Genomic DNA, 54,945 nt, shown 5'->3' with positions numbered 1-54,945 from the left:
CCGAATCAGATGCGCAGAATGGGCGGATGCGTTATCACGATGGAGCTGCCAAGTTTTGATCGACCACAGATCCGGTCGTTTGCGTCGCACTGTATCGGAAAGACGACGAAGGACCTCCTGGTAGTACTCCTTTGCGATGGTTTGGCCTTGTGGTGCGTACTCATGACACACCACACCACGAGAGTCGAAAAAACTGTCAACATGACCTTTGATATTGCTGCAGACCTGCCGCACTTTTTTTGGCCTCGAGGATCGTCCCTGAAAGCCTGCTGAATCTTGCGAATGGTTTACGCTCGGGTATCGCCAAGGTTTTGGCAAAATTTGATGTAATATTGCTGCTCATGTTGTTCAGTCATTTTCCAGCTTAGTGGAATCCGACGAGAGTGCACTACATGACCTCGACTGATGCTTCCTGCAGGCGGGAAAAATTCAGGGCTGTGAATGACTATCCTTTCCACAACTCCACCGAAGGAGGCCTCTCGCGCATCATTGGTTTACGCGGAAAAAAAAAAGGTCCGATACTTTTTGAACAGACCACGTATATAAATTAACATTTTTCTTTGGTCAAACAGTATGCTGAGAATTTCAGGTATTTTATAATATATTTAACTTGCATGAATAAAAATGTTAAAATAGGGTACTTCATAAAAAATAAGAACAATATATGGTTTCTAATGAGAATTTTGTTGCTGTATTTCTTGAGAAAAATTTGGTAAATATGACTACTTTTATTTTGAAACAAGACGTCAGACTCACACTGTTCAGCTGATTTCTTAGTTTATTTTGAATAAAATTCATGCTCAAAAATGTCTGTTCACTAAAATATGTCAATTTGAAAATTGATAGAAGTCCAAATGCATATGTTTTTAATTGAATGTAAGTATCAGGCAAACTGTTTCAAGTATCAAAAAAATTTGATCTTGCTTTTTAAGATTTTTTTTCTCAGACCATTTATGCTGTGCAGCAAAAGTAGATTTCTGTCTCTAAATTTTCTAATTTGTTTTTAAGATTTACAAATAACAATCCACAAAACCTTTTTATAACACTGTTGGTAACAATCTTCACTTATGTTTTCGACCTCCATCGAGGTCTTCTTCAGATGGTGACTAAATGGTGTCTCCTCTTGACCATTGAAACAATGACGCCCAAGATGTAAATAATGTGTGTATCGCATTTCGCCCCTTTGCTTGTCTCAGTTCGAATTCTTCAAATAAGTATCATATATTTTTTACACCAGAGGTAGTCAAATATAATGGCGGATGATTCGGAAGTTGAAAGTTTTGGATTAAATAAACTTTTATATTATCAGTCGGAGCTAGAAGAAGCTCTGTGTGATTGCAATGATGTAGAAAGTAAGAAGGAAAGTATATTTAATTATATAGAAAAGATAACAAGCGACGATTCGTTGAAAATTCCGGATTTTGGATTAGGTAAGTTTTTACTCTGCGTTAAATTGTGGAGAAAATAATAATTACTAAGTTAGAAGCTAAAATTTGTTACTTGTTTCGTCCGTACATTACTTTTCTAGGTCCGAATGAACCGGGAAATTCCTCGATACTTCTATAAGATCGAGAATTGATCATGATCCTCACGTGACCTTTCGCGGGATTCTTCCTCTATCTCTCTCTTTGGACTGTTCACGTGGAGGTGGAGGTTTTATTTAGCCATGTGGCCTTTCTCCTCCGATCTGTCCCTTTATGAGATGTTTATCTCCGAAGATTTGACGATGTCAGTTCTGTTTGCCAGACACACCCAAACTTTGATCTAGTTTCCTTATTTTTAATGTTTTTAGGTAGAAGTTCATCTAGGTAGCCCCCAATAGCGGTACTTCCAAGACTATAGCGTTTAATTATATAGTCCACTTGACTGTTCGTGGAGTAGTTGATGTTATATAGTTTCAGGGGATGTGGAACTCACCCCACCCCAGCACTGAACTTCTCGCTATTGCTTACGCTAGGGGTCAGCAACCTGTTTTTTTTGTAAAGAGCCATTTTAGGAATTATATTTACCAAAATAATACTTACAGAGTCTCAAGTCAGCAACTTGAATTATGAAATACAGTGGGTGATCGATTAACGAACAGATCGGATAACAAACAAATCGGATAACGAACAAATCGGATAACGAACACTTTCGCGATGGATTTTTATGTTCGGACAACGAACACATGATCGGATAACGAACACTGCACAGAACGAACACAAGAAGAGGCGACATAAAATAATGAATACCGATTGGTCTTCTCTTGTCTTCAGGCAACAATTCGAAACTTTTCGGAGTGTGGGAGATGTCGACATCGACGCTCAAGCCGGTATATACCAATCGGATAGTATTCCTCCGAACTTTGAAACTCTCCCTTGTAATTCCAGCCTTTTATTTTTCTGACAAAACAATTCTTTTATGTATTCGCGAGACTGTCGGGTAGGCACAAGTTAAGTTTTGCGTCTGTTTTTTTTTTCTTTTCAAAAGGTGAGAGTATAATANTGATCATCTTACCAACATCGAATGAACAGGATCCAGAAACCAAGTATCAAGGTATTATACTCTCGATGGTAAACTCTCTCTCTCAATCATTTAGCATACGAGTTAGGGCCATTAGTAATAATTATAAATGCCTGTAGTCTACGTCATTGACCTGTAGTGGTAGTAATGCATAACTATAATTGTATCCGTTGCTTGTATATTGTATCTTATATTTTATTTTTCTATTAAACTTGTTGAATTTTAAAATGGTTGCTCTCACTCATGTATCGCCAATGCCCTATTGACTTACTCAATGCGATCTCCCTACTTGACGTTTTGTCCTCCTAGCCATCCAAGTGACAACATGAGCAGTCTTCAGCAGACCATCACCATTAAAAGAGGTCTTGAGTTTGACTCTCTCTTTACCACCTGGTTTCTCACAGACAATTTTATGAAAAAAATAATTATTGGAAGACTAGGAGCAAGCCACTCAAGAACAGATGTACCCAAGGCTCTGAATGTATTGCAGTGTCTTATTTAGACTTTCGGCCAGATTTCAAAGAGCAATTGCTGAATGTCAACCAGGAAGTAAATGTCTAAGAGTTACTGCCTATAAACAGGACCAATATTTAACATTAATAGCATGTAACAAAAAATATCTGGTAGACATGTTTACCATATATACCAGATAGTTACTACTATGGCAACTGATATTAACAACAAACTATTTACAGGAATCTTCAAGCAAATGGTATTTTTGCCTTATGCCAAGTACATTGTGTTCCATTGACTCCTGTGCACAGAAAAGCCAATTTAAAATGGTGCCAAAAACATTGACATTAAACTTTGAATGAATGGGACAATGTTCTCTTCGTCGTCTAAGTACAGTCTACAAAATGATTGGCTAAGTCAGGGATGCTTTTTTTTCATAAAGAGCCATTTTTAGAATTATATTTACCAAAATAATACAGCTGCAAGTCAGCAACTTGAAATATGAAATATAGATTTTTGAAAACTGAACCTAAAAAGTTGAGTTTATGAGTTTATTTGTGCTTTGCTTAAATGTGCTGTAATAGAATACACTGCAATTCAATTATTTATCATCAATGTTACAATAGCCATAATTATAATTATAAAATATTATTATTAATTAAAGTAAAAAATAAGTGATTTTAAACATTCTTACATATAAATTAACATTTTTCTTTGGTCAAACAGTATGCTGAGAATTTCAGGTATTTTATAATATATTTAACTTGCATGAATAAAAATGTTAAAATAGGGTACTTCATAAAAAATAAGAACAATATATGGTTTCTAATGAGAATTTTGTTGCTGTATTTCTTGAGAAAAATTTGGTAAATATGACTACTTTTATTTTGAAACAAGACGTCAGACTCACACTGTTCAGCTGATTTCTTAGTTTATTTTGAATAAAATTCATGCTCAAAAATGTCTGTTCACTAAAATATGTCAATTTGAAAATTGATAGAAGTCCAAATGCATATGTTTTTAATTGAATGTAAGTATCAGGCAAACTGTTCCAAGTATCAAAAACAACTTGATCTTGCTTTTTAAGATTTTTTTTCTCAGACCATTTATGCTGTGCAGCAAAAGTAGATTTCTGTCTCTAAATTTTCTAATTTGTTTTTAAGATTTACAAATAACAATCCACAAAACCTTTTTATAACACTGTTGGTAACAATCTTCACTTATGTTTTCGACCTCCATCGAGGTCTTCTTCAGATGGTGACTAAANTTATGCTGTGCAGCAAAAGTAGATTTCTGTCTCTAAATTTTCTAATTTGTTTTTAAGATTTACAAATAACAATCCACAAAACCTTTTTATAACACTGTTGGTAACAATCTTCACTTATGTTTTCGACCTCCATCGAGGTCTTCTTCAGATGGTGACTAAACGGTGTCTCCTCTTGACCATTGAAACAATGACGCCCAAGATGTAAATAATGTGTGTATCGCATTTCACCCCTTTGCTTGTCTCAGTTCGAATTCTTCAAATAAGTATCTCCATGCCTGAGCGATCGTCCTCTGTCTTTAAAGTTGATGCAGGTGCCCCCAATGTTGGCTTTATAAATCTCCCAGGCCTTCAGGTGATGGATGTGATCAATACAAAACACCTGTCTGATTACTTTGGTGTTTTGGAAGTCCGCCCGAATTTCAGGGTCGGTAGCATAGGCCGACAAGGCAGTGGTGTGCCTGTTGTTTTTAATATCTGATTGATGCTCACGTAACTGTTTTTGTGTTGAGTGGATGGTGGAGCCAATGTAAACTAAGTCTCTACGGAATCTATCGTCCCTGATGGGAATGGAGTATACCCCTGGGGCCCTGTTGAGATCTATCGTGTCCTTGGCATTGTGCAGCAGGTTTAAATAGTGCCAGTTCTTCTGTACGCGATCTTCGTGTGATTATGGCAAGCAATCTCCCTGTGTAGGGGGTCTAAATGTTGGTTAAACAACCACACATCTATCGTTCTTAACGGGTTGGTGGCTGCTGTCCGGTGTAGGCAGGAGGCTGCACTGCGGCGTGGGGGACGGTTGGCACAGGCACGGGCTAAACCGCGAATCATGCCTTTACTGTAGCCATGCTCAACCGCAATTTTTTCTATGTGGCGAAGCTCTAACCAGGTGTTGCAAGCGTTTGTGTGATGCGTGAAGGTCCATCTGGTTAGGGCACGGAAGGCCACAATTTTGTAGGCAAAGGGGTCGGACGAGTTCGTGGAGATGAAAAGTGGAAGCTGGTCTGGTTTACGATAAATTCTTGTTTCTATCTCGCCACCCCTGAGACGTATGTCAACATCTAGAATTGCTAACTTGATCTAAGCCAAGGGTGAGGCCGTAAGCATTGTCATTCATGCATGACAAAAACTTGTAGAGATTCGGTGTGACAAACAAACAAAGGAAGACGATCCAACCCCATCCCACTTCTTCGTATATTAATAATAGTAGTGGTTTTCCAAAATATAAAGATGTTGTCCATGTATCTTTGGTATAGACTGATGTATGGTAAGAATTTGGGAAATACTCTCTCCTCCAACTGTTTTACCAACTGTCCTCCGATAGTGGGCTGCCCATGGGCACATCCCGTCTTTGTAAGTAAGTAATGTTGTTGAACTGGAAAACCGAGGTGTAGCACATTAGATATGCCAGCTCTTATATCTGCTGATGGTGCTGGAGTGCAACATTCTCACGAAGTAGAAGGTCCTTAAGGGCACAGAAGCATGGCTGCAGTTGTATCGATAGGAAAAGGGACATGAAATCGAAGACCGTGAAGTGTGGGTCATCACCCACCTCGACCTGTCATAACAACTCAATAAAAGCAGCAGAATTGGTGGTAGAAAACCTATAACCCTTCAAACATTCAGTGGCAATGTTGTGAATGGCCTTCTCAAGCAACCTCATTGGGGACCTAGCTTTATCCAGGACAGGCCTAAGTGAAGGGGTTGGTTTGTGCATTTTGGCAAACGCGAACAATCTTGGTCGGGAGAGGCAATGACTGCTTTGCCCAACCCCCGTTTCATGGCAAAGTAAATGCGGGTGAATCTAGAAACTCTAGACTGTAGCTTGTCTATGTAACTGCTTTCGATGGGCTCGCAGTCCATGTTGTCAATATACTGTTGCATGAGAGACCTGTAGATGGCTTCCTTTAATAGAACAAGAGATTTTTTTTTATCTGCTTTGAGGACTATGATGTGCTCATCCGCCAGCCATTTCCTGGTTTTCCATATGAGGAGCCACCAGTTGTCACTGCGGATCCTGTTGACGGAACAAATCTTGTTAATACTCAACACAGTGTTAAGATTAGAAGTTGTTTTGTGTAAGATTTACAAATTTTGAACTCCACATTTCCTTGATTTTTAAATCTGCTAGTTCTAGTTGAAAAACTGCTTGATCAATATCACTAAAAGGCAAAATATTCAAATCTGTAGAATTGATTTCAAGTAGTCTTAATAAAAATGATAAGGTTGCCTTTTCCTTTCTAAACTCTTTAAATCTCTTACCAAATCTCAATTTCATATTTATCACTATTTGTGCAAAATATGTTAAATCTTTTGAAGTATGATCCTGTTGATATTTCTTCAACATAGGAAAATGTAGCAATGTGCTAAATCCTGTTGTATTTCTCTAAGTCTGCAATAAATAAACATAATTTTTGTTCAAAAGCAAGTACATCTTCTAAAAGCAAAATAGCAGTATTTTTCTTCCCTTGCAGTTTCTTGTTTAGTGTGTTTAAATGTGAGGTCATGTCCACCATAAAATAAAATTTTTGTAACCAATCGTGATTATTGAGCTCAACATATTCAAGATCTTTTTGCTTTAAAAATAATTTTATTTCTTTAATGCAAGCAGCAAATTGTATTAACACTGCTTCTCTGGAAAGCCACCTTACTTTATTGTGTAAAGAAAAAGAACAGAATATTGGCTATTGACTTCGTTAAGAAGTTCACAAAATTGCTGCTGATATAATGGTCTTGCCATTATTTTGTTCACAATTTGTACAACCAGGTCCATAACTAATGTTATTTCCTTCAGAAAAGTTTGCGAACAAAGTACCTCTTGATGGATTATGAGGTGAAAAGAAAAAATGTCATGCAAAATTTGTTTTTTAAAAATAGAAACAAAACCTTTCTTTTCAGCTTTCATACTTGTGTACTTTCATACTTTGATGCTCCATCAGTTGCAATTGATACTATTTTATTAATATCAATATTTTTACTTTTCAAACAATTGGTAACAGCAGATTCTATATCCTCACCTCGAGTTTGTCCAGTAAGTGGCAGTATATCAAGTAACTCTTCCTGAGTTTCGTCAGAGTTAACATATCTACAAATAACTACAACCTGTGCAATATCATTTGCATGGCAAGATTCATCACAGGCAATAGAAAATCCTGGTGTTGAACTTAAATTTGTAATCTGCTGACTAGTTACATCTTCTGCCATACAAAATAGTTCTGTCTCTTACAGTTTTAGTGGACAATGGCATGTATTTTAATTTAGGAATTATTTCCGTTTTATTTTTAAAATTGCAAAAAAGATACTCAGACATTTTAATAAAACAATGTTTCACAAAATTGCCATCCATAAATGACTTTCCCTGTTTGACTATTTCTAGAGAGGCAACAAAACTAGCAGTAGTTGTATTGTTACTTGATTTTATCCAATTTGAAAATGTACCTTTACTTAAGTTCATTTTACATTAAACTTCTTCTATTGCCTTTCTTCTTTCTTCTCTCTTTTGATAAGTGTTTGCAAATGCTTTATGTTTGTTTAAAAAATTCCTTTGTACATTTGATTTTTTGTTATTATAAAACTTTTCTTGACACTTTCATATTAAACACACTGGGAATCCTGTTAAATTTGAAACAACTGCATAGGATTCAGTCCATTCACTTCTAAATTCTCAATTTTCCTCTACTTTTCTCTTTTTTCCAGCCATATTAATTAGAAAAAGTAGAATAGCGATTTTCTACCAATCTAACTAATAAGAAAAATTATGTAAAAACCTGGTTTTTTTTTTTATATCTTATGTGCAAGAAAACAAATAGATAATATGCTCCAGAAATAATATAATTATAATAAACTTACTTGATAAAACAGTAGAATAACTTCTATATAAAACATATCCAATAGAGCGTACAAAACTAAAAGCAGAAAACTTACAGACCACTTGCCAACACAAGAGCAACACTGTAAGTGAGAAATTCTAGAATCATTCAAAATAAAAACAGAGTCATAAATTCTAGGGACAAACAACATCTGTTTTTTCAGTCATAAAAGTAAGGAAACCTTTCTATTTACAGTACAATAAACATTTCTCATGAGCATAGTCTAATTTTTACACTCTGTGCCATCTAAGACTTGATAATTGCAACCAGATGTTCTGTTCTTTATAAATGCTTTTATATGTATAATATTCTTACTCTGACAGTGAAATGATAAGAGATTATTGAAATTAGAAAGTCTTTTAAAAAATATTAGTGGCATTTATGAGTTATCTTTTCTTTTCACTTAAATTAAAAATTTCATTTTGTTATATGTATGTTATTTACTAATTTAAAAACAGCCTCAATTAGTGTTGCCACCTTTTCAAAATCGCTGACCCAGACAGCAGGTCAAGTTTGTTTGAACAGGAGTTCCTGATGCATGCGCAATGTCATTTTACAATGTGAAGAATAATGTGCATGCCGGTTCTAAATCAGTTACAGTTAGGGACTAGGGACTTGCGTAGGAGTAATGTAAGTAACCTTAAATTAAGAAAGAACAGGTACAGATGACTTAGCTCTATTGGATATTGGAAACGTATATGGTTGTACATGCAAAAAAATAAAAAAAAAAGTTGATAGGTTGCGTGCCACATGTCGGCGTAAACAGACTAACATGGCAGAATTGCAGACGAGTTTCAGTGAGTGTGAGTTCTTTCGCTGTTAAAATAGTGTAAATTTGTAAAAATATTTTCAAGAAGTTTGTTTCATCGTAATTTCACAATTTCTACAAAATTTCCGGACAAAATTAATAGTTCACCCAGACAGTGAGTCAATTCCTGGACTATCTGGGTGAAAACCAGATGGGTGGTAACACTAGCCTCAGTTATGCATTAAAAGAGCCACAGGTTGTCGACCGCTGGCTTACACCAAGGTGCACGTCAACATGTGAGGCATGTAGAATAGGCAGTAGATTGATACGTGTTAAAAACTGACATTTGTGCTGTAATGTAATGTAATGTAAGGTCTATCTAAGTGCAATTTTACCTATTTCTATTTATAAGTAAAATTTTCTGTAATTCATTTATGACCTCACTCAAGATAAGGATTGTCTTAATGCATATCAAAAATTATGCTAAAAATTTTGGTAGGAATTTTTTCCAAAAGGATGTAAGAAATTGCTCATGTTTGATGATGATTTAACAAATTGTGAAAATCTCCACTTATAAAAGTTTTACCTTTTATGAAACAAATGCTAATGTAATACTAATTATATCTATAATTTTTGTACTTGTCAAAATATGTGAATCATGTAACCAAATACAATCTGTTATTGAAAAATTTAAATTGTCTATACTTCTTTAGGAAAAATTCTACATAAACTTCTAGCATAATTTTAAAAAAATCTATGCTAACCATTAAAATAAGTTAGTTAAAAATAAATACCTGTAAACTCTTATAAAATAAATTCCTATAGATGAATTACAGGAAATTTATTTTATAGGCAAAAACGTTGTTTCTATAATGGTCTTAAATAAAGCATAACCTTCAAACTCCAGTAGTTTTTATTATTATTAGTGTAAACCAAATTTATATAATCCAGATGTAAATGATTGTAGTTTAATTTACATCTATGTCTATAAATAAGTGGTTTTGAATATTTGAATTATGAAAATTTAAGTGATATGTTTGAGTATGATACTTTCAACAATAATTTTATTATTATTTTAGTTTATTTTTTTACAATACTAAAAACAAATTTATTGTAATAATATTTATATTTATATATTACAAATAGATCATGAATGGATTAATACAGAGAAACCATTATCTGTGAAAGAAGATTTAAAAGGAAAAATTATAGTTTTGGACTTTTTTACATATTGTTGCATTAATTGCATGCATATCCTTCCTGATCTTTTTGCTTTAGAAGAAGAAATTTCAATTACTAGTGGTTTAGTTGTTGTTGGTGTTCATTCAGCTAAATTTGACAATGAAAGATATTTGAAAAATGTAATGGAAGCTATTCAACGATATCAAATTCATCATCCAGTTGTCAATGATCCTCAAGGAATTTTATGGAATAAATTGCAAATTTATTGCTGGCCAACATTAATTATCGTAGGTAAGAAATGTAAATTTTTATTGGAGTATTATCCTTAATCTTGAGAGCAGTTAGATAGATGAAAGCCAAAACCAGATATGGAAAGCTTAGGGGCAGGCCTGATTAACTATATAAGAACTTCCTGTACATACCAGAAGTCACATTATTTCAGTTTAAAATTTTCACTTGAAAGGAATTAGATACATGATGGGTAGTGTTGCCACCTTTTCAAAATCACTGATCCGGATGGCAGGTCAGGTTTGCTCGAACAGAAGTTCCTGACGCATGCGCAATGTCATTTTACAATGCAAAGAATAACATGCATGCCGGTTTTAAATCAGTTACAGTTAGGGACTAGGACTTGCATAGGAGTAATGTAAGTAACACTAAATTAAGAAAGAACGTGTACAGATGACTTAGCTATATTGGATATTGGAGACATGTACGATTGTACATGCAAAAAGAAAAAAAAAAGGTTGACAGGTGCATGCCACATGTTGGCATAAACAGATTAATATGGCAGAATTGCAGATGAGTTTCAGTGTTAAAATAGTGTATATTTGTAAAAATATTTGCAAGAACTTTTGTTTCATCGTAATTTCACAATTTCTACGAAGTTCTCGGACAAAATTAATAGTTCATTCGGACAGTGAGTTAATTCCTGGACTGTCTGGGTGAAAACCGGACGGGTGGTAACACTAATGATGGGCATGACTTTAGCATGAGAAATGTGATGTACAGGTGCAAGACACTACTAATTTAAGGTGGAGAACATGTAATTAAATTAAATTAGTGTAGAGCATTAAATTAAATAAATTAAAAATATGATTAAAAATTGCAGCCTGGCATTATGACAGTGTCACAATAAATAATTGCTCGTATTCTTATTAGATTTTTCTAATTTCTTTATAATCACAACATCTAATTTCTTTATAAGTTAGATGTCTTTATTTCTTTATAATCCTATGGAGCATAAAAAACATTGTTTATGGAATTTTAATGCTCTTAAATCCCAAAAAGAAATAAAACAATTGTCTTCCTACTAACTTTAACAAAACATATATTTTTTCCATGATATTTTATTTGCAAATTATCTATCAAATCTATTAATTACAATAGAGTCCTGCTAGTACAAACACTGCTAATCCAAACGTGTTTCAGTCATTGGAGAGGAAATTTTTTAGCTTGCAAAATATACGTTTTTGTATTTTCTAGTTGAATTTAAATGGTATTAATGATACAAAAAGATTTAGAATTCCACTACAAAAAAATTGTATTTTATTATAGTACTGTATTTAATACTGTACAAAATTAATAATAAATCAGTATTTGATATGGCCTATTAAAACAACAGATCTATACAGTACTTACACACAAAAAACAGAAACAAAAGTCGTTGATGGTGTTGGATCTATATAAACTGGGCTTGTTTTACTGCTTGCTTCTGCATTATTTCAATTATTCGGCTAATCTGAAGAGGACTTGGTCCCAATTAGTTCGGACTAGCAGGACTCTACCATATATATGAATTATCCATAATAATCTACAGGTCAGACTCACACTGTTCAGCTGATTTCTTAGTTTATTTTGAATAAAATTCATGCTCACCAGAGGTAGTCAAATATAATGGCGGATGATTCGGAAGTTGAAAGTTTTGGATTAAATAAACTTTTATATTATCAGTCGGAGCTAGAAGAAGCTCTGTGTGATTGCAATGATGTAGAAAGTAAGAAGGAAAGTATATTTAATTATATAGAAAAGATAACAAGCGACGATTCGTTGAAAATTCCGGATTTTGGATTAGGTAAGTTTTTACTCTGCGTTAAATTGTGGAGAAAATAATAATTACTAAGTTAGAAGCTAAAATTTGTTACTTGTTTCGTCCGTACATTACTTTTCTAGGTCCGAATGAACCGGGAAATTCCTCGATACTTCTATAAGATCGAGAATTGATCATGATCCTCACGTGACCTTTCGCGGGATTCTTCCTCTATCTCTCTCTTTGGACTGTTCACGTGGAGGTGGAGGTTTTATTTAGCCATGTGGCCTTTCTCCTCCGATCTGTCCCTTTATGAGATGTTTATCTCCGAAGATTTGACGATGTCAGTTCTGTTTGCCAGACACACCCAAACTTTGATCTAGTTTCCTTATTTTTAATGTTTTTAGGTAGAAGTTCATCTAGGTAGCCCCCAATAGCGGTACTTCCAAGACTATAGCGTTTAATTATATAGTCCACTTGACTGTTCGTGGAGTAGTTGATGTTATATAGTTTCAGGGGATGTGGAACTCACCCCACCCCAGCACTGAACTTCTCGCTATTGCTTACGCTAGGGGTCAGCAACCTGTTTTTTTTGTAAAGAGCCATTTTAGGAATTATATTTACCAAAATAATACTTACAGAGTCTCAAGTCAGCAACTTGAATTATGAAATACAGTGGGTGATCGATTAACGAACAGATCGGATAACAAACAAATCGGATAACGAACAAATCGGATAACGAACACTTTCGCGAAAGATTTTTATGTTCGGACAACGAACACATGATCGGATAACGAACACTGCACAGAACGAACACAAGAAGAGGCGACATAAAATAATGAATACCGATTGGTCTTCTCTTGTCTTCAGGCAACAATTCGAAACTTTTCGGAGTGTGGGAGATGTCGACATCGACGCTCAAGCCGGTATATACCAATCGGATAGTATTCCTCCGAACTTTGAAACTCTCCCTTGTAATTCCAGCCTTTTATTTTTCTGACAAAACAATTCTTTTATGTATTCGCGAGACTGTCGGGTAGGCACAAGTTAAGTTTTGCGTCTGTTTTTTTTTTCTTTTCAAAAGGTGAGAGTATAATGGCAAAGGTAGAAAGTGGGCAGAAGATGCCTAATGTTGCTGGGCAGTATGGCGTGAACAGGTCTACAGTAGGCCATAGTTCAATCTTATTTAAGAAAAATACTCTATAATCAAGAAGACTCAAGCAGCTAAAGGAGTAATAAAAGTCACATCTGAGAAATAAAGAACATNAATTGACACAAATATAATTTATGTTAGAATTTATTTCTGCAATGCAGACACATAATTTCACCAAATTTATTAAATTTGGTGAAATTATGGGTATTTAATGGATAATTGAATCAAGAATTAACATTATCATAAAATAAATATATAATAACTAGAGCTAGGACAGCTACCCAGTTAAAGTCATATAAATTATAAGTTATGTGATTTTTATAACTATTTATATGAGATATATAATCAATACGTACTGGAAGTAGAATAAGTTGAAAAATAAACTACACCGATATAAATCCAGCAACATTTAATAAAATAAAAACGTTTTCAATCGTTTTTCAACGATCATCATTTCCGTTAATTTTTATTTTTGTATTTATTTCGAATGCATTTTGTTCTATATTTAATGTTCTATTTTTAGTAACTGATGATGATCGTTGAAAAACGATTGAAAACGTTTTTATTTTATTAAATGTTGCTGGATTTATATTGGTGTTGTTTATTTTTCAACTATTTATATGAGTTTTAGTGACTAGATATCCTAGCTCTTGTAATAACTATTTCCAATTTTTGAAACAGGAAAATTGAAATGTTTATTAATCTAAAAAACAAATTTTTTGAGACAAAATAAAAGTTAAAATTTGTAGTTTTGATGTTGTTTGTTTTTTATGGAATAAAATCTAAATCTACATGTGTATTAAAATTAATTACTATTATTTTTGTAATATAGTAGATTCCATTGAAACTTGCCTAAACTAGTAATATTAACTGGCTGGTAATATTAAAAAGGGCAAGTAAATATGGTTATAGTTAGAGGAAATTCTGGTTTTATTGACTCTAACATTAAAAGGACATGTTAAAACAAATTTAAAAGATAACTTGAAGATTTTTTAATTATAATTATTATTAATTAATATAATTTGTTCAATATTGTTTGTCGGTAACCATTTCAACAACGGCTAACACAATGCCAGATTTTAAACTATAATATTGCAAGCAAATGNTTGAAGATTTTTTAATTATAATTATTATTAATTAATATAATTTGTTCAATATTGTTTGTCGGTAACCATTTCAACAACGGCTAACACAATGCCAGATTTTAAACTATAATATTGCAAGCAAATGATTAAAATGACAACGCTACCTAATATGATTTTTACCTCTGAAAAATTAAAAGTGGTTTCTTATCAATTCCAATTCTTACATTTCAAAAATCAATAAGAAAATGTCACATCATGTCATTGTTTTCACATATTGAAAGGCATTATATCAGGTATCTGCATTTACCAATTTAATGTAAATGCTGTTACACCACTAATATTAGGAATTAATGCCACAAGAAGTACTCAGTGAAGTAAAACAAGCAGTTGAAACTTGAAACTGATATTTCATATTCCTAAACTGAATGCATTATTTAAAGTGCTTTAAACTGAAATTGAGCTTTGCTTCTAGGTTTTGGAACAGTTTGTTTACATCCTCTGACAAATGATATTTAAATAAGATAAATTTTCATTTACACTATACAAATTAAATTTATCTTTAGAATTTAATAACAACTGTTCTTGGATAGACTGCAGTAATTTCTCTATTTGAAACATCAGGTATAGTTGATATAGTTAGCTGATGTACAAATCTGCCTTCACTGATTTGTTAACGGCTGAAAAGAGAAATGATGCATCTTTTAATTTGTTTTGATTTTATTCTATTTTAATTTTACCATGTGTTATAAAACTTATATACAAATATATATTAATATAGCATAAAAATGATTTAAATAAAGAAATGGGTTTTTTTTTTTTTTTCAATTTTTGTTAGTAGAAAATCAATATCCAAACCACATTTTTAAAGATAAGTTTATGTACACTTTTAAAACATTTGCATGTTTTTAATGTCTAAGATGCTGAGTAGTGTAGGCACATGTCATAATATAGAATTACTGCAAATCAGTTTTAGAACAGCTGCTTTTTGTGCGAAACTTTTGATATCCTGCAGGATTGAAACATGATTTGGATTCTACCAAAAAAATGCAGCTTCCCATCCTGCCAATATTTGAAATGGTGTAAGTAAAGAAACAAAACCATGTCAAAATGATTTTCATGATACATGAGTGATATTCTTTATGCATATCATTATACAAAGATATGTGTATATATGAAAATTTAAAGGTAATTTTTGAAATTAGGAGAATTTTTTTTCTATAGGAATAACCTGTTTTAAAAGGATGCCAGAATTTAAAAAATTTTTTGTTGGGTAGTGTAATGTTTAAAAGTTCTGCTTAAGACTGATGATGATTTCATGCCATAATTAAGTTCAGATAAGTAGTGTTTAAAAAAAACAGCTAAAAATATCTGTTTTCTGAAAGATAATATTAATGTTAACTACTTTTTGATTACAATAAGCAAATTTTTATTATAAATAAGGCCAATTTCAATGAATTTCATTCACCAATAAAAACTTAAGATAATTCTTGTATGTAAATGTCTCTTTAATCCAAAACTTGTTCAGTAGACTATCTCACAGCATTTTGGATAGAAACATCTTTATTTTAAAAATTGGATTTCAAATGCATTTTGGGTTGGTTAGTCTACCGAACAAGTTTTGGATTAAACAGACATTTACATACAAGCACCAATAGACAGCAACCATATTACGGTGTTAAAATAATTATCTGATTGAACAGAAAGTTCTCACAGTTTTTGGAACTTTCTAGAATAACTTTTCTCTGGAATATTCTAGAATGTTCCATAGTATATAAACAGTATATAAACAGGTCGGGGTATGTGCTATAAGAAAATACCAAATCCAGTCCTCTCACTCTACTTTACCATGACCAACCAACATCCGCTAACCAAAGAGCAAGTTCGCCTACTCCTCATTTATGACTATTGTTCCAAAAAAAAAGCAGCCAATTCTATCACTGACATCAATACTGTGTTAGGCCTGGACACTGTCTCCAGAAGAACTGCATATGATTGGTACAAATGCTTCAAAAGTGGAGATCCCTTACCCAAGAAGATCTTGCTCTCTGTCTTCTGGGATTCTAAAGGAATCAACATGTTCGAGTTGCTGCTGCAAAATATAACCATCAACGCAACTTTCTACTGCGAACAACTTTATGTCTGCAGCAGAAACTGGCAGAGACTTTCTTGGAACACCAGAACACCATCCTGCTGCATAACAATGCACAGCCACATATGGCTAGACAGACATGACAGAAGCTACTGGACCTGAACTGGGAGGTCTTACCCCACCCACCGTATAGCCCTGACATTGCATCTTCGTATTACCACCTGTTCACCACACTTGACTGTCACCTGGCTGGCAAGGAGTTCAACAATGAAGCTGACTTGGAGGCCAGCCTGACCAACTTCTTCAAGTTGCAGCTGCCAGAGTTTTATCGAGATGGCATCCATTTTTTGCATAAGCATTGGCAGGAAGTGGTCAACAACAACGATGATTACATTGATGATTGAAGTAAATTCTGTACATAAAATTGCGAGAACTTTCTGTTCAATCAGATAATTGTACTTTGCAATGCATAAATGTTTATTTTTCTAAAAAACAAAAGTAATTTATTATGAAGATAAGTGATCATACAAACATATCAAGAGCTGAGATTTTTAGAAAATATATTACTATAAAATATGTAATTTATAATCTGCAGAGCCTTTTCAAAACATTTCTTTGAACTTTATTCAAAGTGTTAAAATTCTATATTCACCTTGGAATAACATCACCTTTTCACTTTATAAGAGTTGCAAGGCATTGAGACAAGGAAGATATAAACTTGTGTAGCAATTCCATTAAGAATTTTTTTTTGTTTCTTGCTTAAATACATATGTAATTGTTCTAATGTATGAGGATAATGATGATCTTTCTTTTCAAAAAGCTTCATACAATATCATCTTTTGTGTCAATGCCAGAGTGTCCGCTATGCTTCGGCACCATGGAACTGAAGGGTTGACACCATGTTTGTCAGGACTGACACTGCTGTGTCTTTAAGAAAACTTGATGGTCACCTTTACATTTTTGCACGAGTGATTTTGTTTGTAGGCAATCAGATTCGAGATGGAGATGGCCTGAGAGACGACTGGAAGAAGTGTATGCTACTACAATTCACAATACCCATTTATTTATCGATACTATTTACAACTCGGTACATAGTTAATTATGATGCTTAGCAAGATGCTAATTTTAGATATCCATTATAGTCCCTAACCAAGAGAGAGAGTTCACAAATCGGTTGCACATTGGTAAATATCTTAGTAGAAGTTTGTTCCTTTCCAGAATCTCAGAATCGGTGGATCGATATGCTGTTGATCTACCAGGTGGTTCAGAAGAAGCTTTGATGACTCAAGAAGGATGGAAGTCTTTGGATGTCTTGAGAAGGGTAGACGATCAGCAATGGCTTGAGCAGTATCCGAAACTGGATCAGGTGCTAACACTAGTTAAAAGTGAACTATCAAAGTGATGTTTAAACGGTACAATATGTAATCAATTGATGACCAACTCGGTCCGCCAATAACATTAACAAAGTAAGATAGTTCAATTAGTTTGTATATGCTAGTCTGGTCTGTTGAGAAGGCACCTTGTGATGATTTGGTGTAATGAAGACTAGTAGCAATCTTGTGTTGGCTTCTGGATGGCTTAATGTCCCTGGACAAACTGGGATGAGCTTGTTGGCTTACTTGAAGATCTCTGACAAACTTGATGTCAACCTGAAGTTCCCAAAACTGAACTTGAATCTCCGGCTTCCACATTAACCTTATATAGCCGTGGACTGCGGGCTGAACAACCAATCAGCGATTACCGGGCTGTAACCCTATGCAAATATGTCGTGTGGTGTGATTCTCATTGTTGGATATAGCTCCACACTTTGCATTCAGATAATGATATATTAAAGTAGTCACATTTGTCAAATAAATAAATAAACAACAATAATGAAAAAGTCAGTGAAAGATTCTAAAAAGTCATTACTTTTTTGAAAAACACTGGTACATTTCTTAAATAATTTTTCTTAAAACAATTGTATGACTATTATTATCTTAAAGAAATTTGCAATAAATAATGCAAATAGTAAAATAATTTTTTGGAGAATTTTGGATTCTGAAAATATTCTAATCTCTGTTTTAATGTTGAGATTGGAATTTTGATTCACTTTTTTAATCAAGCATAATTTTATGTATAAGCTAATCAATCATTCCTAGTATTATTTAGAAATTGTTATTCAAAAAGATAAAAGGATTTTTCTTTGTTTTGAAAATTTGCAAACTTTATATAAATTTATTTTAACTTATAAGTTTGTTAAAAAATTTATTTGTAATGTTATGTTCTTAAAATGTATTAATACTTCATATTTTTGAGATAATTTATTTGTATTAATGTCATTGTAGATATTAAGATTCAGTTCTCTCTTGTTCATTGCATAAAATTTGCAATTTACATTTAGTTTGATTATGCTCTCCCAATGAAAATACTGTATTTATTCTAATAAACAGTGTGTTGTCTATAACTTTTTCAGCTTGCAACTGTGCTTTTTATTAGAAAGCATTTACTGTTAGAGGGTGACTATTATTTTTTGAGAATTGGTTGTGATCATTTGAGGTGACTATTAATGGAATAAAGCTGGTAACTTTTTTCTTTATTATTATTTGAGAAATGCAACATCCCTCACACTTTATTTCAATATACAGTAAGAGTAATAATCATGGCCCCCACATGGTAGTGACTGACCGGACCCTAGTTAGGGGGCCTGGGTTCATGTGGGCCCAGTATGAAGATGTCCAGCTTGTATTTTTTGATTTGCTTGGACTTTCTTGTGGAATATTGAGTTCAATTTAATTAGAATACAGTAGAACCTCGATTATCCAGACCTCTATAATCCGGATTGTTCAAAATAAACAAAAATTTTACGAATTCGCTGATTTGCACTTGGCGAATTATGATACTGTTTATGTACATTATCAAATGAATAACTTTTTTTGTTTCAACAATGTCTCACCCGGCACAGTGGTCGTAAACTCTTAAATATATTTTGCATCATAATAAAAATATAACTTGACATACGTATTTATAAATAATTTATATTCAAATTACATCATTTCTATGACCAAGGGCGGCGTAAGGCATGGACGACGTGGGCCACCGCCTATGCCTCGCGGTCCGAAGGGCCTCGCGCCTCGAAGGTTTATGCATTACTTAAAAGCCGCGAACGCGACGAAAAAATTTTACTCGTCATAAAACGATAAATAGTTTGTCAAATTTTTATTCATAAAAATGCAGTTTCAACTGCTTTTTATTTTATAAAATCCGTCTTCTTGCGCCACCAGAGGGCCTTTTAAACAATAGGTAGTCTGTTAGCGTTGGTCAGTAGTAGTCCAAATTCAATACGAACGTTTGTTTCTTGAAAATTTGATCACGATTTAAATACAGTATTTATTTTTAATATTACTGATATGTCATCGAAAAGAAAATGTGTTGTATTATCATTAAAAGACAAATTAAAGTATTTGTTTCGATTATCCGAATTTTTCCTTATCCGGACTATCTTCATCCCCAATTAGTCTGGATAATTGAGGTTCTACTGTATTTAATTCTTGGCATAGTTTAATTAATATTCTAAGCTACTATTATTAACTTAATATAACAATCATAAAAGTATAAAATTACCTTTCTGAGTCACGAGGAAAGCTGAAAAAACTTTTATCATAAGTTTTCCATTTACAATTATGGCAGGTTGCTTTGGCAAAAGCCAGAAAATTTACTGTGAAATAATTTAATTGATAGTTTCTTGGGTTTTGTCTTGTTGATGTGCTTTGTTTTTAATTTCTGTCATTCAGTTCTTTTGTTGGTTCCTATGTTGTTTTTGTTTTTAATGTCGTGTTCGTCATTGTAAAATTTTCGGTATAATTCGTCTATTGTATTTATAAATCTAATCTATGTTTTTGTAAATATGTGTTTAATTTGTGAGTGAAAATAATATTTTTTGTTGTTTAGCTGCCTTATCATATCCCAAAGCGGTTGCAGGAGACAAGTGGTTAGGTCCCTCGCCTCACACCACTAAGGTCTTGGGTTTGAGTGGGGAGGAGAGCTCGCCAATGATCCTAGTCCAGGGGCCCCGCTGTAGGATGGGGGGGCCATGGTGACAATACTGAATAGACTGTAATTTTTCAGTTTAAAATAAGTCTATCTTTCTCCAATAGACATCATGCTTACTATTAGAGGACACTGTTTATTAGAGTAAATAAGGTATTATTGTTTAATTAATGTATACAAATATAAAAATCCAAAACAATAGTTATATGAGGAGCATCCAAAAAATAAAGAGCATTTGACTATAAAAATGATAGGAAAAAATTTCATTTAAGTAATTAGTACAAGACCAGTTACTTTTCAATATAGTCACCATTACAATTAAAGCACTTGTCGTAGCGTGATACTAGTTTTTGGATTCCTTTGTCAGACTACTATCATCAGTTTTTTTTTTTTTAGCCAGTTAGTGACAATTTCTTTCACCTCATAATCTGTTTTAAAACATTCCAATCTCACCCAAAAACCTTCACCTTGGGAAAGAGGTGAAAGTCACTGGGAGCCAAGTCAGGACTGTATAGTGTATGGCTAGCCAAAAAAATCCTAGCCAAATTTTTGAAGCACAGTTTGAGTGGCTGCAGCAGCATATGGTCATGCATTATTTTTTTTGATTAAATGTTAAAAACCATTTTCTCACACTTAGTTTGTTCATAATGTTATCATCATACACTTCCGTTATTTGCTTATGGATTCTTATAGGACTTTCTTTGCATTTAGAAAATTAATAACACATTTGGTGGGATTTTTATACACATTTTAACCCTTGACAAAGCATTAACAATAAGCCTGCCATTATTGAAACTCTACATGTGCTAAACTAACATATCAGAGAATAAATTGACCTTGAATAGATGGTGAGTGTTATGTGCAAACATTCTGTACTTTCTGGATGCCCCTCATATATCAAAACCGAACAATAGCCTGATATAATTATTATTGCCTTATTGTCCTTATTTCAAGAAAACAGACTTTCTTCAAGAAAGTCTGTTTTCTTTAAGAACGTTTGCTCAATTTTGCATTAATACTTAACACCAGTTTAACAGTCCTATTAATAATTTAAGTCCAAGTTGACAAATATAATAAGAATAGCCTGATATAATTCAGTAGTTAATGTTAATTATAAACTTTATTTTTGAAATAAAGGATATCATAGGAGGCTTGGAATCTGGATTTATTGATGGAAATTTTACTGAGTCAAGATTTTGTTCACCACAAGGAATTGCATGTAAAAATTCAAAATTACTTTATGTTGCTGATACTGAAAATCATGCTATAAGACAGGTAAACAGTTGTTAGTTTTTTGTTAATGACATATTTATTTCCTTAATTTTAACATTTGTTTAACAATTAAAGAATTTTAGTGAATAATTTGATTAGATAGATTTAGAGAGTAGAAAAGTGAAAACTATTGCAGGGACAGGTAAGCAAGGATATGATAAAATTGGTGGTAAAATTGGAATTCAGCAAGAAATTAGTTCTCCTTGGGATGTATGTTTAGCATCTTCAATTGGTAAATTATTATTATTATTTTTTTTTTTTAAACAAGTTTTTCATAATAGATACTATTATTTGATTATTTTCTCTTTTTAGAAAAAGTGGATGATTTATTATTTATAACAATGGCTGGAACTCATCAGATATGGGTGATATTTTTAGAAGATGCTATGCTATATGGTGAGAGGTAAAAATATTCATTTTTGTAAGATAACAAAACAATTTATGTTTAAATTAAATTTTATTACAATAGTTTTCAGAAAGGAACATGTGTTAATTTTGCTGGTAGTGGAAATGAAGAAAATCGTAATAATAAATACAGAATGAAAGCTGGATTTGCTCAACCATCAGGAATTGTTAGAATGCAAGTTGAAAAGAAACAATTTTTATATGTTGCAGATAGTGAAAGTTCAAGCATTCGTTGTGTATCAGTTACAGATGGTTCTGTAACAAGATTTGTTGGAGGTGATATGGATCCTGTTGTAAGTTCAATTTTAGAATATGTCATTTTATTTATTTAAATTAATAAAAATAATTGAAAGTAAGCAGTTTTTTATTTTTAATTTCAAAGTGTTTTTTATAAGAATATGATACCCCTATGATCAAAAAGTCCAGAATGGTTCAATAAAATGCAAGATTTGAATTTATTTCTCAAAATTTATTTTGTCCTCTTCAAAGTAATCCCTCCCACTGCAATGGATTTATATCAATGTTTTTTTTTCCAAACCTCAAAACATTCTTTAAAGTTGTTTTGTGAAACCTTTTAGAACTTGTACCAAATTTTGTTTTGTGGCATCAATTGCCTCAAAATGGTGACCACAAAATGGATATTTTAGTCAAAGAAACAGGAAAAAGTCACATGCAAGAAAAGAAGAGTGTGCTTTTTGACATTGTAAAACTTGTATATAAGATGTTGCATGTAGTTTTGAAGAGAGCATGAAAATATCCTCCTTTGATATGATCAAAAGAGCATATTTAAGCATATGTTCTCTTGTATATATGAAAACTAGATACTATAACATTTGATAATATAAAATGTATCTGGTTCTTTTATTTAAGTATCCAACTCCAGTTACATAAAAAAAACAAAAAATGGCTGTTTTATAGAAACCAATTATTCTTTAGTCTTTTGAGAACTTACTGAATTAGTGTCTGTTATAATGTTATAAATATATTTTCAAATGTAAAGTACTATATATATAGTACTTTACATTTGGGCAAAGTAATTTGGATATTAAAAAACTTGGATAAAAAAGAAAGGAAGAGATAAAAAGAAAAAATATTTGTTTTATATATCTCTTCCTTTCTTTCTTATCCAAGTTTTTTTAATATCCAAATTACTTTGCCCACTTAGTTCAAATATAGGAGAGTCTACTGTATATGTTCCTTCTATTATATTAAAACACTCAATGGTCATTTGACATATACTAGTATTGTTTGATATAAAGTTCTTGTAGTTTGCAAGTTCTATATTTTGTATGAAGATATTTACTGAAAATGTTAGAATTAAAAAAAATTAGGATAATTTTAGATATTTGTTTTAGCATCTGAAACATAGTTTATGCCAGGGATGGCCAACATACGGCCCGAGGGGCAGATCCAGCCCGTCTAATAAATTTATGTGGCCCGCGATCAATCTTCCAATAAAATATTAGCTACTGAAGTCCGAATATGCTCGATGAAAAGTTCTAACGCCTAAAAAATAAAAAATAAAAAAAAAACAGGGTCAACAACTTACTGTGCGTTTAGAGTTAACCCTCCATTACAAATCTTGTAAGTACAGCATAGAATGTTGATAAAGCATGATAATGTGAAAAATGTATCTGTAATCTCTATATACAATTTAGTCTCTACGGGGAAGTCTATCTTTCTCCAATAGACATCATGCTTACNGCACCACCTGAAAATCTTCCTAGGGCAGCTTCTGGTTCGGCCCGTGAAAAAAGTTTTCTTTCCAATTTGGTCCAGGGGCAAAAACTGTTGTCCACCCCTGGTTTATGCTCTTAGTTGAATAAATAAAAAAAAGCAAAGCAAATTCTTTATTTTAGAATTTCAGTTTCAAATTCTTTTGCTTTTATTGAATTCTTGACTTTAATTAATGTGTTCAGAAATAAATAAAGGTATTATAAACTTCATTAAAATTTTTTATTACAGATATTTTCTCATATATTATAAAGATTTATTTTGAAATATTAACTATAAGAAATATTTTAATTATATAGGCTAATTTATTATTTAAAGTACAGTATTAGAGTATACCATATATTTTGATTTTGAAGTTCAACCTATTTTCTGGTACTTACATATGATATTTAGATATAAAATTTAATGATATTTATTTATTTATTAAAAAATAAATATTAATGTTGTTTTATATTTAGAATTTATTTGCATTTGGAGACAAAGATGGAATTGGAATAGATGCTAAATTACAACATCCAATGGGTATAACTTATTCCGATTCTGAAAAACTGTTATATGTTGCTGATACTTATAATAATAAAGTAAGAAGTTTTTTATAAAAGTCTGCAAAATTATGTTCAGTTATTAAAAATGATTTACATTATTTTAAATTTGAGTTTAAAATATTAATATTTTTAACACTGTACATAAATTTATGAAATAATATTACAGATAAAAGTAATTTCCTCCATCACCAAGAATTGTTATACATTAAAGTTGTCAGATACAGAAAGTGATAAATCTGAAAAAGCTGAATTTTATGAACCCAGTGGCCTGTGTTTTGTTGATGATAATAAGACATTATTTGTAGCTGATACAAATAATCATTCAATTAAGATAATTGATTTAAAGAAGAAAGTTATGTCAGAGGTATGTTTTAATGAATAAAATAAATTTTACGTTAAAAGTACATAAAGAAAATAAATATTTGTAATTTGTAGTTAAATATCAAATGGAATTTTAAAGAATATGATACTACTGACCATCTGAATGTTAAATTGTATGACAAAATCCAAAAATATAGGTTACCAGTAAATGGATGTCTGAAATTAACTATTGAATTTAATTTCAAAGAAACATTTTCTCTTAATAAAGATGTTGACCAGATTTGGAATATTCAAATTTCAGGTATATTTTAAGATTTTTAATTTTTATTTTATTTTGTAATAAAAACATTTTATTCACAAGTAATAACCGTATTTACTTTTTCAGCAAAAATTTTAATACACAGACAAACATTTCTGGCCTAATTTATAGGTTATAAAATAAATTTGGACACAAATGTTTGTCTGTGCATTAGCATTTTTTCTAGAAAAGTAAATAAGGTTATTACTTGTGGAGAGAACTGTTTCCAGTTTGTGTTTTTCCTTATTTTTGTGAAAAAAGTTTATTTAAATGTAATTATAGATACATTTTTTCTAATGCTATAATTTACAGTTCAAAGAATAAGATATATAGGTAACTCCTGTATAATATGGCACTTCTATAGCATGGATTCACCCTAACACAGTTTGAGAATTGGGTAAAATCCTCATACAACATGAAATGTAATAAAAACTATTAAAGCAAACTTTATCTAATTTGAAATTAGGGAAATCCCCATACAACAGTTCAATAAACATGATAAAGCTTTTAAGTGCGATAGATACCTCATTTGACATTTTTCATTCGAGCGTGTATGTACTATCAGCAAAAAATGAGAAAATTATCATCCAGGTGTTAAACTACGTATAAATATTGCTATAAATTACTAGTGCTTTTGATGAAACTATTTTCGTCTTCTTCAGGCAGATAAAAATGGTTAATAAAGCTTTGGTTATATTCCAAAGCTTTTTGCCGTTAGAATAATTCAGAATCTTTATTCAAAAAAAGAATATTAACCATTTTTATTTACCTGAAGAGGATGAAAATAGTTTTGTCGAAAGCGCTAGTAATTTATATCGATAATTATTCGTAGTTTAACGCCTGAATGATAATTTTTTCGTTTCTTGCATATCTATTGATCGGTGTGAAGGCCAATCCCGTTCACATTTAACATACTATCAGATTTTCCTGCATAATTTTCATGAACTATTAGTACTTAAGTATATAAATTTTCTTTTCCACCTTCTGTCAACACACATGGTCCTTCTCAAAACTTGTTTCAGTCTTGCCAGATCTCAACACTTCTGCTTTTGGTGTTGCCAGATGTTTTTCCCTTATTCCATTCTTGCTTTATTCTGTCACCAGTTTTTAGGCATTGAACCATGCCTCCGACCCTTGGGACAATCCACACCTTTACAAGTATACTTTAAGACTTTAATTGTGTCTCTTTTTTGGCTTCGTAGATTAAAAATTTTTGGGTAAGTACTATAGTACTGTACTCAACCTTTTTTAAAGAAATACTAATTATGTTTTTATTTTTATGAATCTATAGCTGTAAGCTATGGCTGGCAAAAATAAAAAAATGTCTCTTAAAAGACATTTCATCTCCATACAAACAAAATTACAAATTTTAGATCGGCTCAAAAAGGGTGAAAAGATATATGTCACCAAATTGTTGTTTTTAAATGAAGCGACAATACGGACTAAAAGGAAAAATGAACAGAAAATTAGAGGTTCTGTTGCTGCAGGCTGTTCTATCTCCTCAAACATGACATCTCATCCTAGGACATCAATAATTGAGCAAATGGAAAAAGCCCTTAGCATCTGGATTGAAGACTGTTCAAAAAAGCAGATTCCACTAAGCACCAATATTATTAAACACAAGCCTTGAAAATTTATGACTACTAGAAGGAAAATGGAGAAACTGCTACTAATCCAGATTTTGTAGCCAGCAAAGGGTGGTTTGATCATATGAGAAAATGCCTATCACTAGAAAACCTGAAAATAGAGGATGAAAATGTATCAGCCGATAAAGAAGCTGCTGAAATTTATCCAATGGAATTAAAAAGAATTATTGAAGAGGGTGGATATTCAACACACTAGGTTTTTCCACTAATGAGCAGTCTCACTAGTGGAAAAATATATGTCTTTGATATGTCCAAGAGGACATATATTTTTAAAGATGAAAAAGTTGCTCCAGGCTTCAATGTATCAAAATACCATGTAATATTATAATATAAATTTTCGTCTACAAGTATGTATTTTCTGTTATCAGGACTTATTATACTGGCTTTACAGATAATGCTACAGAGTTTCACAGATCAAAAAATTTTTGTTTTATTTAATATACTTGCAGGTATATTAAATGAAAAACCTAAATAAGAGTAATTTACTGGTATACTGGGCAGTTAATAAAAAAGCTTGGGTGACTACTGAATTATTTAACAAATGATTTTTAAACTGTTTTGTACCAAGTGTGGAAAACTACTTAAAACAAAAAAATTTAGATTTTAAAGTTCTACTTATATTGGATAATGCACCCAGCCATCCGCAAGATTTAAATTGCCCAAATATCAAAATAATTTTTTTACCTCCAAATACAACTGCTTTACTTCAACCATTAGATCATTGAATTATAGCTACATTTAAAACCAATTGCATAAGGAAATCATTACAATGCGTTTTGAACAAAATCGATGATGAATCTATGGACGTCAAGGAGGCGTGGAAACTCTTCACAATTTTGGACTGCATTAATCTAATAAACTCATCCATCAGAGAAATAAAACCGACGACATTAAATAATTGTTGAAAAAAAAATATGGCCAGAGTCAATTCAAAGTAAAAATTTGATCGAGACAGCAGAAAACAGAATGGATGCACTTGTAGAAATTGCTAAGTCTCTAGGAGGGGAAGGTTTTGATGATATGACTGCACAAGATATCCAAGAATTACTGGTGGAAGAAGAAATTGATGAAGCAGGTTTGGTAGAAATGATATCTGGAATCCATGATAACTCAGAGGATGATAGCACAGGTGAAGACAAAGAAGTTAAAATGTTTATTCTACAAAGCATAAAGAAAGGCCTATGCTTAGCCGAACAGTTAGTCATGTTTCTTAAATGAAGATCCTTCAAATGAAAGGAGCACAAAGTTTAAAAGAGAACTTTGTAAGTGCTTAACACCATATAAGGAAATTTATAAAGATCTTTTAACTAAAAGCAAGCAATCTAAAATAACATATTTTTTGCAAAAGGTAGAGCATGTATCTGAAGAATATGCAGAAAAATGCTCAGAGGATAAGGATATCTTGCCAAAAAGAGAATGTCTTCAGTTAATAGTGTTTAGTGAAGATGAAGAAAACATTGTTTAATTTATATTAATATGAAACACTTCTTAAGAAAATTTTAATAAAGATATTTATCTTAATTATGAAAATATAATAGCATGTTTTTTAAGTTTTGGAACTTAACCCACCTTTTCGTACTAGTTCTTTGTTTTGTATAGCACAGATTCGCATAGCACGGCAATTTTTTGGAACATAACTCCCGTGTTATACAGAGTTACCTCTATGTCCCTATCATTTTGATATGTTATAAAATGTTTTTAAATAATCTTTCCTATATTTTACTTAACCAATTTTCAGGTAAATGATTGTATTTTTGAGTATTAAACATTTATTATTCTATTAATGAAGTAATAATATTGTGTATAAACTATGGAGAGATATATTTAGCTAATAAATTATATAAATTAGTTTTTAGTTCAAAATAATTTATTAACTTACTTTGGGCTATTAATAAAAATGAAAATCAGTAATTTAAAATAAATGAAATAATTTATAAAATCTGTGTTACATAATGCACCCTTAAAAAGTGAAATAAATACCAGTATTTATATTTAGCAAGCTATAGAAATGAAAGCACAAATTAATGGTTTACTTCATTTTGATATAGTATATCTGTGCTCTTATTTTATAATTATAATTAGAATAAAACGATTGAATAATATTTTAATTAAATACTTTATTATACTTTTAATTCATGATTTTTAAGTGTTGGAAATACTTATTTAATGTCGAATTTTATGATTTAGTAAGAAGGTTGTTTAGAATTTTAGGCATTGGTGTATAAAGTTCAGAAAACATTCTAATAATATTTCATGTAAATAGTTAATCTATAATTGAAAAATGTGGAAAAGCATTATTATAATATTGCAGTTAATAATAATAATATTTTTAAAATGAATTATTTTTATATAATTAATACAGTTTAATTTTTACAGATGATTCTCTTAAAGTTGATGGTGAAGACAATGGAAATATTGACAGCTTATTTGAACCACTCACTTTTATTTTGAAACCAACAAAATTATCCACAAATACAAATACTGTATGTGTTCTAATTAAGTTATTTTTATGTCATAAGGAAAAAAATGTCTGTTTAGCAAAGATTTTCAAACATAAAATATTAGTTGACATTTGTAATGAAACTTTATCAGAAAAAGATGCAATAGTTATAGCATTTAGCAAATTAGAAATATAAACGATAAATATAACAATTGCAAGTAAACAGCTTACTAATATAGCCTAAATAAAAATTTTCTTAGCAAAAGTTTACAAAATAGAATGATTATTAATGAAACTATTGAATTTATACATCTCTTTAAAGTGAAAGCAATGATGATGTACTGTACATATATTTTGATTGTTATATACATATTTTTATATTTATATTTTTTAATAAATGTATTTAATTATGCTTTTATTTTGTTCCTTATTTTATAGTTAGAATATTGTTTGAATTAAACATTAATTTAACCAAATCAAATAGTTACTAAAGTGCAACACAACATTAAATTTTCAATTTTTTTAATATTTTATAAACTATTATTAGTTAATATATTTTCATAGAATAGAAAACTTACTTTACTCTTTCAGAATAATAAAATAAATAATTATGATACATATGAAATATAAATTTTATCATACATATATTAAGACATAATATTATTTAGAAAGAAATATCCAAATCAACTAAAAAGGATTTTATATTTGCAAATGTATTACTAAATGATTGATACAATATTACTAATGAAAGTTATTGCATCATTATAATGCATTATTAATTGAGTGAACTTAAATTCCAGCAAGCACTAATAACTGGACCATATGCTTTGGATTTCATATTAATTTAAACCATTTTACAGAATATATACTATTGCACAGTTTTTCTTACTTGTAATTTCAAGTTCTATATAATGAAATATTTTTATTTTTTATGTTTTATATAAAAAATAAAAATATTTCATAAACAAACCAACTAGCAGAACTAAATGTCTGTTTTCAAATCAAATAGAGAAAAATGGTCACATTTTCTTTATTATACTGTATTTAGACTAATATAAAGAATCACAAATGACCATTATTAAAATAATCAGAAAGACTTTTATGTTGCTGGTGTCTATATAAACAAGATTAAATTATTTATTATAAATTATAAACAATATATATATATATATATACAAAATTATTTATCAATTTTGTATATATAATTTAGTTAGCTGTGCATACGTATGTTACAGTCAAAGATGTGTGTGTGCTAAATCATGTGAATAGCCAGTCATTTTTGTATACTGTGTTGTGTGTGTGATACAAATAGACAGAGCAGGGATGTTAATCACCACTCTAGTATGCAACATTGGCAATATGTTAAAACAATAATTTCCCAGTACTGCTTGGTGCTTGCCCGGTAATGATGTGAACTGTCATGGCAGCCATTGTACTTAATGTAATGCATTGGCCTTTCAACTATTATTTTCAGTTGTTAGTGAAGTAGAGTTAGTAAAAGCACAAATGGCACAACAGTTTCTTTAAAAAAATTTCATATAAGTTTATATTTCATATCATATATGAATTTGATTCAGTTGTATCTGAATTACATCCACTGTTATCTGAATGAAGATATTAGATTATAATGGAAACCAAATCTGCTGAAGATTAATGCATTTTAAAATCATAATTTAAATGTATTATATATACAGTATTAAATATATTTTTGTAAATACATACAGTAAGAAATTATTTATTAATTTGTACATATTATTAGCATTTAAGAATAAATAAATATTAATATTAATTAACAGTTTTTTCATGTTCAACATTTTTTTTATAAGTATAAAGTTTAGAAATAAAATGAAGATATTTTCTGATGATTTTATATTTTAGTTTAAAAAATGGCTTTTTGTTATTTAAAAAAACCTTTTATGCTCTTATTAATTCTACTTCACAAAACACCTAAAAATAATTAACTTGATACCCATTTCTCTGTTCTGCCTATTTTTTCTTATATGTCTATCTTTGTATGAGTGAAAAGTGGTTTAGTCTGTTTTGACAACTGCCGAATAAGTTGGAAGGACTGTAACCTTATTTTAATTTTTGTTATTATGTTTTAATAAATAGACTTTATTTATTTATCACATAAGCTTATACCATCTTATTTGAGAAGTAGAAAAGTTATTTAAGCTTGCATTTAGTGAAGATCTTATTGCTGTTCTTTCCCAACTCCGCCTCGTTGAGTTAGTTTCCTGTGTATCACGACTCGGTGTAGTGAATCAGGTTCGTTGGAAAGCACACCTCCGCACTCAAATTGAATATATTTACAGTTTATTTACAGTTGTAGAAAGTACAAGTTAGAAAACATAGTATATGTACAGGATAACCATACGTGGTGATTTGCGTGCCAGATTGGCGTCTGGGAACTAATAACCTTTGGAGAGACCTCAGTCAGCTTGTGGAGTTGGCTCAACTGCACAGTCGGTCCGGTCTCTGCACTAACCCGTCCCTGAGATGATTATCAGAGGAGAACACTCTCTCTATGCTCAGTGGGCTTCCATAGTGCCTGAGACTACCGTGTATCAGTCTCTTGCCCTTCTCCCCTCCTCTCTCGTTCGCCCCGCAATTTAAGGGTTTTTGGAACGGGGACTTCCGACCAATCACAACCCTTATTTATGCCCGAACAGCTTACACTTGGGTCCACTGTCATCCGACGAGAGTGAAGCTTACACAAACGTCCGCCACTTGTTTATGTTCGTTTGTTTACAATATGGCAAATGACTGCAGGTGGGTCCAATTAACAAAGCTGGTGCTTCCTTTGTTTTCCCTTGTTTACAAGTCAATACTTTACAAGTGGTATTACCCGACCGCACATGGGTCCAGTTGACAAGGTTGTGCCTCTTTTGTCCCCACTCTGCTAAAAGGTCACTCACTACTTTACACATTTATTCACTTTTAAATATTGGGACCCAGGACGTTTGCAAAAATTATTGTATGTCTGTGTTACATAACTAAATAAATGTCCTTGATTACATAGTTCTGCAATGCTTTAGAACAAAATGAACCATAAAAATGTTTACCATATTGATATTCAACAATGACCAATGATTGACTACCATTCAGGTTAATGCCCAACCATTGGCTGCATTTAGCAGACTCAACAATTCTGGAGATATTGAGTATTTATGATATCATCTAGCATGAGTGAGAGATGGGAAATTACATCCTGAACTATTTATTACACAAGGCCATGTTAAGCACTTTTGATGCCCTCTACAGTAGTGCTGTTTTGGAACATATTTGGTGTTTTGACATCACAGTTAGTAGTATATTTCATTTGCTAGTTGCAACTGATCAATGATGGCTGCTTCCTGTTCACTTATTATTCAGCAGATTCATATTCTTATGCAACAACTACCAATTGAAACACCTTTGCTCAGTCACAATGATTGATTCTGCTGAATGCAGCCATTGTTGACAATACTTACTGAAAAGAACATAGCTGGTGAAAGATGTGAATCTGTAATGTGTTTAGACAATGATGTCAAAGACATTGTTATGTTACTTTGGTCATTCATGTCAGTTTTTGTTTCATGCCATTACCATTGACTGTAACATACATGTATGTATTTGTTGATATTTCTGTTTTAATTGGTTTATATATCAGTTATTCATTATATGCATCACTATTATATTTCTGTTTGTTCTGCTTTGTTCATTTGAATATTCTTCAATAAATATTGCTTTGTTGTAGTCAGGGCTGTGGAGTCGGAGTCATGGAGTTTTGGTGTTTTAGTCGGAGTCGGATGGTAAGGAAAAGTCGGAGTCAGAGTTGGAGTCAGTAGATTTTTATGCGACTCCACAGTCCTGGTTGTAGTGAAAGATTAAATTTCATATTTTGTAATGTATTTTTAAACCTAAAAGAAGGGGTGAACTGAAATAAAGTTTAAATTTTAGATTAAAAAATATTGAGAAAATCCTTCAGCTTAAAAACTCAAATTCAACTTCTTGAATCATATTGTGAGGGACGAACAGACCCCCAATAAAGTGTTATTTTAAATTTTAAGATTTGGAAAATATAATCGGTTAAATTCGAACATTTTATCGAGTTAGGCTAAAAGCCATAAAAATTATTTCCCACGGGGTTTGTTCCTTGTTGAGTCGGATCAAGTTAGTCAGGGATGTGTCACCAGGAACTTTGAATGGAAAAGACATATTGGACGGGCGACCGTTAAAGGCCATCACCTGACCTCATGGAAAAAACCCAAGAGGAATGAAAAAGGGAAAAAGAAAAACGACCCCGAAGTCAGTCGTCATCCGAAGTCCCTCTACAAAAGTCGTCATCCGAAGTCCCTCTACAGAAGTCGTCATCCGAGGATTAAAACCGTGATCCAGGATTCAAACCGTGCCCAGGATTAAAACCGCAACCCAGGATAAAACCCGTGCATCAAAATTCCGAAATAACACCTTGACAGAAGTAACACCGTGTCTCCTTAAGAATCTCACCCCACTTCCGTGCTTCCACACCTCCGAGATCCAATTAACGGACAAGAACTAGTGGAAAGACCATTTCAGAGGAGTCAAGAGTGTCATCATACTACAGATCTGCGACCTAGGAAAAAGAAAGGTATTTATCAACCCGCGATTCGGTTGTAAACTCTCTCTCTCGAACGGAATAGTATAATTAAGTCCGCTAATATGCCGATCTCTGTATTTTCTTTGTTTATTATTAAAATTGATTTTTTGTTAGAAAATATGGAGTCCGAGTGAGTCACTTCCTCGTCTCTCTCCTCACCTCTACTCCGAATCCAAGCGCTCACACGCTACCGCTCGCGAATCTCGTGACATAAAGTCGCGATTTTCGAGTCCCCTAGAGACTCGGTGGTTTCATCCTGACAGGGCGCCGAAGAGGTGCCGACCCTACGGTCACAATATTTTATTTACACATACTTCTTCTGTATTTAAATAATCAAATTTTCTGTTATAAACATTATAAATATTTTATTCTTATTATTAATGATAACTTTTTATCCACATTAAAAGGAATTATGAGAAAAATTGAAAATTCTTTCAACTTTTTATCTAGTTTTGCTGATATTATTTGCCTGTATTTCATATATGTATAATTATCTATCTATTAATCTGTAAACTACATCTTAATTTTATAACTTGTTTAAAAATGCTACTTTTAAGTATTTAGAACAACAAAGAATATTTCAATAAATAGATCTGAAAAACTAAATGAATTTATAAATAATGAATTAAACTCCAATATTTAAATTCTAATAAAATCACTCTTTAATTTATATTAAGTATTTTATGATAATAAAACTCATCATCCAAAGAAAAAAAAACAGGATGATGGGCTTGGTTTCCCAAAAGTATTCAATAAAGTGCTTTTATTTAAGAAATGATTCAGTTAGTGAACTCCAATAAGCAGATTTTTAAGTTTAAATGAATGACAATATAAATGCTTACATTAATGATTAATCGTTTATCTTAATAAAAAATATTTTAAATATTTTAAAATATTAATTTTTAATGGTTTTATGGTTTTGAGTTACTCTGTCTTTCAATTAGTAATTAATTATAAATGGCATCATTTTTGTGAATAGTAAAAGTTATAATATTTTCTATTAAATGGGATTTTCTGAAACAAAACTGTTTTAGGTTAATGATTTCTTTTATTGTTTTTATAATTTAGAAATGTTTTTGAGTTTTTGGGGTTTTGAAAAATCAATATATATATATATATATATATACTGTATATATATGTTGTATGCCTGTGAAATAGTTTACATCTAAAATTTTTAAATTCTATCAGAGTAAGAGTAAAAATATCCGAAGAACAATATAATATAGTAATTTTTTTTTGGTCAAATAATATTATATTGCTGACTATAGTATTTATTGCCTATTGACAAGAAAATAAACTGACAAAAATATCTTCCCTATCAGAAATAAGTATAAAATCTTCAAAATTTATGGTTTGTTTATATAAAGATAGCTTTACCGATAAATCTCAAATAATACGACATTTTTCACATAAAATAGAAAGCTTTATTTTTATAGAAATTTAAAAGATGATAGACTCCACTTGAATTCTGACAGATTGAATGATACCAAACAACAATGTTATTGAATAAGAGTCAATGTATAATCCGCAATGAATTTTGAAAAAAAATAAAATATGCTCTACATTTTTATTATTCAGTAAATTCGATTTTAAATAGTTAAATTAGAATATTCTATAATAATAATAAACTTTTCTTAGTTGTGTTTTTAAATATACAGTCGACCCCCTATAACACTGTTGATTACTCCGTTTTATATGAATTCCGTGTTGTACGAGTCACTTAGATTTTACAAATACGTGAGCCACTCACAGCCCGGCAGACGTATTTGTAAAATCTAAGTGACTCGTACAACACGGAATTCATATAAAACGGAATAATGAACGGTGTTACAGGGGGGTCGACTGTAATTTGGTTTAGGTAATTCCACTGTCAACTGACTTTTGTTCCTGTGTTTTAGCTCATTTTTACTATATTGTTCATCATGCAAATAATATAAAAGTACGAAAAATAGATTTTAAATTTTCTTTTTAATCTAAACGATTTAATATTACTTTTGGTCAATATTTTAATATCAAGTATACAATTTAATGCCAAATTATATCACATTTAGTTACAATCAATCAATAGGAACAACAGACACACAATATATTTAATATAGTTAATTATTTATAAATAATTAATTTAAAATATTTCTTCATTATTAAAATCTTTAAATTTGATGCTGGAAATGATGAGACGTTAGGTTGACATTAAATAAATTTTAAAAGTGAATTAAATAATATAAATATTTTAGTCGCAAGATGGCGCTTAGAGTATATAAAACAATTACTTTCCCTTTTTAATTGATTTGAATATATAAATATTAAAGCGTATTTTTTTTTTATGTATACATCGATATTAAAGATTTTGTTTTATAATTATACGTGTATATTTTCCATTTTATCTATAATTTTAATAATTTATCTTCTAATGTTAATAGCTATTCAGCTACTATTAAGATATTAACAATAATAAAGCCATTGAAATTAGAAAATTTCGAAATTTTTGTTTACGAAATCAAAAGGTTAAGCTATTCTCATTAAGTAAGTTCAATCATAAATTTAACGTAACGCGGATAACACCAGCAGTTGCGTCACTTCCTGCAGCATCCTTATATTGATGCTGAGATTTTGAATACACCCTGTGCTAACTTCTATTAGTGATGTCATTGTTTCTGTCTCGTCGTACGATTTGCAAGATGTATGCTGGTGCTGGACTAAATATATATATATTTTTTTATAACGATCATAAAATTATAATGATTATATTTCTTACTTAGCGTTACTTAGCGTTACCGAATCAAGAACTTGAGCTATATTAAAATGATGTCATTGTTGTGACTGACATGTGCACACATCCAGCTTTGTATTCTGGATTAGCCTAGTTTAATTATTCGGCTAGCTTATTTTAAACTACATTCATTGCTAGTGCATAAAGAATATAACGCAACGTTTTAAAGATATTTCGTATACGAACTAGAACCACGTGAGACGAGCAGTCGCCGAACGAGTACAGGGGAGACAATGCATTTGATAGTTTTAATTAATAAATGAACTGTTTTAGTAGACGTTCAAATTCGTAATAAAACTTGAGTCGAAATCAGGGATTATATTCGAACTCTGGTGCAATGACATTAGAATGGTTGCCTCCAATGGATTCTATCATGGCCAGGTAGAATTTCTTTTCCAACACGTTTCGCTTCGTATAACTTCAGAAGATTTCCTAACTTTAAAATCTACGTTAGTGAAACTTATAATGAATTTTTATCGATAATTGGTATTATGGAATTATGAAAGTATTCAATAACTTTTTCAAAATGATCTTAATATTAATTATTGGAATGGACTGTGTTAGAGTTACTTTTCGAAATTGAGGAGCTAGATATACAGTATTGGGATAAATGCAAGAACTTCCTTCTTTACATTTATTGAGTTTTCTACAAAAACATGTGCTTACAACCAAGAAAATAAAAGAAAAAACTTCGTAGAGTCATTGAAGAGTATTTTGGTATTCTTGAAAATTAAAAGCATTACTTCAAAATCATAAAAATTCCTCAAATTAGATATTAGAATTTTTGCAACAAGAAACAGTACAAGAATTATGTATTTCCATATTATATATATATAATCTCATAATCTCATAACAGTTAAAATCTCTTATGAAATCGGAGATTTTTAGTTCCTAGATTTTTCTCGGGAACAATGGATGTATTTCTGATAAACTGATACGCTTGGACTACTTTTAATTAATTCATATCGTTGTCATTGTGCAATATCGAATTCAGTATTCTTTGATAACTTATGCCAATGTACTATACATACGTTTATTTTTGAATAAACATAAAATGCATGATGTGAATGGTAATTGTCAACTTGCTGAAATGAAAACAGAGCTTAGATTTGGCTGGTTTTACTTTATTAATAGTTGCAGTAAGTAGTAATGATCTAAAAACTTTATAGCGCATAAACTAAATTAAAAGAGATTACAATAGATGCAGCTACTGTATAACTGGAGCATTGAAAAAGCAAGGATAATATAAAGAGTGGCAGAGCAGTTTCTGCCTCTTCCTTTTTTCTTGTAGACACAATATGGGATACAATTAGCTATATAATTCATTTCTCTAATAACAATATGTTTAATAATTAACTTTTTTTGTGGAAAATAATGCTTTTCATACCATGCAATATTGGTGATATTCTAAGTATTCTTATATTTAAATTTAAGATTATTAACTATTAGAAAACTTATGGTTAGCTTCCAATGTGATGCTGTCGCCATAAATTCGCTTCAAGCTGTTGAAGCAATGGTTTGTTTACTAAAGATTGCGTCTACTTTGAATTCGCTGCAGGTCATTAAGAAGGCAATGATAAACAACAAACTTTGTATCTATTAAGAATGTTGGACGATGATCGTACACTTGAGATCGTTTTGACGAGTTAGAAAACATCACTTGCAATTGCCTAAATTTTGTTTTCTCCGCAGTTTATGTTATGTTGAAGATAAAAAGATTTATGCCTGTTATAGTTCAAGTAAAGTTGAAGTACTTTACGTTAAGCCATAAAGAGCTTTAATGGTGATTTTATACGTAATTTCAGGACGTTCGTTAATATTCGCCATCTGATGAAAAATGCGAGAAATATTTAAGCATTTTAGTTCGCTTATATTACAACTTAAATAATATAAATTATTTTTAACTTATTTAAGTCAGTTGATATCAATAAGACAGCATGTATCTATATATAAAAATAGTCATTATTAAAATGTCACAAGACAGTTTCTACAAAATAAATAAAAGAAAAGAAATTTCAGAATGACTATATGAATTTTTAAGTTTATATAACATAATAAACTAAAAACTATACTTATTATTCAATTTTATAGTTATACTTAATATTATATTATAAAAGTTTGCTGTATTGCCAATTATTCTCTCACTTAGGCTAACATTCCTTAAAAGACTTTAAACATATAAATTACTTTATTAGCTGAAGGTACTTTATGGTATTTTCAGTACCCACAGAGAAAAGACACATGAAAAAAGCCGAAACGAAAATTGCCACAGAAAACCTCACTGTCACAAATACATATAAGAATAATGTGTACTGTACACGAAAAGTTGCTCATACAGAAAAATGCCTACTGTTAAAATGTTTATTGTTTAATATATTCATAAATTATATTCATCAACAAAACAATTCTTATTTTTTCAATTTCTTCTTAAATAAATGGAACATTTTTGTAAAGTTTTTCCAACTTTATTTGGTGACGTTTTTTAACTTATTCAAACTTTATTTAGGAATAATGATTACAAAAATATTGTACAATTTATTCTTGCTTTAGATACATTTTTATAAGTGTAATTTTAAATTCTAAACCGCAATCTATCTGTTTATTGAAAATTTTAAGCAATCGAATATATCTTTCAATTCGACTTAATTCATTTGGGTAGCTAGAAAGGCCAGAAGGACCGTACTCCCTTACCTTTGGTAAATAAATAAATGAAGATAAAGTAAGTAATTACTGGAAAATGATTTGAATGTAAACAAACACACTTATACATATGTATATACAATATGTAATAGCTTAATCCACAGCGATCCACAGTATTTCATTGAATATAGGTTTGCACATTTTAATTCGAGCCCCTCCTAATTTCGGTTCTAGTTACGCTACTGAGACGTCTATTGTTTTAAAAATATTATATTTTGTTTATATTAAGCTAGAATTTTCAAGTTGAGACCTATATATTTTCAACATTGTCTGCCTCTCTGTTCTTTATTAAAGAATAGAGAGGCAGGCATAATTCAGAATTCTTGACAATAATTATATAGATGACCGGCATGGCTCGATTGTTATCAGGAGAAGTATGATTTACAGAGACAAGACACCATTAAAATCGAGACCAAATACTGAAAGCTTAAGAGCCAAAGACCCCAATTAAATATATATATATGAACTTCCGGTCTGTACCTTGAAATTGCGCACACATTTTCACCTTTAGATAAAAATTTGAATTATAAATTAAGTTTATTTTTTAAAATTAATTTTCCCAGAATTCAAATTATAAATTACACTTATACATACGTTATAATACTACAAACAATATATTTTATTTCATTAAAATACAGTGCATTCTTACCAACCCGGCCTCATTAATCCGACATAATCTTATAATATGTTTGTCTTTTTTTTTTAAATACAGTAAACTTGTAACATTAAATTTAATAAAAAATATATAAACTTTCAATTAATATATAAATGTACAGTACATAATTTCACAATAACAAAAATAGTACAGCTTCAAAAAAGAATCAATACCAAAGGACGATAGGTCACGTCATTCATTATTTTTAGGTTAATAGGATAAGAAAACAATTTTCTTTCGAACAAGATATTCGAAATTACTTGAAGTGTTTGGTGGGTGGAGAAATCGACCCTCGAAAATCCGCAATTATGATTCTTATATATGTTAGGCTCATTGAGCGAAAAAAATGACTACAATGCGTTGTGGCTAATTCAAAACAAAGCGAAATTTATGTCGTGACTTTCATATTTGACCACGACGCGTTATGGTTTTAGGTTAGGCTAGGTTACTCGGACAGGTTGAAATTGGTTCGAATGTTTTAGTTAGGGTGCCTGATGTTGATAGGAGATGTGCAGCTCCCAGAAATGTTGCTATGAGCATTAATCCATCAGGTCTCATCAGTTAAGAAACAAGGGTCTTCTTGATCGACTTTACGCTCGTAATGAATTTACAATTTCTGAGAGTAACTTTTTTAACATTCAGGATGTCCCCTCAACTTCACACTTCGCTCAGCATCCACGTTAACATCTAGAAGTAAGCAAGGGTTTATAATGTGTCACTGTAAAAGATACTGCGTTGATAAGAAACGCAAATTTTGCTTAAAGAACATAAAATGCAACTCGAAATGTCACGGTAATACCTGTAGTTCTTGTAAAAATAAATAACTCTGAAAAAATTCTTGATTCTCATAAAAAAGACTGATTTATTAATAAAAGTTCTTGACAAAGTAATTATTTTTAGTAAATTAGTTGTTAGAAAACGTTCACATATCGAACACCGCAACAGATTTTCACAAATGATTACATGTTGAAAAGTAACCAAGTAACCTAACTTAACCAGAACGCGTCGTGGTCAAATATCATGAAAGCCACGACCCGAATTTCGCTTCGTGGCCGTTTTTTTTTTCGCTCAATGAGCGATTTCGGTTTTTGAGCCTAATATATATATATATAGTCGGTGACTATTGTACTTTGAGAGGAGTCACTGCCGTGATTCCTCTTATCAGTAACCTGGCGCTCTCGCTAATCTGGCATCCCAAGGAATTGCCAGATTATCGTGAGTCTAATGCATTTTAAAAATAAATAAAATTTCTATTTAGATTAGATTTAATTATCAAAAATAATATATTTTATAAAAATATTATGCAGTTACTTTTGTTTTTAACTGTAGACTATAAAATATATAAGATACTTTAAAGTTCTGTCTAACACTTTTTACTCAAGTAAATTAATATGATATTGTTTTTGATCAATAATCCATTAAAATATATAACCTATAACTTTATTTTACACACAGATATTAGCATTTTTTTACATGTTATATTTTTTTATATTTTCTCATTTTTATTTACTATTGAAATTCGTTTTCTCTTCATATGTTATAACTTTTAAATCCAAATTATTTATTGAAAGATATACATTAAAAATATTTATCTCTTCCATAAATTCTCTAATATATATATATATATATATATATATATTTAAACATCTCTATCCAAATTCCCATAAGTTGTTCACCACAGATTAAGAACCACTGATCTAAATTATTCTGTCTCNTATATATATTTAAACAATTTATGATGATGCCATTAATCTAGATTCTGGATTTACACCAGTCGTGAATCAATTCTGCGCTTGTTTTCTAAATTCTCAAAATGTATGAACCAAGTATCGATTCCAAGAAAATATAGTACTACTTGTAAAATATAATTTATGACTATACTTTTATTAACTTAAAAATTATATGTAGATGATATTTAAGTTAGCAGATTAATACAACTCGAACTCGTTTGCGCTTTTAAATTTTATATTTTAGATGAATTTAATATAATTATTTAACATTTAAATAATTTTCTATGGATTAATTGAAAATAAAATTTTCATTAATACTGGAATAATTCAATGTTTTAAGTTAATCAAACACGACTTGAAAATTTAATTAAAATTTTAGAATTTAAGTTATTGTTATTTAATGTTTTTTAAAATAAAATTTAAGAATTAATAGATTAAATCTTCAACCTAAGCAACAATTTACTACTGTAACTAAATAATTGGACATCTCTTGTAATGTGTCAACCTTTTGGTTCTTTTATCTACTTGTAATTAAATGTATCTAAGGAATTAGCACGTCTGGCTTGATGTTTAATTAACCTTATCTCGATGTATTGTAACAAACGGGAAAAGACAAAAGTAAGGTCATTTGACAGCAAAGCTGAAAATGAAAGATGTTAAAAATCAATATCAATCAATGTAAAGTACTATTCATTTCATTAAATCAAATTACTCGTTGTAGAATTTTATCTTCTGAAATTCAAACGAAGAAAATCACCAAAATTTAAGGTGTTAAAATAGTTATTTTGTTATCTAATAATTGAAAACACGAGTTGATGAAGGTGTTATGTTACAAAATCAAAGTTTTGAATGAATTGATATTCAAGTTTTTATTATTTGGGCTAATCATTTCGGTATAAGTGTGTCTACGAAATAATATGTGGCAAAGATTATTACGATTTCGTTTAATTTCTGATATCTTTGATGGTTGTATGTGAGAGGAAAATACAATGCACCTTCATCCATACAGGACAATCGGATTTTGAATCCATCGTATCAAGTACTGACAATTATATCTGTTTCAAGGTATTCATCTACATTTAAGCGAATATATAATAATTTATTTGATTTTTAAACTTATTTAAGTTCGGACTTCGATAATATACTATTAACCACGCGATTATACTGCATTTAGTAATGTTATTCTGCTTCAACTTTGATGGATCATAAAGTAATCGGAGCAAACTGTAAATTAGAGTAAAGGTTGAAGATGATGGATGATTAAATATGCATATGAATATATATATATATATAACTTATGTAAATTTAAGGAAATGAACTATATAAGATTTACATACATGAGCCATTAAAATTTTGTTTAAAAATTAAGATTTTAGAAGAGGAAAAACTAATTTGTAATTCTTGGAATATTTTAATTCCTCATTGCTTTCTTATTAATTTTTGTTTATTTTATAGTGAGTAAAATTATATAAAATACTTATCAAATTATCAAATAATAGGGCTAATGTTAACAAGTGTTAAATTCGTTTCAGAATCAAAATGTCATCAAGGCGAAAGTAAACAACTTAACGTTAAGTGAACAAGGCATAAAAGAGAGAAACTGTTGTAAAAGATAATTAATGGGCTTGGTCACTACATAAATTAAATCTATTATATAAGACAAGCGGAAGATATTCGTGAATAGCAAGCAGAAAATCATTAAAACTGAAGTAATCAGAGAAGTGTTTGTCAGTTAAATAATCCAAGAATATTATTAATTCATTTATAATAAAGTAGGGGATTATAATTCTTATTCTCATAATATAGAAGTGAATCAAATCATTCAGATTTAATTATTATTATTATTATTTTCTAAAATTTCAATTAACAAAGCTCAAAAATAAATCATATTTAACTTAAATCTGTATAAATTGTTTAATTTAATAATTAATATTTATAATTTGATTTAATTTTCTCTTTAATATTTTTATTAGCGAATTAAAATTTCATTACATTCATATTCAAGATATTTGACATTCAATATTAATAACTAGAAACAAACTACTTAAAAATGTATGTAGTAGTGTAATATAAAATATTAATTAAGTACAATATAAACAAACTGTTAATTTTTAAAAACTATTAATAATATTGATAGGGATAGACAGATATTAATAAAAATTTAATAAAATATTTGTTTATATGTTGACATATAATTATGAAAGAAAATTAATTAATTAATGATTTTATAAGTTTCTGAAGTAAGCTACTGTTGCTACTATTTTTATCTTAATGAAGAAATCATTAGAGGGAAAAAAATCTACTTTTTTTTTCTAATTTTACTTATTAAATTTCAAAATCTATATGTAATTTTATTAACCAAATAAACGACAAGATGGTATAATAAATTTTAATAACAACTTTTTCCGGATTTCTAACGTATTTTTTATTATAATTAAACTATTCTGGAGATATTTACTTCCTTACTCTAGGAAAAATCAATTAAATATTTTATTCTTTCTAATTTTACTTTATATTTTTTGTTGAAAATTCAGTGCTTTAAAATGAAAAGGTTGTAGTCATATAGGAAATATATTATATTTAGAAATTTTATAATAAATATTTTTTTCTGCGAGTATTTAAAGATTTTATTTGAATTTAACAATTTTTTATCCATTTTTTAAAAATATATTTTATTGTATTGATATAAGAGAAAAAAAATCTTCAGCATAAAACAATTTTTTAAAAGTAAAATTTGTGTAAATATTTTAATCTCTTCCGTTTATCTCATTCTAGTGTAAGTTATAAAAGTTAAATTTTATGCATTGTTCTTTCATATAAGCTATTTTCATTTGTAAAAAAGAAAGTCTTAAATAATCAAGCATAAAGTGACAATTTTACAAGCTTCGCTGTCACGTATAAAATGACAACAAAGCTTTGCTCACTGTCATAAAGATAAGCTTGGGGAAATTCTGTATACGAATTACATTCAGAATTTCTATTATTATTACTGTTTAAAAGACGTGAATATTTTCTTCGTCTCTTTGTGATTAAGAAAAATTATATACTGTATATAAGACTATTTATCTAAGGGACGTTTTCGAATATTCAAAAGCAAAATCCAATGTTATTATACACGAATTTTGGATTTAGATTTTTTTCCGATAAAAGAAATTGCAATCAAAATTTCGTAAATTTTAGAATTTTTTATTCGATATCTTGCTTCCTTCATGAATATTTTTCTGATAATGATAAAATATTATTTTTCGTTTACTAAATACTCTTCCTTGATGGAACAATAAATGTTTATTATATTTTAGAGTTTAGATTAAGGTTAAGAAAACACTCATTTTAATTGTGAAAACTTTAACGTTAAATTCAAAATCTATATATATATAGAATTTTTTTACTAGTTTCACATTTCACTACAGAAAATTGAAATAACTTGAAATTTTTTAAAATCAAAAAGAGTTTTATTGTATTAAATTTTAGTAAAAAATTAAATTTTTCACTAAAATAATAGTTAGTATGGTTCTGAAATTTTATGAAAATAAATTAAGTCTATGAGATATTATATGTAGCTTATACATAGAATTTTATGAAATATATAGTTTGCAATAGTTTTTTCATTTACGAGAAATATCTGTTTGAGTCACGCAAAACAATCATTTTGTTTAGCTGATAAACAAAGTATGAGTTTATGCTAGAGGAATTCATACAAAACGAAAATTATTTAAATTAACACTCAATTGACAATAAAACAGGCAAAATTACTATTTTCTTGACAGAAATCTCAAAACGAATTTTAATACTCTGATAGATAAATAACTGAATTTAGAAGTTAAAAAAAATATTCGAGCCTGAACCAATCAAAATTCGAACATGAACTAAAAAGAAACACCAAAGATGTAGATAGCATTTACACAGAAGTTTCCATCTATATGAAATTTTTAAAAAAATTATAAGGTATTAATGTGAAGCAAATTAGACGTACAACGCCATAAACATTTTATAAACTGTTTCATGTTGGATTACATATAAAAATTTACTTAAAAGATATTTTCGAAAATATATATTTTAGTATTCGACGACAGCTTGATTTTATATTGGCTCAAGAAACAAATTTTATTAAACTGAAGTTTATTTGATTTTAAAAATAGTATCTGCATAACAGAAGAGATTTAGAAGGTATTTAGAGCGAACATACTTCACACATACAATACAATTTAATATCGATCAAATTTATTCAAACACTTTGTTATTTTTCGAATATTTATTGAAATAACAAAAATCTCCTTTTGTAATTTATTATTTTGTATTGTATAAAGTGTCTTTTTGCCAACATAAAAGATAAATAAACACCACAAACTCAACTCTTTATAAACAATTACTGATATTGAAGAAGCTATATTGTATTTAAAGATTAATTAATTATTTTTAAATTAATTTAATTATTTAAAAAATTCCAATTGTTATTATTCATTTCATTAAAAATAATGTCCGTAAATCTGATTGCTGGGAATAAATAAATCTGGGAATAAAGCTGATATGTGAATTTACATAAAGAATATCTGTACCGTATTTGCATAAGCAAAACAAAATGTTTCCTATCTGGAAAATTAATAAATATGTAAAGTTTTATTTAAAAGCTGTCAATTGGAGGAAAATTTTCACTCAAATTAAATATATTTGTTTAAAAGTAAAAAATTTGATCAATGGGACAGGATAATTTATAAAACTTTTAAAAAAATAATCTTAAAACAATTACAAGGATTATCTTCTCGTTAGTTAATTCTTGTAAATGTTTGATTTTTAAAAATATTTAAAAAATAATTTTTTAAAATAAGTTTTAAAACAGCATTACTGTTTTAAAACTTTCTTTTATTCCAATAATTTTTTTTTTACTTTCGAAGTTTATAAAATTATCCAAATGATCTACAAGTATATTTAATCAACGAATATAAAGCACGACAAATTGATAGCTTTTAGGTGAAATTTTACCTATTGATCAAATTTGCTTGATAATGATTTAATTCGCAATTCAATTCGTTAACTTTTGTATAATAAACCAATTTTTTATAATTATCATATTCAAATCTATTAGGTTCAAGATCTATTTCAATACTACTAGATTAATAGAGTCAATTTGTTTCAATTCGAACACCTAGGGAAATTAAAAGTTCGAATTATCTGTTTCTGTAAATGAAAATTAGTTTTCTGCAGTGTTCGGCGTATTTGTTATTCGTTGACTTTATCACATTTTCTCTATACTTTCTTTTCCATTCCTTTAATCACATCTCATGCTAAAGATACGCTTTTGTATGGGTTTTACTTACTCGTTAGACATAAATATAGTTTAACAATTCAGCCATTTAGATGCAAATGTCACTAAAATTGTAAGACACGTGATAATTTCGTTCATGTTCCAGAGGGATACAGAAAACGTACTGTACATTTTGGAGAATCGCCAAAACGCACGCATTCTACAAATCAATAAACTTAAAGCTAGTTTCTCATTTCGAAGTTCGTATTCGAAATATGAAATATTTTAACTTCGAATTAATTCCAATTTTTACACTAATTGAATAACGAATACAAATAAATTTTTATACAGTCGAATATTCTGTACACAAGATCATTACATAAACCAAGCATATTACAACTTATGGCCTCACGGTTTTAAATTTATTTACTACTTAAATATAAGATATTTTTCTCCTCTATTAACAGCTTAGGATCAATAGATCTAAATCTGATCTTATATATAATGTACTGTGCATGAAATAAAGAAAAACATTTTAAAATAATATTTTTATCTTCCAAATTTTAAACTAGATATCCTATATTTTATTTATCATTTTGGATTTACATTATTATTTAATAAAAATATATAAATTTAATTCAGTTAAAAATAATAAATTTAATATACTTAATAGTAATGAAATCGATATTTATTAGAATATTTTCTAATATTTTTAATCAAAACGAACAATAGAGTGAGACATTTCTTGCTTCACGCGATACTTAGTGTCATTTACATGATTTGGAAACAATGCGAGTAATTAAAAGCAGAAGGTAATTACATGTTACAAAAGGAGAAAAAATTACACAAAAAAAAGTACAAAATGAAAAACATTAAAAAAGTATAAGGAGCAATTACAAGTAACAAAATCCATTCTTTTCATATCAAGAACTTAGGGGAAAAAAAAATGCTCAAAAACTTAAAAAGTTTTACACGTAATCGATATTTATATAAATTTTACACAAAAAATAATTCATCTGCTTTGAATAAATAAATATTCAAATTTTAATGAATAATTTGGAATAAATAAAACTTAATAAATTTTACAAATTAATTGAATACAGTTGGCCCCCCTATAACACTGTTGATTATTCCGTTTTATATGAATTCCATGTTGTAAGAGTCACTTAGATTTTACAAATACGTGTGCCTGGCTGTGAACGGCTCATATATTTGTAAAATCTAGGTGACTCGTACAACATGGAATTCATATAAAACGGAATAATCAACAGTGTTATAGGGNATGAGCTAGAAAACTGTATTTAAATCTGTTTTTCGTTTATAATACTAAATATTAATTTCTAAAAAAATTGAGTTTTCAATATTTAAATCACATTTTTAGATTTCTGAAAATACAGTAATACCACGACTTACGCTACCCCGACTTACGCGAATTCGGAGTTACGCGATTTTCAAATCTCGTCGATTCGTCTTTTGTTTGAGCGCCACGCAACTCTTAATTACTCATTTCCCCCCACACTATTGTTCGGCTTACATGTTCGGACGTGTTCGACATATAGCTACAATTTATTTTGTGTTATTTGTATGTATTTATATGCAAAATTATACCCCGACTTACGCGAATTCGACTTACGCGGTTATCGCTCGGTCCCACCTATCGCGTAAGTTCGGGGTATTACTGTAATCAATTGCTAATGTTATGAAGTTTTAGAAAAGTATTGACGTGAATGTTTAACAAGAACTATTTTTTAAAATTTTATTACTTGAAATTGTTCATTGTCTTTTAACTTTTTATAGTAAGAATAAATACAAAACATTTATTCGTAATAATATATGTTTATAAAATACATTTTCTGCTTCATGTTACTAGTAAACTCGATGGTAAAAATACACGATTTGTTGGATAATAAACCACTTTTTATTCTTTTACTGGAAATTTCTTGCAGTTAAAATTTATCAACAGAAAAAAATATAATGAATTTAGAGGTTATAAAAACGATCAGAAATACCGTAATCTCAAATTTCAATCCATTTCTGAAGATAACATTCGTATATGTGAGTTAAAAACTTTTAATAATTAATAAATTTTTGGTACGTCTTATTTTCGTTTTTAGTGACACGCATTTGATAACTGTTTTCATTTCTAAGGTTAGGATAAGACTCCACTACAGTAAAAACGAGGTAAAAACCCTCGCCATAATTATTTTTAGTTAGGCCTTTATTAGCCTTTATTAAGCCTTACTCGCATTACAGTTCTTTCCACTCCACTTTTTCGAACTAAAAGTCCAAAATATTTCAAGAGATAACTCTTGATATATACATTATATGCAGTTTTGATCAGTGCGAGTTTCGGTTAATGAGAGTCTTATTGGCAACATAAGACTTGTTGCCAATAGAGCTAGCAACGTTAAAAGGATCGCTTCTCCCCATTTTTGCTCCCCATCAGTTAATAGAGAAAAACGAATCTTAGTTTTCCTATTGCTGTGCTCTTATTTGAATAATTTAATTTCTAGTTTATATTCACATTTAGTGTAATTTCTGTTTTAAGTCTTCAGCTTTTGTAAAAAATTCTACGAAGAAAATAAGAAGGTAGCAACTGTATAAGCCACGTTTGATAAATGGTTTGCTTGAGTTTTAAAAATTTCTTACTTCATATATTTTTTTTTTCTGGATACTTTCGTGGTTTTTTCTAAACTATAATCGATCTTTAATGTTATTTTCCAATTTGTTTTAATTTTTGCGCGAAACTACACTATACTTTGTCTAAAATCCTTAATTAATTAATAATTCATCAATAACTGTTTTAAAATTTGATTTCTTCATGATTATTCATGAATGTATGATATTGTATTGCAAACGACATTGTTTATCATCAAATCCTGTGTCTTTCAGACTGTCAAATTCAAACTTTTATGTAGATCTCATTAAGCTACATATAATTCTTGCTGTTTGAGAAACTTTAGTTTAGTGCCTCATTCAATGTAGTGTCAATCTCAGAGAAGAATAAATGGTGGAGATAAAATGAAGTTTCACTGTATTTAGCAATTACTTTTGTGCTATTCTTTGGTTTTAGATATGTAATTCTCAATAACTTCTTTTTCTGTAATTGTATAAAAATGGCAATGGAATAGCCATTTTAATACAATTACAGCTACAGATTTTGTTACAATTATTGATCTACGGCATAAATAAAATTAAATAATTATTACTTTTAATGTAATAATTATAATCTTTACTTATTTTTATTTATCGACTTAGATAAGTATAAAAATCTTTTTAGTATAAGTATATTTATAATTCAGTTTCTTTACTTTGGCTGATTTTTTCTCCATATTTTGGCACTTTTATATGAAATAAAAAACGTTTAAAAGTCTATTAAAGTAAGAGTTTAGCAAGAGATGTTTCCTTTTTTAGCAAGAATTTCTATTAAAAATCTTGATTTCGTTTACCAAAAGTATAAAGAATTAAATAGAATGATGTGGTCGATTTTCTCAGATAATAAGTATCGATATGCTAATATTATCCTGAGATATTTCGTTCTAAAAAAGTGATTTTAAATGTTAAATATCCAGGAATTCCATTTGTGCCACCATGTAAATAGTATTTTTAAATGAATAAGAAAAGGAATTGAATTCAGAGCCAGATTAGATGAGTTACTGTAATTTTTATTCTTCAAATCTTTTAGATAATGAAAATTATAATTTGATTTGATCGTAGTAAAGCTAAATAAAATCTTTTATTTTTGAAAATAAACAAACAATAGCTTAATCATGATTTGAAAAATAAAATTAAAAAAGGAAGGAAAAGGATAATTAGAGTCAAGAAAAAAAAACTGACATCTCTGTTTAAACGAAATTATTTAAATATTACTGTGTATCAAACTTTTAACTAATGATTTGAAATCAACTTAATTTTACTATTATTTAAATTAAACAATAAAATAAAAATGATGCTTAGACAATAATATTTAATGTCTTATCTCACTGGCTAGGAGCAAACCGGGATTAACTACCAGTGTTTAGTGATCTTATCTATTCAGCAACTGATGAGCTAGAAAACTGTATTTAAATCTGTTTTTCGTTTATAATACTAAATATTAATTTCTAAAAAAATTGAGTTTTCAATATTTAAATCACATTTTTAGATTTCTGAAAGTACAGTAATACCCCGACTTACGCTACCCCGACTTACGCGAATTCGGAGTTACGCGATTTTCAAATCTCGTCGATTCGTCTTTTGTTTGAGCGCCACGCAACTCTTAATTACTCATTTCCCCCCACACTATTGTTCGGCTTACATGTTCGNAGTGACTTGTAATAAACATAAAATTAATTAAATTGGCAATAGTGATGCAAAAATATTTTTCATTTAAATTAACTTTATTTAATGATTGTTTTGTTCATATAAGAATCAGATAATTTAATAAAAATATCTGCTCTTTAATAATATATCTTACAAAGAAAGAATTTAACAATGATATTGATGTTTCTAATAGAAAATATGTTGATTAACAATACAGTATTTTGAAGTTTACTTTATAAAACAAGTATTATATTCAACACTATTGTTAAATGCTTCATATACAAAAGCTTTGTATGCAAGTATTTTATATCTAGTTTCCAAAACTTTTACTTATTATGAATTAGATTGTAACAAAATTCCCTCTATTGTTTTGAAAATAAATCTTTATTTTTCAGAAAAGTTAAATCCTTGTGAATAATACTTCTACATCGTTTACGAGTATGGGATTAAGTCCACCCTAGAACTGTCCCGTCAAATTCAAGTGCTCATTCTCCATCTTCTCCATGGTCTTCCTTAATCTCGCTTGTCTGTAGTTTGATATCGAAGGACAGCTTTAGGTAATCTACTTTCTGCCATTCCATTAACATGCTGTAGCCATTGGTATTTCTGTATTTCTTCCACTATAATTATTTCTTATTAAATAATTATTTAGTCGAATGCTGTTTAATAAAGTCTTAATAACTGTAATAATTGAGGTTACTAAAAATCGTTATTCTAGATTCTTTTCTTATGTATATTTTCGTCTTGAAACCACATGCTTTTTGCTTATTTAGTTCTTATATTCTTTAGTTTCATTTCAAACTCATTAAAACACACGATAGACTTGTAGGATAATTTTTTTAAATAGGATATAAAACTCCCCATCCCTTATGATATAGAAAAACCTTAAATGCATATTATCTAACTGCCATTGTTCATTGTGCCGTTGTATATTTTTAAAAATAAATTAAAAATTTGCCTACAAGTCTAGCGTATGTTTTAATGTCTTTGCAATGTAACTAAAGAATATTAGAACCTTATACATAAATGTATTCATTTGATATTATTCTTCAATTACGGAATTCCAAAAATCTTTCAATAACAGAAAAACGAAAAATTTCGAATTAATTTCACATAATTCAAATTTAACATTTAAAAGAGCAATATTGTATTGCTCTTTTACAACAAACCCAAACCAAAAGGAGGATCTCGTATAGTATTTTAACGAGGTTTCATTTGCTCCACGTTCCTCTTCAGTGTTATCCTTTATACACATGTTGCAATGTTTAAATATAGAATTAGTATATTAATATTAATTTTATACAAATTTAGCTAAACATTTTTATTGTTGTAACTATAATATTGAACTGATTATACACAAAGATTTTCAGTTATATTTTATAAAACCAATAAAAACATAACAAAATATACTTCATAAATTAGACATGTAGATAAAGACAAATAATACTAGATATTTTCTGTAAATGTAATTATAAATGAATTATAATACACACTTTAATTTAAAGAATATAATTAATTATTAACTTTAATAACAAACTTTTGAAAATTTCATCTCTTAGGAATATGTACTTAAATATTTTATATCTAACCTACGGATTTATATTTTTTCTAAGTAATAATGCGAAATTATGCAGTAAAATAACTTAAAATTAGTTATAGATGTGTGTATTTTTTATATAACTTATGCAATTATATAAAAAGTAATTAATAACACGAATTTACATTTGACTCTATAATCGATTTTTGCGAATAAAAGATTTATTACAAATATTACAAGAAAGTTTATTGTCATTTAGCAGTTTTTGTGTTTCCTTCCTTCATCTACTTTTGCTTGTTTAGAGCTGTTTTTGTCGTATTCAGGCGATGGATCACAGAATAATGGTACTTATGACTCTTCCGAAGACATTAAAGTTCCGGTTTTCTGTTCTTCATTTTGGGGGAAGTTTTGAAGTCAAGAAATAAGAATTTATTATCTGTATAACCATTCACTTATACATATTAATTTCTCATTAATTTTAGCGAAATTTGATGAAGATCATCATTACCATTTTAAGTTTGAAGTTTATTTGCAACGTTTATAAATTCTGACAGTTAATCATGAAATATGCCAATTTTCTCCAAACTATTTCATTTAAAATGTGCGCCTTATAACAGAGTTTCAATAGCATAATTTTAATTTGCCCTCGACCAGAGCAATAGGAGGGAATTCGGAGAGTTAATATCGAAATTATGCTTTACTGTTATAAACGTTTAACATGTAACGAGGAATAATAAAAAATAATACAAAATTTCTTAAATTCTCAACAAAGATTATTTATAAATCTAACTTCTTTACACTGAAATTGTATAGAGTATTAAAAATACGTATAATTTAAAATATTGATATTGACGTTGCTTATCCTAAAACAGAAGAATGAATAATTAAATTCGAGACTCGATTAAAACGATTTAACAGGCAAATTCTAAAATGTAAATTGTGATGTTACCATTAACTAAAAGAGATTGTATAAAGCAGATAAGTAAACAAATGGCTTTCGGGATTAGTCCAATTGAATACTTGTAGCCCAATTAGAAACTTTAATTGAGATGTAAATGCGTCATTTTAGTGTTTATAAACAGTATTTCGTTTAATGAGAAAATATTATGTGAATTTATATAAAATTATAAAAATTTCTAGCAAAAGTCTTAATTTTTTTAACGTTTTCGGCTATCTATGCAGCCATCATCAGAAACGAACATATAATTTTTGCTAGAACTTTTTAATTTTACATCAGTGGCGTGCCGTGACATTTGATAGTAGGGAAGCTGTGTTTCTGTAAGAAGCCGACTTCCAGGGGCAATCAGTTAATTTCGCGTCAGTGATGGTCTAGGGCCCATTCGTATTCGTTTGTTCGATAAGCCAATAAACACCGTAGACTTCCCTAAATGTATTTTTAACATCACAATTACATTCCGAATCGCTAGCCACAATATAAGGGCTAAAATTAAAAATAAAATAATAAAAACTTACTTGGTGAAATAAAATGTGTGGTGGATGTACAATACATACCTGGTACAAAATATTCTTCAATTATACGAATATACTTTTAAAGAAAATTATAATTAAATATAGCTTTGTAAAGAAACGTACATAAAATAACATAAAAATCTTCTTTACTTTTTAAATCTTAAAACAATGCACTTAGTCAAATAGCTCCCTATGAGTGACTAATGGATGGAATCAGAGACAGTCCTGGTAGGTGCATGCACACGGGCTACCAAATCCCGAGGGTGCCGATACCGGTCAATGTCAAATGCCTCTTTTGTCGCATCACTAGTATATCTCAAAGGATGCAACAGGGTTGCTGTAAATTTCAAACGTTTCTCACCATAGCTGTAAAAATCGAAATATGTTAAAGTTAATAGTCATTTGTTTTCTAACTAATTCGTTTTAGGGCCAAGTTCCTCAGAAATTTTCAACATATACAACTTTTCGGTTACTCTCATTGAACTGGAAAAATTTCTCTCTTTATTATATCTAATATTACGAAGAAATCAATCCCCACTGTACTCGGCTATAGATTGGTTCGATTAAGCTTTCGTTTAAGTAAAATTTCGGCTCTTTCATCAGGGTTTTGTTTATGTTCCCAATTCCCTAATCGCTTAATTATTTAACTACTTCTTATAGTAATAATTCTTAAGTAGAAATAAGTCGAAACCGGTTACTTCGTACTCGAATATTTGTAGTCTCGGGAAAAAAGTGGAAAGACAAATTTTTATGACAAACAGATACATAAATCGTAAATGTAAGGGAAATAAATTCTAGAGCTTTTTCTGTATCTCGTGCATCTCTCTCATTCATTAAATTTAGTTGTAAATGATGCT

The 54,945-nt window shown here is 29.7% G+C and overlaps 1 protein-coding gene across 1 annotated transcript; it reads left to right on the top strand.

Moving 5' to 3' along the window:
- Positions 1-1,251: 1,251 nt before the first annotated feature.
- LOC111640398 (NHL repeat-containing protein 2-like) lies at positions 1,252-29,451 on the top strand. The gene is made up of 11 exons (XM_023386407.1): positions 1,252-1,430; positions 9,983-10,334; positions 17,593-17,740; positions 21,511-21,675; positions 21,772-21,904; positions 21,985-22,075; positions 22,142-22,370; positions 24,270-24,392; positions 24,523-24,720; positions 24,792-24,978; positions 28,998-29,451. Exons 1-11 carry the CDS (start codon positions 1,253-1,255, stop codon positions 29,255-29,257), a joined length of 2,064 nt encoding a protein of 687 aa, XP_023242175.1. The 5' UTR covers position 1,252; the 3' UTR covers positions 29,258-29,451.
- Positions 29,452-54,945: the final 25,494 nt, after the last annotated feature.

This window comes from Centruroides sculpturatus, unplaced genomic scaffold, assembly GCF_000671375.1.
Source record: "Centruroides sculpturatus isolate CEXI.00-Female unplaced genomic scaffold, Cexi_2.0 scaffold1382, whole genome shotgun sequence".
Taxonomy (NCBI): domain Eukaryota; kingdom Metazoa; phylum Arthropoda; class Arachnida; order Scorpiones; family Buthidae; genus Centruroides; species Centruroides sculpturatus.
Note: the sequence above shows the minus strand (reverse complement) of the source record. Positions and strands in the feature narration are given on the sequence as shown.

Excerpts from the sequence above, each read along its gene's own strand:
- LOC111640398 (XM_023386407.1), top strand. The coding sequence starts at position 1,253 with ATGGCGGATGATTCGGAAGTTGAAAGTTTTGGATTAAATAAACTTTTA. Across the intron at positions 10,335-17,592 it reads AAATGTAAATTTTTATTGGA|AATCTCAGAATCGGTGGATC; the intron begins GTATTATCCTTA and ends GTTCCTTTCCAG. Across the intron at positions 21,905-21,984 it reads ATGTTTAGCATCTTCAATTG|AAAAAGTGGATGATTTATTA; the intron begins GTAAATTATTAT and ends TTCTCTTTTTAG.